This window comes from Cinclus cinclus, chromosome 5 (assembly GCF_963662255.1).
Source record: "Cinclus cinclus chromosome 5, bCinCin1.1, whole genome shotgun sequence".
NCBI lineage: Eukaryota > Metazoa > Chordata > Aves > Passeriformes > Cinclidae > Cinclus > Cinclus cinclus.
In genome coordinates, this window is record NC_085050.1 from 26,957,148 (window position 1) to 27,029,236 (window position 72,089).

Consider the following 72,089-nt stretch of genomic DNA (forward strand, 5'->3'; position numbering starts at 1 on the left):
CGTTGACTTCAGTTTCAGGTCATCTTTATAAGTTTCTGTATTGGGCCCCAGATTTATGCTGGGAAGATTTCTTGTTATTCTTTGCTTCCTTTTCTTAAACACTGCTAATTCATGAAGCACTTCTGCAGTACCACAAATCTGGGCAACCCATGTTGTACACCAGTAATTGGATCAGGCATGTTGAAAAAAACTTTCTTGTGACAGGCAAGAAGGAATGACAACTTTTTAATGGAAAAGAATCTGTATTTTAAAATGCAAACACATACATATAGAGATTTCCTTTTCAACCACACATAATACAGATAAATACAATTTAAACAGGTGTTTAGTTTGAGAAGTCTCTCAAGTGATTTCCTGGAGTAGTTTATATAAAATGGCAGGTAATATACATCTGTTTATTCTCTTACCTGATTCTCCTTTCATATATCAGGGGTGCAGCAATGGTGTTAATTCAGTGGGATTCCTCCTGATTTGGACCATGTAGACAAGAGTGGGATCTCTTTATGCTGAGCTGTTGAACATTTTGTTAAACTGTTCAGGAAAATATTTTGACTGATGAGAGAAAACGCCTATAATACAGCACTCAATATGTTCAGTTGGCGTTGTTGTAATTTAAAATAGTGGGCTGAGCTTTGACAACATGAATGTTTGTCATCTTTTCCCAGGAAGCTAAAAATCTTTCTTCATTTCAGTGGTGCAAAAACTGGGTAATCAAGGAAGTATTGTCATTTCCAGAGGACTCTAGACCATTTTCAGATTTCTGGGGTTAACTCCTTTACAGCTGGCTTTAAAATACATTTATAATGAGCTGTGTGAATGTTTCAAATTATGCATTAGACCAATACTGCTTTTTGCAGTAAAATGACCAACTGTTATTACCATTCCTCTAGAGTTCATAAGAGCTATAGCCTCTTCCTGGAATTTGGAAAACGCTGTTGATTTGCTCCACTTCAAAAGCAACCCTGTATACCACAACTCTTTCAAGCAAAATCGCCACTGCTGCCTTTTTAATATTTAGAAAGTGCAACACTAGCGAGAAACTTGCAATCATAGACCTTCTTCTGCCACAGAAACTTAACCAACAGCCTCAAGAAGGAGTAAGACTTGACGAAAGAAAAGTTACCCTACCATATTGGCATTGGTGTGTTTAGGATGGCAGGGATTTCTGCTTAGAAACCCATAGCAGATGGAGCAATGCCATTCTCCTTTTACACTTGCCTTCTCTCCTGTAAGACCTGAAATGTGACCAAAAAAGTCAGTAAAGGATTTTTCTGGTTTTATTTGTAATTGCTCTACTTGCATTTGATGGGGTTTTTTTTGTCAATATGAAGTTGAATCCCAAATTACTGACTGCAAGATGAGCTACAGCTTTGCTTAAGAACAAAACAGTTATGCCAGTGTAGAAGGCTGCAAGCATTGCATGGGATAAGATGTTTAGGAGTTGGTGCACTGTTTTTAAGGGAGAAGAAGACATAGACACTTTCAGATGACAGATCAAGGCAACATTTCTGGGGTAAACTCCTTAATGGCAGCTGGGTGACAGGAGTTCTGACACAGCTGTTTACACTCCCAGCAGCTCCACACCACTTGCGTCTGCCCATGGAACACCTCCCATAAAGCCATTCCTTTTATAAATTTTTTTTTAATAGTCAACAGAGATGGACCAGGCTACCTTAATTGTCTTAACGAGGTGATTTTGGCTGACCTGAGCCATTTTAGGAGAAATACTTCAGCAATCCTATGAGCAGGTGTGTGGATAGGGCAGAAATTGGTGGAGTTTCCATGTGGGGATGGGTGCAGAGGAGAAGAGGAGCTGGGAAGCTCCAAAAGCCAAGCTGCTATGACCTTAACAAACTATGTTGTTCAGCAGGTCTTATTAGCTTGGGCATGGTGCCATGCAGCTGAGGGGACAATGTGCAGCCAGCAGTGGCTCTGGGGTCTCTGTAGAGTGTCCTGCTGTGTAGTGTAGACATCTACTTTGTGTTTCCTTCAGACCATTCATGCTACAGCTGTTTTTAAGAGGCTAAAAAGGCCTCAGACTTGACAAGATGTGTGGAGTTGAAGCCCAAAATGAAATTATTAGTTAGTCTAACGTGGGCTCACATATATCTCAGGTTATTAAATTTCACCTACTTCTCTTTTGGAGTCTGGAACTGATCCAAAGCCTACTGCAGCCTCTGGAATTACTCCAGAAATTTCAATGGTTTGTGATTCAGGCTTTGAGTCGAGTCTCAACTTTATACATTTTTAATTATTGAAAGGACTCTAATCCCCTTCTGCCTCCATGCGTGCTGATACAGAGACCTCATTTTCCACTGGTTAATGCTGGAATTTGTCACTTTTTGTAGGAAACATGCAGCATTTTTATTCAACACAGTCAAACAGTCTATTTTTCTGGTAGATTTTGTGGGTATGATAATGGAGTTGTGGCACAGACTTAGGATGTGGCTGACACAAATTATTTCTAAAACTCAATGAGTTGTGAGCATAGAAGCAGAAGTGCTGTACTTCAGCTTCAAATTACAGATTTCTGTTCCCTGAGTTGCAGGTGCTGTTCCCATAGGTGGAGGGTGAATCACACCCACACAGATGTACCAGCATCCCTGCTCAGGTAAGTATTCTCAATGCTTTGAGAAAAGAAAAAAACAACCTGGCTGGTTGCCAGGGTAATGAAAAGTGGGCATTTGCCTCACACCATTCACAAAAATAGCAAGTGGAATGAAGAAAATTTATTTCATGGCAAAATATTTTTGCTTCTGGAAGCAGAAGAGAAGAAGGGGAGATAGAGAAATGACAAGGAAACTCACAAAGCAAGGGTGGCATTTACCATGCTAGCCTGAGCAAGCAGAACAAAATATTTCTCTCCACCTTGGGAAAAAATCTTAGTTTTCTGTCTGTCAGCAGCAAAGAGGAAACAATCATATGCAAATGAGAAGAGATTGGCACAGCACCAGCCCATATATAAAATTATTTCAAGAAACTTAGATGTTGAGTACTTGAAAGGGAGAGAGAAATCCCTGAGACCACACTGATAGCATCTGTGTTCAGAGTTACTTAAGAAATACTCACAAACTTAATTCCCTTTATCATTTCAAAAAGAAGATAAAATTGAGTGTTGTAAGAAGTGTGCAAGGGGTAATTGTTTTACAGATACAAATAACACGAAGTCCAGACCATTCTGCAAACATGACTTCCAGCTTTGCCTGATTTAATAGCCTTCCTTTACTTGTGGTGGTGTAACAGCTTGTCCTAACTTGTGGTGGTGATTCAGGACATGGCCAAGGGATTTAGTGAAATGCTGTCACTTCCACACCACTTTTGAAGGGCTGTGTGCTGAGAAAGAGCCTTCAGAAGCTGATGCACGAATGATGTGCTGAGCGGCTCTCAGAGGACAGTGACAGGTATCAGTGAAGTTAGCAGGTTGCAGCTTTGGTTGCATTCCTGGTCTTTTTCTTCCCTGATGTCTCAGCATTTTAATTCAATATTGAGGACTAATCCTAGCTAGCAGCTAATTACTGCAAGCTGCAGAAAGGTGTAATATTTCTGATGACCTGCCCAGTCATCGAGGCAATCCTGAGCAAATACTGAACTTCTAACAAACCAATTAATGAACCATCAGTGCAATTAATGGTTTCCTTTTATTTGGGATCTTTAAAAATCCTGATAAAGAGATATATACCTGCCGTGTTTCGTGAAGTGTCGTAATTCAGCACTAACTCTCAGCATAAGCAAATCTCTGTCTCTTCTTAAAGCTCTGGAAAATCAGACTGCAGTAACTGCAGCCACCAGCAAGGGATGAATTGGTGTATATTTACATATATATATACATATATATATACATACGCATATATATGTACATATTGGTGCAGAGATTATTGGTGAGGGAGATGTCTCTTCCCCATAAGAGGACCCTTTGCTTCATAGTTTAGTTCTCCAAGCTGGGAATGGGATACAACAGTTTTGATGCCCACTTACATTTGCTGTCCCTCCCTTCTGGCAAAACAAATGCTCTTCAGGATTATATGGAGTCTGAGATGAGTGCTAGGACAGATTTTTACCTCTCAGTCTGCTGCAGTACTCCTGGTGACCAGCCCACATTTTAGAGGACAAAATGGAAGCACTTTATTTATCCTCCTAAACACATACATCATCAATATTTACTTCATTACTGATATTTTATTTGTTAATGCCTTTTAGCACATTTTTCTTTTGCCTTTTTTTTAAAGGATTTTCTCCCTTCCAGGGTTTATTCTCTTGGTAAATTTTCAAGACATTTATACTTCTTCAGTTTTTAGTTTGACAGACTGAGGTAGCCAAGCTCTCCAGGTTTCCTCCCACTTTCAAGGTAGCTCTTCTCCTTTACCTAGGATTTCCTTTTCATGGGTATTCTTGAATACAGCTGAAAAGGTCAACCCAATGCCTTGTAGAATATTTGTTCTTCCATCTCTCTGATGTTAATTTCTCTCCTGATATATCCTGTTATCTGTTTGCTTTTTAAATTTATTTATTTATTTTATTTTGACCATTATGTCTGTAGGAGATCAAAATTATCCCATCAGTCTGCAAGTCTTTCTTATATCCACAGCAAAAACTGTTGATATCCCATTGGTAGATGATCTTGCAGTTTCTCATGCCAGATTTCATCTTACTTCTCTCACTTCAGTCCTTAACTTCTTTTTTGCCCACTGTCCTGGCCCTTTTGCCTGCCAGTGATTCTTCCCAGCTTGATGCCAATAGACCATATTGGCAGACTCTTCCTTGCTGTACTGCTATAGAAAGGTGTTTGAAGAGCAGCCATGGGCTTTGGCCTCCTGGAAGAGCCACCATGGATACTGTATGTTGTTACTGGCTGCTCAATCCAGCCTTGAGCTTCATCACAGCCTTTACATACATACAACAACTGGAACTGGAAACTTAATGCACTGTAAATTCTGTTTCTGATGTTTTCATCTACAAGATGACCTAATGGTTCTTAAAGGAAGTGACCAACTTCAGTGCAGACATCTTTCCATATTTTTGATTATAAGTATAAATGAAAGGAATTCACCTAGCTTCTTGGCAACTGTGTCTGTTATAAGTTTTGCCTTTTATCCTTAGTGACCCAGAAAATCCCATATTCTTTCTTTAAGAGCTTCCTTCTGATAGAGGTCACTGTTTGTTTTAGACATTTTTGTGCTTCTCTTTATGAAATGCATGATGAACCTTCCTATTAATTTTCTGCCTAATATTTGCTCTGCCTAGTATTTCTGCTTTATCTGATTTCACATTTTGACTTTGAGTCTTTCCAACTCTGCCAAATTCTGTATTGTTGTGTGGTACTCATCTCTCCTGAGCCTCAAATGATTTTTCTCTCCAAGAAACGCCTTGATGCTGGATGTGTAGGGACTGAGAATCTGCTGGGGTAAAAACTGCAACTGGAAAAAAAATAGATATTGGAAATTATTAAACATAAGATACTAAATGTCTCCTTCTGCATTTGCCTCTATTTCTGTGTTACTATTGACCATGGGCCTGTGGTCTGGCTCAGTACAGCTGTTCTTATAGTCTTGTCCACAAATCCTGGACTGTTCTGATTTCCTTTAACAATGTGAGAAGCTTTATGTTTAACTGAAACGTCCCCTCGTGAACCCCAGCCTGTTTGGTGGGTGCAGAATCAGCATCACTCCCTGCACAGAGCCCTTGAATCATCATCACTCCCTGCACAGAGCCCTTGTTGCTCACAGTGCAGCAGCACCTACTGCTCCACAGCACCTCCATCGCACCTGGAACCAGGCCAGAGCAGCTTCAGTGCTCAGCTCTGCACTCCAGCTCTGCATTCTGCCACTGGGACCAGACACAGGAGCTAAGGACCATGACTGTCCCACTTGGCTGGCCAGCCATGTGACTGCAGACTCTGGGACAGGCTTATCTATAGTTATAGATATCCATTTATAGATATTAATGGGTATAAAAAGCATCTTTTAGGGCAGTATCCTAATCTTGATTGATTGCATTCTTCAAAAAAAAAACTCCCAAACAAGCCACTGCTGGAAACAAACCCAGGTGTGAAGGCAAAATGTAGATAAATTAGGAAAGTTGATGGATGAAAGTATGCTTGCATATATAAGTACATAGAAGGCTACAATAATAAATTGCTTCTGTATATGGTTTACTCATATGCTTCCCTATGTTTTATTTTTTTCAGTTCTTTACTCTAGACAGTAGCAGCTGTTTTTAGCAGTTTCTGTATTAGTTATAATATCAAATAATAGATTACTGTAATCTTTCTCAGGAAGAGGTGATTTATGAAGTTATCTACATTGATCCAGAAATGGTGCAATATCCTTCTCTTCTGAAAATTACAGATCTGTGCTTAGAGATGAAAGCACAGGAGAAGAATTGCACGGCTTTGCTAGTTTGTGGGAATATGTCAGGTCATGTAAATAAAACAGCATTCTTGAAATCAAGAAGTAAGGTAACACTACCAACTTGAAATTATGCCCATGTCTGCATATTAGGTAACTATCAAAGTGGCAAGTAATATACAATGTGCTCAGCAAACTTGGCATACCTTTTTATCTTATGAGGGAGCTATTAAATTTTTCTTTGTATAAAAGGTTCCTTGTGAAAACGTAAAACTCAAATATTAGGAAAATAAACTAGTATGAACAAATAACGTGACAAAAATATTTCAAAGGAATTTCAAAAGAGATGCTTGAGATAGCATTTCAAAACTGTGCTGGTGGGACTTGATTTTTTCAAAGAGTTTCTCCAATAAGAATCATAACAACCCAAAGTTTGTAATGAAGCAAATTTAATGTCATGATATAACTTTTTGATCTAAGTCACCACACCCTTCAGAAAAAAGGAGTGACCTTTGCACCTCAAAATCCTTTTAATATGAGTATAGGAAATTAAAAATATTTCTGAAGTGCTATTTATTATCCAAAGCAGTTGTCAAATAATGTAAAAATTAGCCTAAATTTTATATGCAGTCATATTCTCCTAATATTTTCTCATATTAATATTATCTGTATAACTGAAAGTGCTGCATATCTCATTTTCCTGAGGCAGCATACCACTTATCAATATTTTCATAAAACTATCTATTTTTTCAAAATTTCCTTTTTTTGTGTACCATAGGAACACTTAGGATTGCAATCATCACCCTTCCTGTTCAAGCCATAGCGAGCCACATCATCTTCAACCAGATGATACTAGAGGCAGACGAGGCTGGAAAGGAACTGTGAGCATTTTTTTGATCCTGTTCCTGTTTTTCACCACTCTCTGTTCTCAAAATTGTTTAGAGAAACCTTGCATCCCCAGGTTGACCAAATCCATCAGAATCTCCTTCCCTCTCAGGTATCTATCTGCTGACTCAGCCCAGAGCTGCAGCAAGCATCTGCTCTGCCACAGGCACAGCTGAAAGCCTTGGTGCTGGCTTTGCCAAAAAGGAGCAAGCACCGACCTGTCTTTCTCTTGACCCAATTTTTCTCTGTCCCTGATGCAGTAAGTGGGAATGTGCTGCAGTCTGAAGACAGACAGATGGAGGAAGAGTCTCAGGATGTAACTGTTGCAATAGCTTGAAAGTGAGCCAGCACAACTTCATCATTGCACAAAGGAGTAAACAAGCTCAACTGGAGTATGGAGTTGAGATAACCCCAATGCTCAGTGTCAGCTCTCAAGCTGGGGAGAGTCACCATGCAGCAGAGATGTTTCCCATTCTAGTCTCTCTCTCTCTGACTTTTTCTATATTCTCTGAGGAAAAAGAAAAGGAAAAATTAAACTCAAAGAAATGTGGAAGATGGGAACCTGGTAGTGTTTTAAATGGGATTTTTTTTTTCCCCCTAGGCTACAATTTGGATCTTAATTTTGTCTAAAAGGAAGAAGAGAAAAAAGAAAAAAAACTTCCACAAGAGTCTGTTAAAAATTTCAGCAAAAAGCAGTGATTTGTTTTGGCTTATTAAAGCTTTTTAATTTATGCTAACAGCTGCCAGAAACACATTTGGAGCAGTGATTTTGCACTGTTTGCCAGAGAGGGATTTGGGATGGAAGATATCCTACTTGATGATAGGACATCTATCCTGTCCTGACAAGCTACATTCAGTGTCCTGAATTTCTTCCATAATGATGCTAAAAAAGAACCCTTGACATGAAGATATGAACATATTGGTATAGCTTGTTGAAGTTTTTTAACCACCTTATAGTGAGTTTCAGGAACCCTGATCTTAACTCAGGCTTCAGGTAGTATGGCCAAGCAGAAAGGCTTTTTATATACAATTTGGAGACGTATGGGTTTTTGGCCAAATTCTGATGGAGTCCCTGATTAATTCTTATGTAGTTATTGCAACAATTATTATTTTTATGTTTGGGAAAGAGCAATGCTTGCAAAAAGATTCTGTTGTATCTAACTAATTATATTTCAAGATGAAAAGCTACTATACTACCTCTGAGTAATGTTGCTCACCACTTAAATCCCTCGGCAACTTCAGAAACTATTTAGTAAAATATTTAGTATGCCACAGCACATTTTTTATTATTTTTTTTAAAATTACCTTACACGAGAGTAGGCACTACTAGATGAGAGGAGAGTGAAGCAGGAGGGTGGTGGTTTACCAGTCCATAGCAAGCATAGTCATCCCAACAAAATTAAGACTTTTATTGACCCAGTTGTCCGCAGGATCAGGACCTCTAAATTTTAATAGCTGTCTGGTGCCTACAGAAACCTCTGTATCTGCATCCTTCCTCTACATGATAGCAGCAAATGCAGTGACCCCACCAGATGCAGTGCACAACCTCTTTGAAGAGTGTCAGATGTTGCTAGCACAATGCACTTCGAACTCAGAGAGCATCAGCCCAGCTGATTTGTAGGGAGTGAAGGACTGGCTTGGTAATATCTTCCAGTTCAGAATCCAGAGCCAGAGAATTTCTGCGCATTTTTGGCAGTATGTGAACAAAGCAAGCGGGATGCCTGCTGCCTGTGAGCAGAAAGTAGAATGATGAAAGACACTGTGAAAAGGAAGGAAAGAAGGAAAAACTGAAAGCAGCCTTTACAAGGCTGTGGAAGGATTTAATAAAGCTCTGAATCTACTTCATGGAATCTACTCCCTTCAGGGTCATGAGCTGTAGTGTTGGTCTGGCTTCGGGTAGGAAAGGATCTCCTGGCCCCATGTCCATGCACTGCCACCAAGGGGCCTCAGGGCAGTTCTGTCCCACCAGCTCTGTACACACTGGAATCCTGTTGTGTTTCTTCCAGAGGCGCCTCTAAATCTCCAGGGGCAGGAGTCAGTTTTGGATGGCATGCGAGAGTGCTTGAAATGCCTATGCAGAGCCTGCTCCTCTGTTGTGAGAGGCTGAAGAATTTAAGTGAACGGTCAACTTCTTGAGATTTAGGAAACAGTCTGGTATTTAGGCTAGAGTAAAAACAAATGTTGCCTGCAAGAGCAGATGAGGATGCTGTGTCTCACTTCCTGGAATTTAGAGCTGGCAAAGGCAGAATCCTTTTAATTCATATCATATCAAGGTCTTCTGCACATTCCTTCTGAATGGGAGATGCTGGAAGTGGAAAGTTGGCTCTGATTTTTATGGTTTCCAAAACAAAGTTCTTTTGGTGATATTCCTAACAGTTTCTTAGAATTCAACCTTCAGTATACTGATTTTTCATAGAGACATCTAATAGATCCCTGTAGGTACAGCTTGTTACATATAATGTTGTCCTTACAGATTTTCTGATTTACCATTTCAGTTTTCTAAAAGTGAAAAACATCATGGATGATCACTATGAGTTCAAAGAAAAAAGACATCCTCTTGGTCCCATTCATTGCTCACTTTGTGGATTTCATCCATTATCCCTCATTTACACTAGTGAAGTTACTGTAATCATTGTGAAATGATTGGTCTTTCTCCCTGTACAATTAGCACTAAACATGAGTAGATCCATTTAATTTACTTGGTTGAACCCAGTCTTCTGGACCATAACTCCAAAGGGTATTTCATGTGTTGGTAAACATGGGCCCAAAGTTTTCCAAGATAATATGAACAGAAATAGTAGGTAATCAGAACTTTCACCTTTGTAGCCTTGTAGCTGCTTTAGTGAATGCTAAGTGCATAATTAGCATGAATGCCAGCATAAGGGCGTGATCCTCTGCCTATGCTTTCTCCACAGGCTCAGCTGCTCTGTCTATGTTGGGTTTTCACTGCTGCAGAAAAACTCGTGCCCCTAATGTGGACCTAATAATCTAATCATCAGCATAACCACTCTCCTTCCAAGTGGAGGATTTGAGGACTGGCACTAATGCATTTCAGTATTCCTGGAGACCTGCTACCACCACCTTAGAGACTAAGAAGTACCCTGCCTGCTCCCTCTGCATGTGGCATTTCTTGCACTGTGGTCCTGTTCTGATTCCAGGTCTCAGCATAATCCCTGACCTCGGGTGACCACAGACTGCATCCAGGTCTTTTCCAACAGAAAGCCTGTCCTCCAGTGTGTTACTCTCCTGTCCCTCTGGCCGTATCTATGGGCTCAGATGTGGTGGGATTGATCCTTGGGCCTCCCCAGCAGATGGTAGAGATACAAGTCCACAGGAGTTAGTCATTGTGTTGCCATACCAACGTGACACATTCAAACTGACATCAGGATGACATCATATTTCTCAGCACTGACCCCTTACCAAAGCCACAGTGCTGCTGTATTTTGGATTCATTGCCTGTTCTAATAATGAAAGGTTGTTTTTTTTTTTTTTTACCCAAGCAGATTAAAAACCATCACCCCTGGCACTTTTTAACCTCTGTAGAGATCTGAAATATTTTCTCCCTGAAAGACACCTCAGCACAGACTACTTTGGGTTTGACTTTTGTGGTGTCTCCTTTCTGTTGTGGTTTCTGGAGATGCTGCAGGAGTTGCAGAGCTGGCAAAACCATGGAGCTGGGTTGAGGGAGCCCATGGTGCCTGTGCTTACAGACTATGCTCATTTTATTTTTGCTTCTGGGTGGGAAGCCAGCAGTTGGTTTCAGTCCCAATTTGAATGTGTCTTTCTCAAAGTCTGGCTCTCTTCTTGTGTAACACTGTGAGGCTGAGATATTCTGGGACACTTTTACTAACCATGGCAGAGATACATTCCTGGAGACTGGAGCAAGGGTGTTTTTCAGTGCAGGGCCACATGTTTGAGTGATTCCAGCTGGGAAATCCACTCTCTCTGGTGGTCTGATGGAGCCGAGGTTTACTGACCTTCATAAAACTGTGCCACCCACTGCAGTATGACTGCCTTCCCCCGTCACACACATTCCTCTTCACACTGCAAACCCCTGTGACCTGGGGCTTCACCCTTGCTTCTCCTGGGTTTGGGCAGGCAGAGCAGTTTAGAAACAATGATGGCAGAGAGAAGGGAGGAAACAAAGCTACCCAAGAATGACAGCAGGCTTTACTCAGGCTCCAGTGGATGCCTAGAGGGATCCAACATGATTTTTTGAAATACGGTTTGTTACACCCTTAATTCCAAATAATCCTCACTGCTGAAATGGGCGGCAAACACCCTCCACTGTGATCCTGCTTCTCTCCTGCTCTTCAAAATAATTGAGAAGTGATACTTACACAAGGTGACTGCCTACCCTAGGTCCTCTTGTCCCTTTATCTTCATTCAGATGTTAATGATGGTTTAAATCAATGTTTGTGATTCACAAGCCTTAAGCAAAGCTAGGCAGAAGGTCTGAAGACAGTAGGGGAGGCAGCTATTTTTAACTCTTCTCCTTTCTTAAGTCAATATTAGGATAAGCAGCAATGAAAAAGGCCAACATACGGAGAAGGAATTTGAAGCCAGGAGATCTGCAGTAGCCGTCACATCAGAACAAGCAGCCTCACAGGGCAAAGGGCAGCAGAGAGACGCTGGCAGGTGCTAAGTGGGCTGAGGGACCATTTGTCTCCCACAGAATAAAAGCACTAGGCTCCTCAGATATTTACAATGGCTTCTGTCTGCTCAAACTAACTACCTATATATTTTAATCTCCCCTAAACAGAGCTGTGTGCCTCCAACATCCCTGTTAGTGGCAGAGACTACGGTTATACTTCTGAGCCCTGTTTTGATCAGCCCCCAGCTGTACTGCTGCTAATGTTTCTGGAGTAAAGCATTTCCTCAACCCTTCATCTTGTCAAGTTGACTAAATCCTACAATGTTTTGGAAAAGGATAATCGGAGCAGGCTTCACAGATTCATTCAGACTACCAGAGAATCTGCTTGCAGCTTGCTTAGCAAGAGATTCCCATCAAAAATAACACCTATTTCCTACAGTAGTATATAATGCATTGGGAAAAATAACTAATAAAAGAAAAATATAAGTTTGGTTACTGAAATGATGGATAGGAATTGCAAGAATTTATTTGGATTTATGTTGCCTTTATAAATGTTTTCTCCCATTGCAAAGAGAGGGAAAGAATATTCCATACTCTCTTGACAATAAGAAGGTCATGCTTGTATTTCCTTTGACTATGGAATAAAAACCAGAGATGAAGGGACCTGTGTCTATGCCTTCTCTGAGGTGTTCATGACAGATGTTCTGAATTGGGCATTTTTTGGTATCCTTATTGTTATTCCTTCAGCACTTAGCGTGTTAATGAGGGACAAAGGGAGCAAAACATGGATGGGAATGGGGGCCAGGTTGGTGACAGATTACCCCACAATTTCCTTTCTCTGGAGGAAATCTCAAATGTATAAAATCAGAATGGGCTCCATCTTCCTGACTCTTGCAGTGCATGTCCTTTCAGAGCTGCAGTCTGGGTTCTCCTCCCATGTTTGCTTCCTGCAACCTCCCAAGGTGCTCATGTAGGACAGAGAAAGAATGGTGGATAAGCTCATTGCAACAGAAGGTTGGGGTGTGATGTGTGTCTTGGTGCTTCCTAATTCTACAAACCTGCTCAGCAGAGAATTTAAAAGATTGCTCTGTGAAAGAGTCACCTTCACCATGGTTCACTGATTCTACAGAAAAAAGGCTGACAAGACTTGGTACTCATGTACTTTTGAAACAACAAAATAGATTTGACTCCTCCTACATACCAACCCTACTTAAAAAGAGCAAAATACACTTTCCAAATACATATTCTATGTATGCCGCATGAAATCAAAGATAAATTACTCTTTCCCCTTCACCCCTTCTTCTCCCATACACCTAAAGAGAAATTGGATTAATCCATGATGAAAATCTGGGGCCAGCCAATAGAATGACAAATGTCCTTGTGATTTCATTGGGGCTGAAAGGCAGACCTAACAAAAATTGATCAGCATTTTCTCACCAATTGCAGTCAAATTATGGTGTCGCATTTTCTATGATGGGCATGGGCCTAACAAACACAGTGATGGTGGACACAGAAACTGTTAAATGACATCTCATTTTCTTATAGAAAACTGTGTAGGAATTTATAGTATTTCAGTGTTCCTCTAAGAACTCCTTGCAGAGTTTGCCTTTCAGGCATATCAAGGAAGTTGACAATTGCTCCTTCCCAATATGTTGAGTTTAGCAGTCAGGTAAAACAGTTTGCACCATGAAAAAAGCCCACCTTAATTAAGATATAAATTCAGAATTATTTCAGTGCTTGTGCTGTGGCTAGAGCAGTGAAATTCATGATTCTACCAGCAAGCAGAATAACATTTTAAGCACAGTTGGTTTTAAAGGGTTAACTTGGTTAGTGGAACCTAAGTGAAAGTTTTAAAATACTGTTGTCATAGAGAACAAATGCCTTCAAAGCATCTATAGCATATGTTATTTGAAAGAGCACTGAAATAAAGTCCTGTTTCTAATTATTTTTCTTTGCAGAACTTATCTAAGTTTATTGCCAAAGAAAAGACTTCCAGAGCCAATTTATAATCTTAATTATACCAGATTCAATCTGGAATATTTCCCCTGAAGTTAGAGTTACACCAGGTTTACACAAAGCAGAATCTGGCCCAGTCTCCACATTAGACTCTTTCTCAAAAGATAATTTAGATTAAAAATCAAAATATCTAACTAAAAAAAAGCCAGCAGTCTAAGGATAAAATGTAACTAAATGCTGCTGTATCCTCTGTTCTTGAGCCACTTCAGAGCTTTCCTGTCAAAGCCTGAACTGTAGCTTCTCATTCATGGCTACAGGAACCTTTACCTGTGTTTTCCTCTCATCTCGCTCTCTTTTATCTCTCCACAACCACCTGCTCAAGTGCATATAACTGAGTTCTCTAAAGGACTGTCAACAACAAACAGGGAAATGATCATGTAACTGAGGCAGAAAGTGCTCTCTGCAGAATTAGATGAGGTACAGACTAAAACAAGGTGATCTCAGAGAAAAAGGCCAAATAGTCTTTTGGAGAAGTAAGACAAGAGGAACAGTTTTCCCTGACATGTGTTTCAGTCTCTCCTGTCTCTGAACTAAAGAAAGAAAAATGAGGATGTGGGCATTCCTTGGAATGGCTTGAGGTGTGATTGGCGCCTGCTTGATTTCTTCCATCACTGATTATGGCCATAGAACCTTCAGTATAGGAGACACACAGTGCTGCAAGAAGAATGACAACATGATTCATGCCTCCTGCTGACATACCTCCAGCATAATCTTGGTAAATATGAGTAAAATAAGTGAGCAAATCCAGTGACTAAGAGGAATGGCTACATTCATTTCCAAGTCTGGAGCTTTTTGCTGACTGTGACAACATGGATATTGATTCTAGCAACTCCTAGTGGTGGCTCCACACAAAACCCAATTCTGCAAGCTCTTAGGAAGCATTAATGGCTTTCCATCTTCTTAATTCTTAGGATGGGGAAGATCCATATTCAGCAATAGTCCGTGCAACAGAAATAGAGGGACAATGTTTCGTTAGGGTGTGTGGGAGGGATGTATTTTGGAGCATGGCGAGGAGAGGGATCCTTTTAGAAACCTAATTACAATTCATAAACCTTGGCTGTAGCTCCAGTATTTCCAGAGCTAATCACTCAAAACCTGTGCGTTAATCATCACTAAGTGTCAGAAGAAAACCTGTTGTGGGATGAAGCAGAAAAATAACATCCTTTGCCTGGAGCATGGGTGGTTCCAGGTATTCAGTAAACAGATATGTTTCTCTCCTGAGCCTGACACTTTATGATGCTCAGCCTATCTTGGCTCTTCTGCGCCCGTGGTAGGAATCCATGTTGGACGTGATCAGCCCAGGTATATGTGGGGACTGACAATGACACAGATGTTGGCACATTCCCACCGTGTCACGGTGACTGTGACCACGACATCCAGGGTGGCCTCCACACCATCCAGCTCCCCCGTGCAGAAATCAGGGCTGAGTTCTCAAGCCCAGTAGCCCGAGGGGAGCAAAGCTGGTACTAATAGTAAAGAGCTGCAGAACGAAAGAAGCTTGGTCTGGCTGTGGTTTTGTCCTGCTGTAATCCATTAATTGCTGCAGCTCGAAAAAACAAAGGCAGAGATAATGGTCTCGGGAGTTATGAACCGAAGTCAAACCTGGGCTGAATCAGCAGAAGATCCTTTGATTTCAGAGGGAAAACTTTTCATTCGTGGCACGGGAGGCATTTAAGTCTCCGCTTTGCTCGCAACATGCCACGTCCCCCGAGCTGCTGAGCCCGGCCCAGGCTGGACCTACAGGGCTGGAGCCATTAGATTCCCGGGACGGCCCCCGTTCGCCATACACTCCAGAGCGGGTCGGTCGCTAATGAAGCTCAGCGGGCAGCAGCAGCCGCGGGGTTCGGTGCCCCCGCCGGGCTCGGCCGGCTGCTCCCGCGGGCTCCGGTGCCCTCTAGTGTCGCGGGCGGCGGTGGCACTGCCCGGGCGCCCCGGCTGGCGGTGAAGGAAGGCAGCCAGCCAGCCCGGAGGCACCCCACCCGGCGGCGCTGCCTCCCCTCCCGTCGGTGCGGGAGCGGGACCGGGAGCGGGACCGGGGATCCCCGCCCGGGGCACAGAGCGGAGCTCGGAGCCAGCCGGCGGCGAGGGGCCAGGCGGGTAACAACCCATTTCCCCCTGGCTTTGCCTAGCCCCTAAGCTGCGTTCAGCCTGCTTCTGGGACCAGAGAGGGCTGTTTACTCTGTCGCAGTCAAAAAAGTCAGGGCGGGAGCAAAAGGAAAAACAAAGTCTGTTTTTCAAAGAATAAGGCTTTCCACGGCTGTTTCGGCATCTTTAAATGGCAAGAGCCAAACGCAACAATAAAAAAAAAAACAGCTCGACGTCGTGGCAGAGCCGGCCTCGGTGAGAAAACGACGGACATGGGGAAGGAAAACGACGGGTGCCGGGAACTACCTCAAACACCCATGCGGGGAAGAAAAATAAAAAAATAAAAATAAAGGCTTGGGAGGGCAGGCTGGGCAAAGTTAATTTCTTTTGTCTGGTTGCCCGTCCTCCCAGTGACACAGGATCCTTGCCATTCTGAGCCAAGCTCTGTTGAGCAAACAAAATGAGGGAATCTGTACTTGTGGAAAGGTGGGAAGAAATAAAAATAGAAAAAAATCACGTAGGACTATAAATGTAGACAAGACCCTCCCGCCGCCAGAACACATTTCCCGGAGGCGCTCGGGCCCTTGGTGGTCCCCTGCTTAGCTCTCCTTCCTAGGCGGGGCAGCCCTCACCGCTGTGTTCTCCCTAGGACATAGACGTGAACACAGACGTGAGGCCGCTCTGCTTTCTCCCTCTCTCAGGGGTTTGAGGGGTCTCTGCTCCACGCTGTAGCTGCTCTTCACGCAGGGGTTCCTGCTCTAAAAGGGAAAAATAGTCACCCTTTAGAGGGTGACTACTGCTCCGGGCATCGGAGAGTACGTGGGTAATGGAATGTGGGTAATGATAATTAAACACAGACTTGCTTCCCATCCAGTCAAAAGGCTGCGGCCCCTCAGCGGGGGCTCCCGCGGAGCCCGGGCCGGGACACCCCCTCTCGCCTGCCCAGTCCCGACGCTGGCCACACAAGCCACCTCTTGGTGGTTCAATAGGCTTATCCAGTTAACCGCTCCCCGGCTCACCCTTGGGAGAGAGCCGCAGGAAAGGATTTATTACTCGAAACAAATTGTGATTTCCCCAGGGAGGGGGATGCTGAGCGGGGGAGGGGGAAAAGGGGCCTCGAAGGCTCCCAGCCCTCCTGGAAGCGTCTGAGAGTGCAGAGAGCCGCCCCGCAATAACCCGAGCCGTCGGTGCTCCCGCTGCCCGGACTCCGACGGCGCCGTGGGCCCGGGGAGGGGGACACACACCCCGCCCACTCCGGGGGGCAGTTTGGGAGCGTAAACAGGCGAGAGCGGCTCTAGCCCGGGCGCCGCACTTTCTTTGAGACGTGCAGCTTCCATCTGTTACCACATAAACACACTCTAACGGGATGCTTAATGCTCCAGCCCTTCAGGGGAGGGGAAGGCGGGAGGAACAGGGGAAAGGAGAAGTAAAAAATCCCCCCACCCCCAGCCTGTCCTCTCGCTAACCCCACGTCCCCCTCGTCTCCCTGGACGGGACCCCCCTGCACCACACGGGGCGGGAGGCAGAGCTCAGCAGCCGTCCCGGAGGGTTTATTTTAACTACCACCTCCTCTGCGTGGGACCAATCCATAGGCACAGCAGGCACTGCGGAGAGGGATCGGCCCAGCGGGCAGAGCCCAGCTCCCGCTTGGCTCCGTGCTCCTCGGGGAGCGGGCGTGGGGACGGCACGGCCGGGCCCTTAGTGTGGGGAAGGGAAAGCTACGTCGGGGAGTGTCACCATTCCCCAGAAGGGTCCCTGGGCGACGGAACACCTCCGTCCCTGTCTCCACAGAGTCGTCGGGCCCCCGCCCGAAGAGCCAGACTGGCTTAGCAGGCAGCCTTGCCAGTCCCTCAGTTTGCAATTTTTATTTTTCGCTGGCTCTTGTGAGATCCCACGTGGAAGCCGTTAACGACCTCTCGATAATGATCATGACAAAGGCATTATTCAAATGAGGCAGGTAATTGCAACCAGAAGGCGCCTCCTCCCTTTTCCTTTTCCTCCTTTCTTTTCGAAAGAGTAACTCTCGCATTACATCCCATACTGGTGGTATTTCGCCAGGAATCACCCCGCACATTAAACCAGATACGTTCACGCTGGTACATCGTGGCCCGAGCCCTGCAGGATCGCCCGGGCGCATAGGTAATTGACGCTCTTCTTCGATGGACTTAAATTTGCGAGAGCCCACAGCTCTGAACCAAGTCATAATAAAGTATTTCCCTCTACAAATTAAGGGGTTCAGGATGCTGAGTGCTCTCGCCCTCTCAGATGGAGAGTTCCACGGTGCGGTGTGGTTTTTTTCCTCCTGTGTTTGTTTGTTTGGTTTGACTTTTTTTTTTTTTTTTTTTTTTTTTTTTTTTCTCCCTCCGTGCTTTTTTGACTCACTGGGAGCCTGTTGTTTATTCACAAGCATTACGGTATCCTGTTAGCATTCCGACCAGGGGCTGCTCATAGATCTGACTCCGATGATTTCCTGGAGGAACATGTGGAAGCAATAGCGGGGTTGTGCACTCACCCGAGCCGAGTATGCACTAGCGGAGGGCGTGCAAGGAGCCTGGAGCGACGCCGAGAGTCCTGAGTGCCCGGACAGGGGTACCTCAGCCTGAGCGCACATCCTCGGGAGCTGGTTCTCGTTTCTGCCTCTGTTCTCTTCGAGGCATCTTCGTTTCAGAGGCGTAACTCTCCCTCGCTTAGGAAAGAGAAAAATCACTGGGTCATGGCTCTTGACTTCGAGAACAAACTTCTGTTTAATACTAAATGGGAGAAAGAGGTGCGGGTGGTGGTGGTGCTGGACTGGGGAGGGAAGGAAACGGGAGAAACCCCGGCACGCAGCTCTGGGGCCGGTGCCCTCCGCAGAAGGCAGGCGGCGGGCAGGGACCCGCTCCGCTCCGTTCCTGGGGCTGCACTGCCCCCTCTCCCGCGGCCGCCGCATCGCCGCGCCCCGCCGGCCCCGCTCGCCTCGCTCCGCACGAAGCCTGCAGCAAAAGGGCGGCGAGGGCAGCTCCCCGGCAGCTCCCTCGGCCACTCCTTATCGCCAGTGATAGCGACGGCCAACAAAGCAGAGATACCCAGCGCTGGTTTCCCGGCGGGGATCAAAGCTCCGTCTGGAGAGTGTTCAAACAGGACGGGCTCGGACGTGCGCCGCCCGAGCCTCCGCTGACACCTCCGGCCCTTGCCGTGTCCCTGGTTTGGTTATTACTGGGGTCTGTTTGCGCTGAGCAAAGCGAAGGCAGAGACGAAGAGAAGAGTGTTCTCGGTCCCGTCGGAGCTGCCGGCTTTGGGGCGGGGGGTGACTCCTGGCGAAGGTTACCTTTCGTTGTGTCTTTCATTCATAAATGTTTTGTGATTCGTCTCTCCCCCTGCCTCTCCGTGCCTTCTGGTCCTGGCTGGCTCACGGCCGTCCGTCCAGCTTTCTAGCCCAAACCCGAGCGCAGCGGCGTACAAAGAACGCGAGGAAGCCGCGAATTCGTTTCCAAATCAAACTCCCCATCCATAAACTCACACTGTAAGCGTGGACATCGAGCCCGGAGCCCGACCCACCGTCCTAGAGGGTCTGAGGAGGGAAGGCTCATTCATGAAATTTGGGAGTTTTCATGAAAGTTTTTTGGGTCTATTTTTTTTCCCCTTTTTTCTTCTTTCTTTCTTTTTTTTTTTTTTTTCGTTTTCTCCCCCTGCAGTGCAAAACTCCCCGCTTCCCCCTTTCCTCCCCCTCTCCCCTGCCATATGGCCAACCTCCCCCTCCCCTGCAAGGCTGCTGAAATCTGGAGGCAGAGACTGGCCCCCCTGCCTGCGTAAGAGCCTCCCGCCGGCGCGCCCGCCTCCGGCCGCGGGGCTGGGGGCGCCGGGCGAGCCAGCACGCTCTTATTCTGAAGGGGCCTGAGGGGGGCTTCATTTCCTGACAGCTATTTACTTAAAGCAAATGATTAGTTTTGGAAGGATGGTCTATAACATTGAATCAATTACGGGACGCGGTTTGTGAGACCATTACAGTCGGATCGGGAGGGAGGGCGAGCGGGAGGGAAGGAGCGCGGCTGAGCAGGGAAAGTCACAAAAGACGTGGACATATTTTGGATGTTTTACAATCTGCAGGATTGGGACTGCGGATTGTAAAGGAGAAGGTAAGAGGTGCGGCGCATTTTCCCCACCTTTTTCTTTTTTTTACACCTCTTCTCCCGCGGCTTTTTCCTCGTTTATTTTATTAGTTTTTCTTTATTTATTTGTTGGGAGTTTTCTTCTGTTTTATTTTTTTTTCTTTTCTTTTTTTTTTTTTTTCCTTCTTCCCCGATGCCCTGAGCCGAGCGGGGGGCTTCTTTCCGAGGGGCGCAGACTGCGGGTGCTGGCGACCCCTCGGAGGGGAGTGGGGGTGCAGCGCTGTGCTGCGCCGGCCGTCGGGGTGCGGCGGCGAGCAGCGCGGGCAGCGCTAATGACAAACACATTGGGACGGCGGGGCCACCGCGCCGCATTCCTGCCGCGGGGGCGGGAGCGACCCGCCGGGGCTCCGCGGGCAGCGGCGGTGCCCGCCCCAGGGGGGAAAGCGGGGACGCGCACCGACCAAGTAAGCGGCTCCCTCTCTTCTCGCATCCCTCGCTTCCCTCATCCCGCTGCTCTCCCGTCCCTTCCCCCACCCTTTGTTTTTCACCACCTTCCCTCCTTTAGATCCCCTTTCTCACCTCGCTACCCCTGACCCGGTAGCCTAAAATGCCCCGAGATCCCGAGCGGAGGCACGCGCACAACCCCCGAAAGGCGATCCGATCTCCATCCCTGCGCGCCCCGTCTTGTTTTAAAAGTGTCTCGGTGAAAGGGAAGATGCTAATTTAGACAGGGCTGGTACCTGGAGCCCTTCCAGCCTGCAGCCCCTCTCTCAGCGGGAATGCCAGCCCTGCCGTATGCCCTGCCGGACTGCTGGACCCCACTGCTTCCTAGCCCGGGAACGGCGAAGTCTTCGCGGCCGCCTTCTGGATTTTGTCAAGCGTGGAGTTGCAAACTGGCCAGCCTCTGCCGGGCTGGAGTCCCCTGGAAAAGTCCTAGGAGCAAGTAGGAAATGGCTTTTTGGCTGTCCGCGGCATTGCTCAACATTTTTGGACGCGGATCCCGTAGCTCAGGAACCGTTCCAGAGAACAGGACTTGGACAGCTTTTTCAGGAGCCAGCAGCGACAGATCTAGCAAGGCAGCAGCAGTCCCAGGGCACAGCCGCCAGCCCCCGGGGCTCGTCCGCACCCCGTCGGGGAGGCGGCTGCGGACCAGAAGAGGGAGCGATGCTCTGGCCCCCACCAGTGCTAGAGGCAGGTTTCCAGCGCCCCTCGACGGTATTTTCGGCGCGTCTTTTGCCAAAGCTGGAGCTCCCTAGCGCTCCTTCGGGGCCTAAGTCTGCGCGCCCCGAGAGGGCAGCGCATCGCCTCGATCCTTATGGGAACCTACGAACACGTTCCCAGAGTTGCGGGCGCATCGCTCCTTCTTGATCCCATAGCTCCCAGGCGGGGCGCAACCTCTGTCCGCCGCCGGGACTCCCGTCCCTCTCCAGACCCCGCGCCCTGGGGCTTCGCTCTTCGCCTGACGGAGAGGGCTGGAGAAGAAGCGTCGGGCGGTAGCATCAGCTCCGTAGGCAAACGCTTCTCCACTCTGCTCCTCTCCGTCTCCCCTACCCCGGTTTTTCTTTTTTCCGTCTACCTCGCATTAAGAATCAAAAAAAAAAAAAAAAAAAAAAAAAAAAAAAAAAAAAAAAAAGTGGTCTCTCCAGCTTGGCAAAGGCTTTCCTATTGTTTCCCAGACAAACAGCGAAGTGGCTGGGAGCTGCCATCTCTGCTAGGTTTGCTCGCTGTCCCGGGCAGCCTTTGATCTGCAGCGGCTGCAGCCGTCGGGCTGCGCCGAGGGTGGTCGAGGGGGACCCGCGGCAGCGCCGGTGTGCCGCTCCCCGGGGGCTGCCGCCCGGGATCTCCACGGACCGGCTGGTCTGCCAAGCGCCTGCAACCCCCTGATGGGGGCTGGAGAGTGTGAACGGAGCTTCCCACCACCACCCACACCCCACTGGCTGCAGGCGGGTCCCGTCTCCCCGACGGGACGCACCCGAGGAAGCGGGATTGCTTATTATGCTCTCGGCATCTCCCAGGGCCGATGCAGAGCCCAGCTGGAGTCCCAGCTCGGCTGACTAAGCTTTCTGTCCTTAGATGGGACAAGACACAGGATCAAAGCAAGGAGACAGGCATCAAAGATTCCTCTGTCATCGTCTCATCAAAATCTGAGCTGTGGAGATCCGACTTTTAACTCTGTGTACAGAAACGCTAGGGAAGGATCTCCCAGCAAGAGACTTCGGGTTTAGCTTCTAGTTAACAATGAGTATTTTAGAACCGCCCTCAGCTAAACAGCGGTTTAGCCTACCTCAAAGCTTGAGGAAAAAAGTTTGTGGAAAAATGAGACCTTACAAAACACTGGGATTTAGGAGTCCACAAGCAAACCAGCTCTCTCAGCCTGCAGGCGCTCTCCTGCTGCTTTTAAGTGAGATTCCTTGTTCTGGTTCTCCTCTCCAGGCGCTGCGGGGCAGGAGATGTGCCAGTCCAGCTGCCATCGGGCACTGGAGCCATCTTTGCTGTTACTAGTTTGTTGATGTATGGGAAATCTTCATGTGGCTCTGAGGGTAATATACAGGTATTAGGTTTCAAGAAAGCAGGAAGTAATAAATATTTTAATAAAATACCTCTCTTCTGTACTATTGGGCTAGGATTGAAGTAAAGCATTTAAAGACAGAAAATCTTGTATAGCCCAGACCTCACAGATTATTTCCAGCTATACTGGTTGGTCTAAAAAGGAGGCTGGAATGTATGGCTTTATATAATCCTTACCTTGCTTGCTTCTTTATTTCATCATGACTACAATGGTACCAACTTTAGCACAGGAACTCTAACATTTTTAATAAAAGATGTTTCTTTTTCTTTTCAAGACTTAAAGACAAAGGAATGGCTTCTGAGAGGTGATTTTTCCTGATGGTGGTGAGAATTGCTGATAATTTAAAAAAAAACAAACAAGAAAGCAAGCGATCCTTTCTCTCCCTTTTGCCTTGCTCTCCTGCTTGACTCATCTCTATCAAGCTTATAAAGCTTTGCATAGGCACCCAAGGGAAAAGTTTGCAATTGCTAGGCTTCCTAGTTCTTGTGGTCAAGAGAGATGGATATTTTTTTCTGCACAATGCTTCCCAGCACTTGAGTTGGGATCTGAGGTGTTCTTTGATTTGATCCTAAGAACTTAAGGAAGATGAATTACTTGGAAGTGCCAGGTGGATTTTTTTCTTTTCTTTTTCCCCCTGTTTTCTGGGACAGTCTGGAAAACCCGCTTTGGGGTCAAGTGGGAAAATTTAGGCTTTGCAATTCCTCCACCACCTTTAGCTCCTAGTCTGAAGGTCTCTGTCCTGAAGGGTTAGGCTGAAGAATTGGGTCTGACTCCTCGTTGAGAGGCAGCCTCACTGTGTGTCCTGCAGAACCCGAAGTACTCAGCAGGAGCCCAGCACTGGGCTATCCTTGATGCATGGTTGTTCCTTGGGCTTTTCTCAATGCATAGTTTTTCTATGCAGGCTAGGCTGGATTCAAACATTTGTAAAGGGACATGGACCACGCCTCATTTTGGGAGAATATTTATGTCAGTCTTTTTCACTGAAGAGCTTTGAGCCTTTCCCCAGCAAACCATCAGACCCACATGTTAGTGCTGCAGGGCAGCGCTGCTCTTGTGGAGAGTTGAGTTTGCAGTATGGGAACTGAGAACCAAGAAACGTTTCAAGAGGTCCTGTCTGAACATTTACATTCAGCTGATGACATACACCACAAGAAAGAAATGTCTTTTCTTGGGCTGGCCTTAGCTCTTCCTGGAAAAATGAGCTTTCCCCTAAGGACAGAGTGCCACTCTGACAAAATCATGACTGAAATTACCCAGCCCTCTCATAACAAGGACAATCATATCATTACGTGCCAAGATTTACAATCCAAATACTGTCCTATCACTTATGTAAATACAGAGAAAATGGGACCAGGGTTGGTGTGTTGTTGGTTGGGTTTTTTTGGGTTTTTTTTTTTTGGTACTTTTTGTTTGCTTGAGGTTTTCTGGGGGTTTTGGTTGGTTTTGTTTATTTTTTGTTTTGTTTTGTTTCAATTAAATGAAATTAAAAATGTAGGAGTTTTGAATTTTAAGTTGATTCAGTTTAGGAGACCCAGTTTAGGCTGCTGAGCTGGAGACTAGCGTTGTCTCTTGCAGGACAGGAACTGTGGCTCGTTAATGTGGATCAACATTGCCATCCTGTGGCTGCGAGTACGAGCTGCAGTGGCTGGGTGCCTGGCAGGAAATCAGCCCAGCAGCCTCCAGTGCTCGGTTTTGAAAAAGACTTTCGGTTGATTCACAGCAGTATGAAAATAACAAATACCCTTGGCTGTTCTCAGTCCCCCTCGGCTCTTTCTCTTTAGGTCACTCATCTAGGAATATCATAATTTTCTAAACGTCTATTTCCATTGAGTTTCTGAACATTGATTTTACCTTGTCTTTTGTGGCACAGCCAATGAAAGCTTTCTTTATAGGAAGCCAGTGTTTGGAAAGTTGACTCTTGATTGATAACAATTCTTCAGAATTAGTTTTCTTTTTTTTTTTTTTTTTTTTTTTTTTGTTGTTGTTGTTGTTTGTTTGTTTGTTTGAACAACTAAAGCGCCCAAGAGAGATACCAGGATTTCAGTCAGAACCTTTCAAAATCTATGTAAATTCCATGACTTTTCAACAAGGGCAAACCCTTGCAAAGAGTTTGGCAAATCCCCCAGGGCATTGCCTAGCTTTTACTATACGCACCCATGTTTCTATTTTAGCTAGCAATATCCCAAGTATGCAAGAAATTAAGCTTTGCTCAAACTCACATTGTATGTGTCATGTTAATACTGGGTTTCTGCTTGCAGAAACCTACTGGCTTCTGCAAGGCTACACCAAGTTATGGACTGAGGGATCAGTGTTAGGAACTGAATCTGATGTATTTATCCAGCACTGAGATTTGGGTAGCTGGGGACAAAGACCACTGGTCTGCCATAAGGAAGTTAAAGGAGCTAAAAAGGTGCATGCAAAGGTGTATGTGATTGTAAATAAAGAAAACCAGGGTAGGTGTACCTGCTTGGTGCTGGGGGAATGAGTAAACTCTCTGGCCCATAAATGTGAAGTGGTGCCTGTGTTAAACCTTGAGTCTGGGTGTGTGAGAATATGCTGGTGATGGCACTAGCATTCTTAATTCAGATGCATGATGTAACTAAATTCAGTTCAAATACGTTTTGAATGCGAGTGATGGTGAGTCCTTAGTACATTATTCTGTCTTTCACAGTGAAGAAGTGTTGCTCTGAGTCTTGATGAGATTAACAGGTCATTGAGGAAAGATCAAAGCTCTGGGTTGTGAAAGAAGAGCCAGATGGAGAAAGCAAATTTAGTTAAGTCCTTGTGTTTTTAAACTGCAGTACTACATTGAGACACTCATTGATTTCAGTGTCAGCCCAACCAAGACAGCAAGTTCAAAGCAGCACTTTGGAAATGCCATCACCTGTATTTACATCATTGGGCTTCAGTCCTCACTTACACAAATAGCTCTGCAATAACCCAAGTCCACTTCGGGAAAGCTTCTGGTGTGCAGGAGATGAGTTAGGTTTGTGTTTTCTCCTTCTGTGATGCATCACTTGCACTGAATAGTCTGGCAAAACAACACAAGAGGGGGAGAGAGTTGCCTTTTCAGTCAGAAAAAAGAGGGAACTTGGCACAGGTGTGGTAACATTGTCTTGTGGATCTTGGGAGATTAGGAGTCAGATCAATAAAGCAGACCATGGTAAATCTTTAAAGAGTTACAGAGGGTTAATTTATTATTAGAAAAAATTCAGAGTCTAAATGTGATAAAAATGAGTAAATAGCTTGAAACGGAGGGAACAATTTGATATCCAAGAGTCTGTCATGGATGGGAGACAGATACATAAATACATAGCAATTATTGCTAATTGAAAAGTCAAGCAAATGCCTTGTCTCTGCTGGAACGCTGTTAGCTGTATTTTGGAAGGTGTTTGTACATGTATTTTGAGGTAGGTAGTCTTCTAATCCTGCTTCTGAGACCTTTCTGTTGGAATATGAAATTCTTTTGCTCTGCAAATGGGTGCTGTCTGCTCCACCCATTGCAGGAGGAAAGCAGGACTAGATCAGAAACACTCCTTGGCGTGTTGTAAGCATTTAGTTCCCATATGGCACTGCCACAGTTGTAGTAACTAGATGCACCTACGTAATTTCATATCTCAGCATCAGGAACTGAATACCAGAGGATGAATACAAACTCTCCAGAACCTTTGAAAAGTAGTCTCTGTCTTGGCACATCATCCTTTATTTTACTCCTTGGTCAGTGTTTCAAATTAGGGGCTTTTCTGTGCAGTGTTTTTTAAATCTATATTGGATTGGGGCCAAAACCTGTTGCTATTAGAGGTCACCAACAAAGCATCTGTTGGCTTCAATGGGAGCAGGGGTTGCAGGATCTTCTCCTTCAGAAATTACCTAGCATGCTGCTTGAGGGTTTTATGTAGAAATGTCATTATATGGCATTACATAGATGCTGATTGATATTGTTGCCTCTATAAGACAGATGCTTTAGGATTGTATGTTTGAAAGAATAGCATGTGATCTATGACTCTCTGCACTGTTGGGGAGAATAGATGTTCTATGAATGGTGCTGCTGGCCTACAGTCTGTCATGGATTTATTTCATTAGAAAATTTCAGCATGTGTTTTAAATAGTGTGTCTCTTGATCAAGGGAATTATTGCTAAATAAGCAATAAGCACAATTGTATTACATTGTATTCTGTAAGCTATATATACGCATATGTACAAAGGCAAAACAAAAATATCACTCAGGGTTGTACTGTTTATAATAAGAGTAGATTTAAAATGTACTTCTTCTCTGCTTGCAGCTGAAAGGTCAGAACTTACTATGTGAAGATATTGCATCTTCATTGATGCTTGTGCCCCTGCCTCTGTGCAGGGGCATTTCTGTGGTCCCAGAGGCTACAGTGGGAGCAGAGCTACTTGCAGGCTGTTGGAAAGGGGATGCACCAGGACTTGGTTCCTAACATCAGGACTTGGCTCCTTACATTGCCAGTGTACAGAAGGTGTCACGGTGTCTAATTTGCCTGTGATCTGCCTGTGGCCACACTCACCTCGTGGCATGAGTCTCACTGGGCTGTGGCTGTGAACTGGGGTCCCTGGGCCATTCCACTTTGTGACACCATGTGGAGTGATGGGAAGCTGCACTTGGGCACTGTAGAAGAGGGGTCCTCCTAAGTCCTATACAGCTGTTAGTCCATTAACTGTGTCTCTCTTGCCTTCTCCTTTCTGTTTCAGTTGTTGGTAGCTATGGGTACTTCCCCATGGATGTTCCTGATCCTGGGATGTTTTCTCACAGGTAATGTTCCTCAGTTCTCTAACCCTCTCCACCCCTAATTTGTCATAAATCTGTATTTAAACTTGCCTTCATTCTGCCCACAAATACAAATGCCACATTTGTGGTTGCCAGGTCGCCAGCTGGCCACAGACCTGGTTTTTCTGCTTTTCCCTCCAGTAGGCTATGACAAGCCCTGCTGAGAGGGCAGCACTTTTGCGGGCCCATGTGGGCCACTTTGGCTCTCCTGTGCTGCTGTAAGCTCCCTCCTGACTTGTCTGAGTGTGCAGGGAAAGTGTTCTGCCCACCTGCAGCTGTCTCAGGGCAGAGCAGGGCTGGCCAGGCTGCCTGTGTGGGCTCCCCCATCCTCCCACGCCGCACCGCACTCACCGCGGCTGCCGGCCCAGCCTCCCAACATCTGCTGGGATAATGCTGGGATGGCACGGCACGGCGGGCTTTGCCACAGGGTGCCAAATATAGAAAGGGCCTGTAGACCGAGGTAACTCTGGGCAGGAGTGGAAAATGATTTCAAAGACAGTCTGGATTCCTGGTGCCGGTTTATTGCAGAGAGTGCCAATTTCACTCTGTGGGTCTAGGTGCTTGTTTATTGTACAGGTCATTTGGTAGATTGAAACCACCATATATTCGTGGTTTGGTAGATTGAAACCACCAAACATATTTCCTTGGTGAGTTCCTCATTTTGTAGGGTTTGGATCCTCTAATTTTCCTTCTGAAAGCTGGACCTGCACCAACCCACCTGCAAACTACCTAGACTTGCAAATCTAAGTCTGTAACTGGAGATTGCACTTGTAAACCAGTCCCATATACAACATCTAGTTCAGTGAATTGCAGTTTTAGTTGGCTACAAGCCTTTGGTACATTTTGGCTACAGGTAGACCTGACGTACAAGCTCCTGCTCTGGCCCTTTGCAGAAATTGAAGTCAGATGTAAAATGCAAGCTTTAGTCTTGGGAAGTGGTTTCCAAATTTCAGCTGTGAGGCTGAAGACTTGAAGGCTGACAGGGCTGCTGGTTTCCTGACCATGGCTATAAGAAGGTGTGAGATACCTTTGACCCAGCAGCCAGGGTGTGGAATTCATTGATCTGCAGTAGAGCTGTATACACCTTTGGGGCTGGAAAGCTGTGGTGTGGATTGGGAGCTATCTCTAACTTCAACTCTGTCTGTCTTTCACCTCTTGATTTGACAAACAGAAATCGGCAAGTAAACACTTAACATTTCAAAGGAAAGCCATTTGCTATTCCGGGGCAAAGCTTTGGCTTTCAACAAGGGCAAATTTTCTGGGACATCAGCAGGTCTGAAATAGTCAGAAAAGAAAGCTGCCCTGGATCCTCTCTGCTTCCTGTCACATCCCTGTGCTGAGGCTCTTTTGTGTATTCACATGCTATTTATTTGCGTCTTTTTGCAGGACCATTCCTAACATTTTGCCAGCTCCCTCTGCCAACTATTGTTCCCAATAGGAATGAAATGGTGGTACAGCTGTATTCCAATTTCACACTCAAATGCTCTGGAGACAGCGAAGTGAGCTGGCAGTACCCAGTGACCGAGGGAAACCACAGGATAGACATTAGACATGAAGAAAACAACAGTGGCCTCTTCGTGACAGTGCTCGAAGTAGGAAATGCCTCGGCAGCCCATACAGGCTTGTATGTTTGCTATTACAACCACACACAAGTGGAGGATGGGGAAGTGGAAGGGAAGGACATCTACATCTATGTGCCTGGTAAGTGGGAGATGCCACAGCTGTATCTGGAGCTTTGGGGGGGACAGGCAAGCCATGGATGCTCAGAAGAGCTGTGTTGCTGGTGGCAATTTACTGTCCAAGGAGGAGAAATAACCCCAGGGCCATTTCCTCATGTGTAAATCAAGACCAGCCCCTGTAAATCTATGGATATGTTCTTTCTTCCTATTTGTTTTCACATTTTGATAGGAGTTTTAGTTCTCAAGAAGAGTGATGAACTCAAAACTTTAGAGCTGATGTCTTCTGACCACCAGGGGCTGAGAGCAGACCTTGGTGGCCAGGTCAGCGCATCTGTGAGAGTATGTCCAGCCTTCAGGTTTGCTTGGCTCCCAGGTGGGGATTAACAGAAATGCCAGTCTTTTCAGGGGCACCTGGGGGGATATTCTGGGATGTGTACTGACCAAACCAGTGCTGTGTATGATGCTAAAGCTGCTGCCAGATGCGGAAGGCAATATCTTGTTCCTAACCTGAATTAGGCTTGAACTGAGAACTGGAAAAAGCTCATGTGTGGACAGGGCCTGGGAAGTGTAAAGCAATGGAGATGTCTTGGGGGTGGCTGTCAGGAGGGGAAAGAAGTGTTCTTGATGGCCAGTCTGACACAAGATTAAACACATGGTGCTGCTGTGCTACCTGTAATTTTCTAGGCAAACACAGCTTTCCCAGATGCTGTGTTGCATTTCTCTTTAGTGGTGGAAAACTGTTGGACTCAGAAAAAATGGCATCCCTTCTTTTTGGAAGTACCTGTTTACAGCTTTGCCCTTCCACCCCCTTGTTCTGACTAGAAATCTGCTTTAAAGGCTTTCCCCAATCTCTATGGGACGAAAATCTTTATTGTCATAGCTGAGATAGGCACCAAAGGCTGAGCCACGACTGACTGCTCTTGTAAAGCCCTGTCTGGATGTTTCCTCAGCGCTGGCTGGGCTTCAGGGGGTGAGGGCCACAACTGCAGGGCCAGAAGAGATCAAGCCACTGGATTTGCAGTAAATATTTTGAACAGGGAGCAGAAGAGAGAAGTAAAGATTGCAAATCATCCTGCAAAACTGCAGCATGTTCTGAAGCAGATGATACCTGCAACGGCAAGGAAGATTCTGGAAGGGCAAAAAACCAGGAAGCAATAACAGGACTTGTTTTTAAGGCTATTTTGCAGTGGCATTAAGGTTTTGCTGTTGACAGCGTGTGACTCGAGGACAGTGATTCTTCCAAGACTTTCTCTTCATTTGCCACAACAAATGTAAAGTGTTTGCATTTGTTCTTGAAGTGAGATGTTTCAGCAGAGGCTGCCAGCTTTGGCACATGCATCTCAATACCCAAGCAGCTCTAACTAAATTACCAGAAGATGTTGTTTACATTAAGCAATCTTACAATTCACCCAGTGGAGGAATATAAAGGCAAGAGATGGAAGATTTCTTCAAGAGGACTTTTTTTGGTTTGGTTTTTGAAAGCCTCTAGACATCAGCCTACCAGATTTGCAGGGCAGAGACACCCTGTAATTTTTTCCACTTGCTAACCATCAAGATGTCATAAATGCAGAAATATATCCTTTCCTCCAAATTATAGAGAATGTCTCTGTTTCCACTATAAACTTTGTCTTTACAATTGTTTTTCCTGCAATGAATTAGGAGGGCAAGGGGTGGCAGCAACTCACTTTAGCCAGGGAGGATTACATTGGGACTTCACACAATATCCTATTTTCACTAACAGCACATAGAAAACCAAACTAGGTGAATATTGTTTCTGCTTTAAATTACAGTGGGAAAATGAATACATGGAGTTGGCAGCATTTTTGGGATGGAGTGCTGTGTTTGGAATATTGCTACAAAGAGCCTGCCAGTACAACAGAAAGTCTATTGTTGGAGGGATTTGGATTGCTATTTATTAAATTTTATTATAAAGCTTTGCACAGAAGCTTCAGGCTAGCAGGGATTATTTGTTTATTCTGAATGGCCAAAAGGAGATGATTTGAGGGCTATGCTTTTTATGCACAATGTTATGCAATTATGTTTTAAACTCAGACTTTGGATTGGCTGGGTAGGAAAGTTGGCATATATTTTGTTGACTTTAAAAGAAATAAAAGTACTAGGTCCTTGTTTGCTTTTTTTCCAAGTTGAATACCATATTTTGAAAACCACATGCTGTGACCATAATTAACTATGTCTCATAAATATAATGTTGGACATGTTAGAAATACATGAAGATAAGTACCTTGAACTATTTTTGATGAAATGTGGCTTTAGTGGTGTTCAACATAAACAATATGAAACTGACTTTTACTTTTTTTTTAAACTTGGAAAGTGTTTGGATTTTTTATTTTATTTTTATTTCCCCCCTGCTTATGTATTGGTTAGGAGACAGACACTAATGAAAAAGAGGAAAAACATGTAACTTAAAATCATGTGAGTTATGATTAATAACACTTAACATTCTGGGGATGAGGATCTTTGTCTTTTTCATTTTGCACCCTGAATTATTGCAAAGGATCCTAAGCCCTTTCCTGTTTTGTGCTTAGGAGAAATGTTTCATTACATGTCACATTAAATAGCTAAAATGAGATACCACATGAAATAAGCAAACCTTACCTACAATATCCAAAACGCTTGGAGAATGAACTGTACAAGTTTCACTTATGACCTATAAGTGGTCATTGAGATGCAATTCTTGTACATGGACTTGCTACAAACAAGACAGTGTAAGATTACCTCTTGTTTTTTACAGACCCAGACATGCCTTTTGTTCCTTCTATACCAGAAGACCAGTTCATCCTAGTAGAAGAAGGTGATCCTGCAGTTATTCCCTGTCGGACAAGTGACCCAGATGCTCAAGTGACTTTAGTTAACAGTTTAGACAAGTCTGTGCATGCTTTATATGACACCAAACAAGGCTTCATAGGGAATTTTCCTGCGGGCTCCTACACATGCAAAACAGTGGTTAAAGGCGTGGAGTTCAAGTCTGATGAGTTCCTCATCTATATTATAAGAGGTATTTATTTCTGTTAATTAAAAAAAAAAAAAAAAGAAAAAGTGATTGTGTTCTTTCGTCACACTGTCAGAGTACCAGCATCATAGGGTTATATCAGACATTTCTCCAATTATGACCTCCTTGCTTCTCTGGCAGTACTGCCTGTTACTTAGTTGCAAGTTTACTCACAATTTTGATGAGAATGACATGTCCCTAATTATCTTCTTTCCAAAATTATTGCAAGAAAAATGTTTTGTAGTCCACATATTTTCATCCTATTTGCTGAAACACAAATTAAAAGGCTGGTGTTTCCCAGTGGCTTTGAACTGTCAAACTCCAGGTAGTCCGAAAAATATATTAATTTAATTATTTTGAAAACATTTTTCCTGGCCATCAAGGAATGCTCAAACACAGTCACTGATTAGCAAAATGGGAAATGGCTTTTGTACCCAATGCCTTTTTATAGAAGGATTTGAGATAGGAACCTGTAATTAAAATTTTATTTGTGGATCATTTCTTTGATGGATTGAACTCAATGTCTATGCAGTTCATGCTTTAAATACAAATTGTTTATATTAGTATAGATAGTACTTTATAGTACTAGATAGTACTTTAGTATAGCAGTATTTTAAATGAATTTTCAAGGTGATTCCCCAGTGGAGGAAGTGAAATGGAAATCTTCCTCTGAAACTGCACCATGTGAAAATTGTAATCTTTTAAAAACTAAATGAGATCTCTCTCTTCTCTTAGCTACTTCACAACTGCCTGTTGAAATTGAAGCTCTTAAAACTGTCTACAAAACAGGCGAGACCATCGTAGTAACTTGTGTGGTCTTTGACAATGAGGTGGTTAATTTACAGTGGAATTATCCTGGCAAAGTGGTAAATATCTCTCTCTCTCTCTCTTTCCACCCCCTCCCCCCCCACCCCCCCAAGTTTGAAGTTACTTATTAGGCAAGCAAGTAGGGCTGTAAAATATTATTCTCTTATCTGAATGAGGTCAGCTGAGGAGAGAAAACCAAATAAGTTATTTTAATTTTAGTTTACCATAAAAGAAAGTCAATCCCAAAAGGTAAATTTGCTGTTAGTAACTAAGCAAAGCATGAGAAGAAGGTGAGGTATGGCTGAGGAAGGAATGCTGTCTCTCAGGTCTTGTGCTGCTGCAAAAAAAAAGAAATGTGAAAGTAGAAAGATCTAGGTTTGTTGGGCATCTGAGTAGAGCTCTGCTGCTGAAGGTTTGAACCTCTAAAACAGCTCTCTTAAATCCTGGCTCATGGGGATAATAAACAACAATGAAGAATCAAATCTATAATCTTAAGTGTTCTTCATTATGCAGATGTAAACTGATAAGATTCTTAGAGTCTCTGAATTTACTAATGAGAAATACCTAATAAGAAAATCTTAAAACTTTTATAGAACCCTGAATTTTTTCAATTTTTTTTTACTGGTTAAGTAACACTGGTTTACTGTTAACACTGGTTTAACATCCTTTTGCAGTGGAAACTTTTATTCAGTGAAACCAGTCCCAGGGAATTTCAGAGTATCCCATGTAAAAAGTCTGGTTGCTGAAGGAATGATATAATTTAAGAGTACCTAGTTGTTACTCCAAATACTCCCTTTTATTTAAGTAAGTTAAGAGCCCAAGAGGAAAAATTATTTGAGCAAATGTTGTTTTGTTTTCCATCTTACCCATCAGTATAATCTCTGATATATCTTACCTTTCAAAACTAGCCCCAGTATATTTTTGTACCAGCCCCTCATGATGACATGATCTGTAATTTTCACCACCTCTTTACTCCTAGGAGTTTTCTTCTTGTCAATAAATTATTCTTGTTTTGAGAGGAAGCGGAACATAGCATCTATTAAGTGGTTACTTTTTGTCTGGTGAAGGGGATAAAAATTCATCTTACTTCATGAACATTGAACAAAGGGGACTCAAGTGTTTTTTACATCTGAGGAAAATGTAGTGCCTAAAGTGTGCTCTGTGAAGTTGCTTACCCAAATTTTCAAAGGTATTTGTTTCTTGTTTACAAAATAAGAGTTCTCAACCTCAGCCCTCTGTGCCTGCCCCCAAAAGGCTGTATTTTTACAGGCACAGTTTTTCTGTTGTGGCTGAAAAAGGCATCCCTAACTGAGTAAAAAAGTCTTCTGCCAGACAGGATTTAGATGTTGGCTCTCAATTCAGGGGTATCAAAGATCCTCACTGATGTGCTTTCAGCTCAGTTGCTTAAGCAAGGTTTTTTTTCCTTCTCCAAACTACAGAAAGAAAAAGGTCTGATAAAACTTGATGATATCAAAGTCCCATCGCAGAAGCTGGTTTACACCTTGACCATTCCTGAGGCATCAGTGAAAGACACAGGGGACTATGAATGTACTGCTCGGCATGCAACCAAGGAGGTTAAGGAAAATAAGAAAGTAGTCATTACAGTTCATGGTATAGTATGATTTTAGTGTCCAAAATTATTAACACATTGGAAAACACCATTCTTGAAAAATGTTGTGTAGTGTTGTTTACGCAAGGCTTTTTTCATTTACAGACAAAGGCTTTGTTCACCTGGAGCCTCAGTTTAGCCCTCTGGAAGCTGTCAACCTGCACGAAGTCAAAAACTTTGTTGTTGATGTGCAGGCTTACCCAGCACCAAAAATGTACTGGTTGAAGGATAATGTGACTCTGATTGAAAATCTTACAGAGATTGTTACTACTTCAGGAAGAGTCCAGGAAACAAGGTAAGAAATCTTCTGACCCTTACTTCGCCATGCTGACTTGAGTTCCTCCCCCAGAAACCTGAGCACTACTCCTCCTCACTCTTTATTCCTCAGTTTGTTACTTTTTCCTCAGTGGCATTTAAAAATAGTCGATTTTTTTTTCTATTCTAAAGGGCAATGCCTAATTTACTTCTTCTTACTATCTTCATAACATCTACCTCTTCAAGGTTCCTGAGCAAGAAACCTCTTTGCTCCCTTTAACATGTCTCCACACCAATAATTCCCTGCTCTTTCCAGTAAAATCAGGGCTTTGTTGATAGTTATTTACTACTTGAGTAATGACTTAGTTAAAGGCACGCTAGAAATGCTAAATGTCACTATGTTATAATCACAACATACCCAGATTACATGTTGCACCAAAACGACTGTTTTATGCCTGCTTTAAAAATGCGAACTAAAACTTGCATTTTTGCAGGTTTCAGAGTATTTTAAAATTGATACGAGCCAAGGAAGAAGACAGTGGATACTATACTTTGGTTGCTGAAAATGAAGATGAGATTAAAAGATACACCTTCTCATTGCTAATACAAGGTAAGCAGCCCCAAAGCCTTGCCCACCAGAAGTCATGGCATGCAGCAAAGACTTGATCCAGTTCCACACTGCATTGCCTGGAGAACGGATGCATGAAAGGCACAACCAGGGTGAGCGGAGGAGTGCGTGCGTGTTAGTCTCTGGAGCTTTTCTAGCCTGATCCTGGCTTTCACTTCTGCACTGGCCTTGAGCCAAAAAGAAACTTTATCCGCCCAGCTAAGCTATTCCAGCTGTCAGTAGGATGATAGCTCATTTAACATGACATGAAGACGTGGCACAACTGCAGCGCTTCGTTCTCACTGCTCTAGCCTAGAATCCACTCTGTGCTACGGGAGACAAACACCTCCTGGTTGAGTCTGCGTCTGTAGCTCTTGCTAAGGTGTTGGTCAAACAACACCTGTCCTGCTTTGAAATTTGAAGCTGTTTTTTTTGTAGGCACTGACAAATATTTTAACAACCTCCTGACTCCTTCCCAGTTCCAGCTCTGATCTCAGCCCTCGTGGATGATCACCATGGCTCTGCAGGTGGGCAGACAGTGAGATGCTTGGCAGAGGGCACCCCACTTCCTGATGTGGAATGGCTGGTTTGCAAGGACATAAAGAAGTAAGAGGAGTGGGTGGTTTCTTACCTGAAATATGACTTGTATCCTCAATTATCTTAACATAATTAATTACTGTACCATGTTTTCCTCATTCAGAGCCAGTAAGTTTCAGAAAATTCTTATTTCTTTTTAGAGGCATGTTGCTTATATTTCAAGAGAGGTTTTCAGTGCCCTTCTTTTTACATCTTATAGGACACAAAACAATGCATCAATTCAGGTTTCTCTCATAAAAGCTTTCTGTTCAGTAAGCCAGCACCAAGGATTTCACAGTCCAGGTTTGAGCAAGGATTTTGAGAAGTAGCTATCCCTCCATTCAGGGAGTATTTTTATTTTGAAGGAAGAAAAGTGCGGGTTTTTCAGAGATGCAATCTAAAAACCTTCTGGCCCTTAAATGTGTTGTTGTCAGAAGAAATTTGCAGGGAAAGGTAATTCCTGTTTTGTTCTCTTTTATTTATCCATGCCTACACCCAATGCCCATTTCCCCCATTATTCTTCTCTGCAGGTGCAGCAATGACACCTCATGGACCCTTTTGACTAACAATATCTCTGATATACACATGGAAGCCCACCTGGATGAGAAAAATATGGTGGAAAGCCAGGTGACCTTCCAGAAGGTAGAGGAAACCCTGGCTGTGCGATGTGTGGCAAGGAACGACCTTGGTGCTGTTACTCGAGAACTGAAGCTTGTGGCTCCCAGTGAGTTTGCTTTGTCCTTCTATGCAATTTCAACAGCCAGTTTGAACCTATTCCAAGTCACTCCAGTTCAGTCCTAATGGATAAAAATATGAATAGTTCCAGACAAAAAATTAAAGTGGATTTTTTTACACCCCAGTATTTCTGAGGATGGTTGTACAGGACTTTATGGTGAACCTGCTTTTTGCTTATGTGGTTCCATAATTCATTTTACCATTTTATTAGTACTGGCTATGGGACATTCTTATAGACAATCTACATTTAGTTGTGAAACAGGATGGCAGAGCAGGTCTGGGCTGGGAAAGACTTTGTAGTCACCAGCCTCAGGAACTTCTCCTGCCACTTCTGCAGGACACAGAAACTGCAGAGGTGGATGTGTGGGAGATGGGTGTCTTACGTGTGTGATGCTTTTCATGGTTCATGAGGAAAAGATGGTCTATCTCTTTACTCCACAGCCTTGAGATCAGAGCTAACAGTGGCTGCTGCTGTCTTAGTGCTGTTAGTGATTGTGATAATTTCACTGATTGTCCTGGTCATCATATGGAAACAGGTATGTAGAAAATTATTTCGGTTTGGGTGCTGAGCCCTGCTGGGTCTTGATCTGCTCTAAAGTCAGGCCCAGGACTAATGCTTGGTTTTTCATTCAATGTGCTCTTCAGAAGCCAAGGTATGAGATTAGATGGAGAGTCATTGAGTCTATCAGCCCTGATGGCCACGAGTACATTTATGTGGACCCAATGCAACTGCCTTACGACTCCAGATGGGAATTTCCTCGAGATGGGTTAGTGCTTGGTAAGTTTTCTGTAAGGGACTAGCCTCATCCTTCTTTGGGGAGAAGGACATTCAGTGATCATTCTGAGGTTTCTGCAGGATTTGCAATGGAAGTTATAGCCACAGAGTCCAGTGTCTTGCTGTGTCTGTCTGCTCTCCTCAGTTTTCCTTCCTGCTCCTCTTCTACAGTGGCATCAGGTCCTTGTGTTAGTGTCTTCTGTGCCTCCATTCCAGTTGTCCTACATGTGCCCTGTGTGCAGTGTCCACCCCTACATGTCTTAGGGTTTCTCTCAGTGTTAAATGCCCTTTTCAACCCTCACTTCTGCTAAGGCATCCACAAGAAGGATGTCAGTACTTTTTTATCTGCAAGACATTCATATACTTACTTGCAGAGGCCAAGAAAATCTGCAACTAGTTATGTAGTTTTATTAAAAATATTTTTAAAATTATTAATCCATGCCATGCACGTATCAGTGCTGAGTAACTGCATTTTTTTTTTTTTGTGGCTACTGTCCTTCTTTCTTCTTCCTTCCCCTTCTGCTTTCTTGCTTTGCTATTCCTCATTGGAATTCGTACATAATTCAGTCATAATTAATTCCTCAAGGCTGGTCCAATCTCTCATTTATATCAATTGAAAATGTAATGACAATAGAAAATTTTAATGTTCTATCCAGATAGTGTTTTAAACATACAAGGCTTCTCTCTCTTGGAGATATCCGTGAACACAACTGTATTGCAAAACACAGGAGAAGAAGACAAAATGTGTCTTTTGTTGGATATATTTCAAGAAACATACTCCCCTGGTATAGTTCTTCACTATCACAGAGAAAGAGTTAATTCTTGAAAGAAGCAAGAGAAAAATTTCCGGTTCAGGAACAATATATTTTAATTAAATTCATGTTGCTAATTGAAGACTAGAGGAGGATGAATGTTTTATGGAATTATTTTATTACTACCCAGACTTTAATTATATGCCTAAATAGGATTTGTCAGATCTGAGTTGTTAAAGACCACCATTGTGACTTTGTCTCCCTCTGACTCATGAGCACCAGCCTGCTTCAAGGCCTCCTTGTTTACAAGTGTATTCAGAACAGTCAGTAACTTTAAAACCCAATGCTCCAAATCCTTTTGGCAATCTGGATTGCACAACTGCTCTACTTGACACACTCACCCACTGACACTTTTGCCATATTAAATGCCTGCTGGTGAGGGGGGCCCCTCTTTTCTTTCTGGGGCTAACAATTCTGGTTTGTGCGGATTTTCTCTTATCTAAGTGGGAGATGACAGCAAAGCAATTACACCTTTAGTTCAGGGAGCCTCTGAAGCAGGTTACAAACCCATTTTGGCTCTGCCAGATGAGTATTTCCCATCCTAGCTGTGTAAGCCAGCTGGCATTTATTTGTTTTTTTCCAGCCAGTAGTGCCTGGAGTGCAGTTCTGTGTTAAATGCCAGCTTTGAACATTGCCTGGATGTATCTTCAATTGACAAATTTGGGTTGCACTGCAAATTTCCCTTTACAATCACTGATCCACAGGGTATGCAGTGCACTGCTGTTTAAAGGCCTTATGAACCAGTGCAAGTCGGGGAGATTCATACCAGAAGGATCAACACAGTAATGCCATGAGCTGTTTGAACACCACTGCCTTCTGCTGGCTCTGCTGAGAACTAGAGAGGTGCCAGCAGGACCTGGACCTTCTCACCTGGCTGACAGAGCTGAAAGCAACGCCTTTTGAGGCATGGGGTCTGAGTGCTGGCGCTCAGGACACCAGGGTGGCTGCACAGAGACAGCAGAATTGCTCTCATCACTTCCCAGCAGGCCACTTATTTGTCCTGGTGACCTTAATAAAATGAAATGCTGGTCTGATGCAGAATCTGAACCATGCCCACTTGAAAAAGTCAAGTTAAGATTCAAGTCACACAACAGTCAGATGTTCTAGGCTCATTTCATGAGTCTAGAAACTGGTGTAGATTATAAAGCTTGACACTTGTTTGACTTTTAATATAGACTAAGAGATTTATGGTTTCATTTGGGGTAGATTGATTACCCCAGACAAATTTTAGCAGAAGAAACATCCAGTTGAGGTGGTTGCATCTGGAACGAATTCACACATTTCACCCTTGTGTCCTCTGAGCAGAAAAGCAGCACCTCTCTGGCAGGCACAGCAGATAGGCTCTGTGGATGGGTGCAGAGGTTGAATTAGTTGCTGTTCCTCCACTAGTTCGAGGGCTCTTGAGCTGCTGCTTTGTCTGCACAGTCCCTCTGTGGTCCCTCTCCTTCAGAGAGCAGATCACAGCACTGCCTTTATACTGAAAAGTAAATTCGCACTATCATTTTGAGCTTCTATGAAGCCCTCATCAAGAATATGAGGGCATTATAGATGGTTCCAGTTCTTAGGTAGTAAGCTCCCACCTGGCTCCAAATTTCAAATGCAAAAGACATGGAGGCTTGGGCTACATCTGCAGAGAGGGTTGAAAAGGGGAAATAGCAGTGATGGCTCCCTGCCATTCCGGAAGTGCTCTCACTGTCTCCACATGCACCCCAGCCCAGTAGAGGTGATGGAGAGGGAGATGTGTGCCTCGTGCTCAGCTGACAATATGGTTTTGGGGAGGAATTGGCTTGTGAAGACAAGAAGATCAAGGAGCATCAGCAAATGCCATCACATGCTGAAGGGCTGCATCCTGCCATATGGCTCCCAGACCTTCAGTCTGAAAAGTTTCAGGGGCCAAATTTCAAACTCAGGTTGTTTGAATTAGTCCGAAATTTAGTGTGAAGCTTTCTCACATCCTGATTGGGAAGGATAACCTTTGGAACACGGGAATCTTGAAAAGAAATCGCATAGCTTCTGTGGGCATGACAAACTATGCTGTCATAATCTTGGAGAAGTTCGCCAGTGTTAACTCAGCTAAGCATTCTTTAACCATTTCTTGTGCTGGTTAATGATGTAGATATTGTTTGGCTGAAAATTTTCTTTCAAAAGCATGTGTACAATAAAAGTGGGGGCAGTAGCTAGAGGATAACAGAAACATATGGCATTGCATGCCAGATAACACCTTCAGAAGTGTAAGAGGTGACAAGTTCAAACTGCAAATGAATGTCAAAGACAAAATGCTTTTTGTCTCTGTATATCCCCATAGTAAAATTCACTACTTATTCTTTCTGTGCTCAAAGTTAAAAAGTAACATAAAATCAAGGTGACAGCTTGTCAGGCATGTGATTATATTCTGGCATCTGGACATCATATACAGGTTTGTTCACTAAGTGTTCCCTTGATGAACTTGCTTTTCAATGCAGAAGCTATCAAATACAGTATTTTGGAGTATGTTTGTGCAGTTCATGTTTCTCTAAAATCTCACTCAATCTGTATAAAATTCTTCTGGAGACTGTATCCAAATTAGAAGATGGGATATATTAATTCCAAATTTTTGTCTAAATTGATTTGTGGGAAGAGTAAAGGGTCTGTAAACATTAGCTGTTTCATTACAGCACTTGGAAATTTGCAATACAATTTATTCCAGCAGATGAAACACACTTGTACATTAAACTTCAGAGAAGTTTCCCCTCATATGTGATCAACATGTATTTCAGCTTCTTGCAGATCTGAAATGGTGCTGTCTACTTCTGAATGTGCTGTTGGTGTGCTTTAGTCCATTTTACTGCTGGATGTATCCAGGTTTATATAATAAGCCAAAACTACAGCTGAGGGACCCAATTCAGATTTGTAAGTCAGGAACACGCCTGAGGCAAGGTGCTGAGGCAAGGAGGTCAGCTTAAGCCTAGGACAATCCATGGTGTGAGAGGATAATATGAAGATGGCAGAGCACAGGAAGGGATGAATTTGAATGAGCTGATCTTCCAGGTGCAGGTGTGCTCTTGATGTTTGCTTGCATCGTTTTAAGAATTGTACTTAATGATAGCATTTCATATCTGCTTTTTCTGCTTTAAAACAGCAATAATAGCAATAATACCAGTGGTCTGGCTAAGGGAATGTGCCCCTTCCACACAAGCATCAACTTGTACAGGAATGGAGGCAGGAAAGGAGCTGAATTGTTGTTGCTTTCTGAAATAAATAACGCTCTCCCCTGTGCTCAGGTCGGATCCTTGGTTCGGGTGCATTTGGAAAAGTAGTTGAAGGGACTGCATATGGATTGAGTCGCTCTCAACCGGTGATGAAAGTAGCTGTGAAAATGCTGAAACGTAAGTTGTCATGGTTCCCTTTCCCAGCTAAGCTAGCTATAAATCAATTCTTCATATCTAAAGTTGGAAATGAATGGTGAAATTCAGGATTTTAAAATTGTATGTTAGATTTCTTTATGGCATTTCAAGCCTGAAGGTAGCCAGGCTTTGGAAAACATCCAACATTTAGGTTTAGCTGAACAGCTACAATAACTCAAGAAATATCGAGAAAGATAAAGCAGCCACTAATGCCTGGGAACAAATGAGGGCTATACAACAAGGAGAAATAGGCAGGTCTTGTTTAAGAGTCTTAAGTTCACTGTAGATTTCCTGAGAATCTGATGCAGTGATTATGTAGGAACCACGAGAGCTTGCTTGTGTTGAATGAGCAGCTTGTAGAGTGCTTCTGTGCCACGTGGACAATCCACTACACTCCTGGAGAGCCACAAACAGACTGGGTCAGCTACTGAGCTGCATCAAGTGAGTCCCTTCTTAATCATTTGTGGCTCCTCTCCAAGTCTTAAGAAAGACACACATCAAGTAAAGGATTCTGTGGCAGCAATGCTCCAATGAGGCGAGCAAGGAGAAATCTTTAGTTGATATGAAAATGGTGACTGCTCCCACTGAGTGGTTAATGTTTTTTTTCTACAGCTACAGCTAGATCCAGTGAAAAACAGGCACTAATGTCTGAATTGAAGATAATGACACATCTTGGCCCCCACCTGAATATTGTGAACTTGCTTGGAGCTTGTACAAAATCAGGTGGGTTTGGCTGACAAAGTAAAGGTTTGCTGTGGGGTCATCATTCAGTGTTTAACAAGCACATTGATGCCTGAAAATTTTTAGCTTTTTATGTAATCTTTATGCATTTGTAGCTTTGCAGACTGTTAAATGCCTAGGTATAACTTCTAGTACTTTTCCAGCTTTCTTGTCCCTGGGGAAAAATGCTTATTGATGTGTTCCTTAAATTTTATCTAGTCTTGCCCATTAGTTTACTAAGGACCTTTTATTTTGTACCATGTAATCATAGACACAACAAAGGTCGGGTTGGAGATCAGTGGAGAACTCCAATGGGACTGAACCCGGGGGGGAGATGACCCAATCAACTGCTCCTCTAATTGGACAATATTGGCTAGAAATTCTAATTGTCCCATTTTATAGAATTGTGCAAATTTAATTTGGAGCTTGCTTTTTTTTTTTATATATATATATTGTGTACCTGAAGGCTTATATATTACCATTCTAACGTTGTTTGGAAAAGTCTGTGTTCTGTTTCCTGGTATCAACACAGGTTTCAAGTACAGGATTTACCAATAAATATAAAAAAATACAGGTTTCAGAAAGCTTGATATTTGATAATAATTGCAGTCATAACTTAGTAGCTAGAAATGTATTAACTCACAACTCTATTTTCTACTACTTTTGGAGTATTTTTTGTATTTGTTTCTGTTTTTCAAAATCTGCACTCATCAATGCACACTTCTGCTTTATTTTAACAGGTCCTATTTATATCATCACTGAATACTGTTTTTATGGTGATTTGGTGAACTATCTGCATAAGAATAGGGATAATTTCCTGAACCGACATCCAGAAAAGCCTAAAAAAGATTTGGATATCTTTGGGATGAACCCTGCTGATGAAAGCACAAGAAGGTGAGAGAAAAACAAAACAAAACAAAACAAATACGTGACCTGCGACTTAATTACTTAAATCATTATTAACCTTTGTTGCATTACTCTCATTAATTGGTTTAAACTCCACCTTATATTTTTTGTTAGACTTTTATTTGTCAGGTTTCATAGGTCTGGGAAAGTTTCAGCAATTTTTATTCAATCTCTCTGACACGTGTCCTAGATAAGTGTTTCGTGCATGAAGACATGCCTGCAGTCTGAGGACCCCTGTGGTTTCTTCACAGATATCCTGATGTCCTAAAGATATTTAATAATAAATCACAGCCCAGTGTTTCCTCTTCTTTAAATAAAAACCTACCAAAACCTAAAAAACAAACAAACAAACAAAAAACCCAACAAAACCCCATCCTTTTGGCTCTACATGCCAAAACTTTTAAAAGTAAAGTGCATCTACCTATCTCCTTGTTACCATGCTTAGGGAATTTCCACTGTCTAAAACTCAGTCCCTTCAACAACCTGGCAGAGCTTGTTCTCCAGGCTCAAGTACTCTCCTTTATCAACTAAATGGCTTAGCCAGTCTCAATAGTGTCCTAATGGTTAATGTTCATCCCAGAACTTTTTCCAGATGATAGTTGAGGATTCAGCAATAATGTAATGCCATAAAATGAGCCAGGATTTAAAAGGTGAAACAGAGATTAATTCATAAAGTCACTCAGACAAATAGATCAACCGACTTGGTAGCTGAGTAAAGCCAGTACTATTCATCTGGGCACGGGTTTGTTCAGCATGGATTTGTCTGGGTGAATAAATTACACCTGTCATTTGGAATACCTTCAGCTAAAAGCCCTAGGTAGTGATACTTGAGTTCAGTGGGATTTTGGGAAATAAAACACAGTTACATACCTGACTGTTGGCAAAAGCCTAAGTTTGAAGTGCTTGTGTCTGACTACAGTAATACAAAGTAACATGTATTAATAAGTGATGATTGTGTTATACATATGATACACGGTAATGATCTTTACATACATATATTTGCTAGCAAGAAGCCAGCTGTTGAATTTCACATCAATACAATAGTACACCTTAAGTGAATGGTTAGGTATGCATATGCTGTGACAGGGAAGTCACTAGCTGATACACTTGTATTTTTTTCTGATTTCAGTTATGTGATACTATCATTTGAAAACACTGGAGAATACATGGACATGAAACAAGCTGATACCACTCAGTATGTGCCAATGCTGGAAAGGAAGGAGGGCTCTAAATACTCTGATATTCAGAGATCTGTGTATGATCGCCCAGCTTCATACAAGAAGAAGTCCATGTCAGGTAATGTAGAACTGTGCCTTATGCATATATCATTAATACAAATTATTCTTGTGTAAACACGTATCTTATTTTTGTCCTCTAAATGCACACAAACTACTGAACAAGCTCTGTTCAGCAAGAGCATGAGCATAAGCCGTAAGCTAAAAGCTTGTGGTTGTGCTCTTCCATTCTGCTCTGGGGGTAGGAGCGCATGTTGCTGGAGCAGAAGGGGTCCTGTTGTGTATTTATTTCTGTGCTGAAGCACTGTGTAGCTGTGCTCTGCAATGGGGCTGTAGGCACTCTTTGGAGGCAGTGATATTATCAGTCTTGTAGTTTGAAGGATTTTGAGCAATAGCAATGACCAATAATAATAGTAGTTTATATTTTACTACTTCCACTTATATTTTGGATTAAGTAACACTTACCAAATACAGAACACTCCCAAATACTTTCCTGGCTTATGTAATGAAGATAATGAATGCATCCTATTCCCTGTCCTTGTTCTCAGAAACCAAATATGCTTTTCTTTAAAAACAGACACCATCACTTCTGCCTCCAGGCCTCAGAAACTGAACCATATCCAGTCCCAGATCTGCATGGCAGACTTATATACTCATGCTCTAGAACAGTCAGAGAAAATGAATCACTGGATTTTGACTGTTGGTTTTTTTTAAATTTTTTTCTGGCATTTTTCATAAAAAAAATAAGAACTGCTGCCATAGACTTAATGACCATTTTTGCTGGTATTGGATTAGTCCCAGTGAATACTTCCTGGGAAACAACAGTGTTCAACAAAAGTAAATGGATAAGAATGTACATGCATGCACAAAACCCTAATGAAAGCATCACCTCTAAACAAATATTTTTGTACCACACATTGAGTAAACAACCTGTGTGACTGAGTAACGCCCATGAACACTCCTTTTTCACTTTACTTTTTCCTACCCTTCCCAGGGGGAAAAATTACAGACAGGAGAAAACCCAAACCTGTTATTTAATACTGGCTGTTTTAAAAAAAAGCAGTATGTGCCAGTGACTGATGCAGACATTAGAAGTGGTAATAGTTAGTATGAAAAAACTGTTTTGGTCATGGTACTCTGCTAAAATTATCAGCTCAGAATCATGGTAGGTAGGGGAAGATGGATGCTACTTTCACACTCCACAGCAAAACCACGTTTTTCTTCTTTTTTCAATAGAATCAGAAGTCAAAAACCTTCTTTCAGATGACAGTTCAGAGGGCCTCAGCCTACTGGATTTGCTAAGCTTCACCTACCAGGTTGCACGGGGAATGGAATTCTTGGCTTCTAAAAATGTAAGTAAATAAAAACGTAAGCAAAATGGAATAGGGTGAAAAAATGTCTTCTGTAGCTATGGCTTTAAATTTAGATTTTGACCATATGAGATAACATGGTATTCTTTTTTGAGATACAGGCAGCTTTTTCACTTACCTGGAGAGAGATCACCAGGGTGGGACAAAACCAAAGCAGCAGTCACTCATCTTCCCCTGCTTCATCCTGTGACATTGCTGGTGTCAGGGTGCCAGAGATGGTGGAGGATCAAAGCAGGGCCTGGGTGAAGGGTCCATGCTGGTCCACAAGCCAGCATGGTCAGAAGCACAGGCACATCATTAGTACATGATGGGTAGAATGGCTAGAAAAGACCTCACTTTTGCCTCCTGCCCCCTAAAATGCATCCGTGTGAGACCTCACTGGTCCTGGAGCCTGGTGCCTCCTTGCCCCTGTTAGCAGGTGCTTATTCAGTAGAAGGTCTTTTTAGGACTGTACCTAGAAAGTCAACCTTTTAGTAAGGGCAGTGGCCCTCATGGAAAAAGCATGTCCTTGAACAACTTTGTTTTTCTCCATACAGTGTGTGCACCGTGACTTGGCCGCTCGTAATGTCCTCCTGGCTCAAGGAAAAATTGTGAAGATCTGTGACTTTGGGCTGGCTAGAGACATCATGCATGATTCCAACTATGTCTCCAAGGGCAGTGTATGTACTTAATCTCTGGAGCTCTGCTTTAAGTGAAATGAAAATTGTCAGTTTTAAATGCTATTTCATGTTCTTGCCATTCAGTGTTGGTTATAGTAATTGACCATTGGGATGAATGTGCCTCAGAACAATTTATCTTCAGATCATTAATTCCTGTAACTTTTCTAACTCCTTTTTAAAGCCAAAAAATACACACTTAGGACTTCACAGTCTGACATTTTTAACTGTCAGGTTTTGTGGCTGGATAAATTATTAAGGAACTGTCAAACAATGACATATCAGACTTAGTTCAGCACTGCCAGATTTTGCATCATACGTTCAATCATTTGCTACCTAGTAATTTGCTAGTGATAGAATTAATACAGTTATGATTTAACTATTTTTTGGGGGAGCAATAAGTAGCATTTCTTATAATCCTGATACCTCTGTATTAAATTGAATTAAAAAAAAACACTACCAAGGCTAACACAACTTTTTCTATAGAGGGATGTTATTCCTGGCTATCAAACAGCAATTGCAATGGTAAGCATGTATTTAATGACTAACCTCTTGTGTTTGTGCTTTCTTTTTATTACAGACATTCCTCCCAGTAAAATGGATGGCACCTGAAAGTATTTTTGACAACCTGTACACCACATTAAGTGATGTCTGGTCTTATGGCATTCTGCTGTGGGAAATATTTTCTCTTGGTATGTACTGTGAATATTTTCCTATTTGTAGTGATTAAGTTTTTTTAATTCCAACTGTTCTACATGAAGTATTTCAAATTCTGCATATAAAAAATATATGTGTGAAATCCACTGTTAGCTGTTCTTCTGTATAGGATTTCAGATTCCAGTGTTAGGTGTGAATTGAAATGTCTGTATGCTCCCAAAGTTCGCTTTAGTTTCTGTATGGATTTTTTTTCTGTTTGTTTGTTTGTTTGGGGTTTTCTTTTTCTTTCTTTGTTTTTGCAATACACTTTTTTTTTGTAAAACTAAAAGAACTGTGTGAAAATCTTTTGTGGAAAAGTATTGGTGTGCCACAACAGGATTGATTTTCTGTCTAATATGAGAAGGAACATGTTTCTCCCTTGCAATGGGGTGCCTGGGGCTGCAGCCCAGCTCAGCAGCTGCTTTGGAACAGTCTCTTCAAACACGTTTCAAAAGAGCCTGTCTTAGTCCCATTACAGAATGAAAATAAATGTCAATCTTCTCAGACACCGATTTCTCATTTCCAGGTCAACTCTGTTCACACAGTTGGTTAATGGCAGCGTAAAGTGGTTATGACAATATATAGCAGTTACAGACAATGTACAGTTCCCAGCTGGGAACAGCCTGGCTCTCTCCTCAGCCTCATTAATTAGCCTCCTGGATGGGTGGATGGCCCGCTTCAGCGAGCGTGCATTGCCCACATTTACTGCCAGCAGAATTACTCATGCCTGTATGGCATCTACTGCTGCCCCACGGCAACCCCCAGCCTAATGTTATTTGCTAGAATAAGTTGTCACATAGCTGCTTCTCAGAAAACAGCAGTTGCACCACTATTTATGGTATTGATTCCTGTAATCTCCGGGCATCATATGATCCTGTAAACAGCCATTCTCCGATATCTCTGGGAGGCGTTGGACAGTGCAGGAACTGAAGCACTGCACTTCACTGCTCTACCTGTAAAAGAGGTTCTGAAGCTCAGTTTTAGTTGAAAATCCTGCTTTTGAAAGGGCAGAGGTTTCTGAGGTAATATTATAACATGACCCTCCATCTGAGAAAATCGTTGCTTTTTGGAAAGCAAAACATATCCTCAGCAGTGTTTGTTAAGAAGGTAAATTTTAACACCTTGCTACCATGCTGACCTCAGCTTGAATTACCCTTTTACACATCAGCAACAACTGAGCATGAGTGCAACGATATCTCTGTGCTGCAGCCCCAAATTATCAGTTAACTGTGTCAGCTTGGGCCAAGTCCAAACTTTTTGACAGTCCATGCACGTGACATGTTAGCTATTGTCTAAAGCCAGCTGCCCAGCTGGGAGGAGTGGGGTATGGAGGGGACTTACACCAAAGGCTCTGGCCTTGCAGTCAGGATGAGGTGTGTTACTCAGGCCCTGTCCCTCCCAGCTGTCCTACAGGTGCCAAAGGCAGTGATGCCAGACAGAGCAAGTATCCAGGCTAAGTTCTCACAGAAAGGCAGTGGCAGGGCAGAGCTGCAACCTCAACTGTGCCAAATGCAGGTTGATAACCTCATCCAGCTATTACCCAATCTCTGTCCCAAATACATGATATAAACACTGTAAAGGTACTTTTTTCTGACTAGTACCTGCTTCAATCTTTCTTAGCAAGCGTTTCACATTAGGGTTTAATGTCATCAAGACAATAGCTCTGATGTGAAACACTGGCTAGGAAAGAATCATTCTGATGTCATGTTAAATTATAGTGTTAACAGTTCATGACATGAACAGGAAGACAGTACTTGGGAACTTTTCGTGTATAGTCAAGTAGAGAGTAGTACTTTTGCTTCTCTTTTATCTGCAGGTGGCACACCATATCCTGGCATGATGGTTGATTCTACTTTCTACAATAAGATCAAGAGTGGATATCGAATGGCCAAACCTGATCATGCTACCAATGAAGTGTATGTTTGCATTTGGCTTTTTCACACCTGCCCAGTCTCCAGAGAATTTTGGCTTTAGTTTCTGTTTGATCAGTTATGTTCCTCTACCAGCTGGTTGAACTGGTTTCCTTCTTGTCTGCAGGTATGAGATTATGGTGAAGTGCTGGAACAGTGAACCAGAGAAAAGACCTTCTTTCTACCATTTGAGTGAAATTGTGGAGAGTTTGTTGCCTGGAGAGTACAAAAAGGTTTGCTCTTTGTAATTTTCTCTGTTTTTTTTTTTTTTTCTGTATACTGCTTCAAAGGGAATTATAAGCATTTGTCCAGCCATATGACCTAGTTCTATATATTTAATGAGATTCTATGGGCTGTGAAATGATTCCATAAAGGGGACTTCTTGGCCTATGTGTATAATCTCCCTCTCTCCTTCTTTGGACCCTGACACCAGCAAGTTTTCCCCTCACACTTCTGACAGCTCTGGACAAGTTGTGCCTGACCCATCATTCAGTGTTTCATTTTTCCCACCTACCTTAACTCCCTTCTCCATACCCTTCTTTCACATCTATTTGTCTTCTTTGTGCTGCCACAAAGCTTTGCTCCTGCATTATCTAAAACTTACATGTCACTTCTCCCTTCAAAGCAATTGAAGATTCTGGACTTCTCTATCCAGTGTTGCTGGCTCATAGGGCAGAGTATTTGCTATGCTAATGAGTCACAGCTGCCCATCTGAAGAAAGGCAGCCTTAATGAATAGTATCTAATGAGGGGGTTGGAATTAATATTTTCAGAGCTACGAGCAGATTCATCTGGACTTCCTGAAAAGTGATCACCCAGCTGTCACACGCATGAGAGGGGACTGTGACAATGCTTACATTGGTGTAACCTACAAGAACGAAGACAAGCTAAAGGACAGGGAGAGTGGATTTGATGAGCAGAGGCTGAGTGCTGACAGTGGATACATCATTCCCCTGCCTGACATTGACCCTGTTTCTGAAGATGAGCTTGGCAAAAGAAACAGACACAGGTAGGTGCAGTTGGCAGATCCCTTAGCCCATAGTCATCATGTGGGGTCATGTTTGGCAATGTCCATTTACACTTTATAGCATCATACTCTGCAAATGGTTTCCTTAGCTCTGTCGAAATTACTTATTGGGGAATCACATATAAATATGGTAGTATGACTGGCCACAGTGTTTTCAATGGGAAAAAATTTATTTTGCCTGTTTTGTGGTTGACAGGGTAAGGTGACTGCTTGACTGCTGGTAGGGTGGTTCAGTGTGTTTTTGGGAGTCCTTTAATAGCTTGGTCAAGTCACAGTGGTTGTCTGGTGGATCTGTGGGCACATTTTGCAACATATCTTGCCTCCTTGGGGCTTCATATGAAACCTTCATATGAAAAGGACTGATTTATTTATATGAGACAAATTCCAAAATTTGGGAGACATTGTTGATAATATCTTCTATGGTATAGTTTTCTATGAAAGCAGGTTGTCCAGAACTTTTTATTTCTCTCTCGTCAATTTGTGTGACCAATGCCACTACAACATCACACCAATTGTGACCCTAATTGTGTGTGGTGCAGGTTTAATTCAGCACTTAATTCATTGTATATAGATTCAGCAACCTAGAAATATCTTTTTTGTTTGTTTGCATATTTTTGTGCTTTATTCAAGTGAGGGAAGAAAGAATTCTGTGAAAGTACTAGCAAAATTAAGACATATTCTTATTCTTGTTATCCTTATCTTACTGTCTATCATTGCTATTTTATTTTCACCTGACCTCCTTAGATTTACCTAAGTGACCTATTGTCACAGTAGTACCATAAGAGTATTTCTCCAGCAAGTCTGGCTGAGAATGCTTGGAGGAACATAAGAACAGCATGCTCCTTTGAATTCACTACTTTTGATATACAAGATATGTCATGTCCTAAGAAATTGGTGGTCATAGTTACCTAAGATTGCACTGTGGGTCAGAAAGCATCTGGGGAGGTAGCATTCAGTTCTGCTAGAGACAGGAGTATTTACCCAGCCACAGGACCTTATCTCTGAGATATTTGTCTCTTCCAGTTCACAGACATCTGAAGAAAGTGCCATTGAGACTGGTTCCAGTAGCTCTACCTTCATCAAGAGAGAGGACGAGACCATTGAGGACATTGACATGATGGATGACATTGGGATCGACTCCTCAGACCTGGTGGAGGACAGCTTCCTGTAACCCCACAGACACCTGCCAGCTCTGCACACAGGGAAGCTTCCCGTGCTGTCTACAGACTTCTGCTCCACAGAGAAAACCACTTTATTGCAATGTCAAGGATGTGAAGAGGAGGCGGATTTGTAGAACGGAACTCCCAGAAATGGGCAGAAGAATCAGCCTGAGTGTAAATGAAAGAGACATGTTGAAGATGGATTTTTTAGTGTTGCTCCTTGCAGTACTTCAGTAGCATCTCAGTGTTGTTTGCCATTCCAACTGGTAGGAGGATGAAGGGAAAAGCCACAAACAGACCAGTTTTGTGTTTCAAGGGCATTCATATGACTTTGATGAATCAATTTTCCACTGCAGCAATACTTCACCATTGTAATTATGTAAATAACTGTCTGCTCAAGGATCTTTTGAGGTGCACATTGAACATATGCCATGGATTTTAGAAGAGGTCATTAATGAATTTTGTGTACTTCCTCCCTCAATCTCAATGTCAGCTGCTGTTGAATTATCATGTGAATTGAAGAACATGCAAAAACCACTTTTGGACCAAAAAGGTCTAAACCTACAAGGGACTGACTGGTACTATAAAACATGTTACTTTCTACCATTAATGCAAGTAAAGGGAAATAATAATGATAATAATAATAATGATGATAATTAAAAGTCAGTCTATAATAGGTGTTAGAAACCTAGTAAGTCTTTATTAACTATAGAAGGTAGCTGTTTTCAAGATAATACTACTACTGTTTTCAGTAACACTAAATGTATATTTTACAATCCATTGTCCTTCAGTAAAAGCATAGTATCAAAACAGTTTTTTAAGTTCAGGGGATAAATTTCCAGCCCAAAAAAACTTTATGAAACAATTGGGATTTTTTTTTTTTTTTTAAAAGGTGCGCAGTAGATTAAATTGTTAAACTATATGGTAATTGTTCTGGTTAGCTAAAACTACTTTAACATAGAGAAAAAGATTTAAGATTTTTTTCTTTCATGATCTGAGTAGCTTTTCTAATCAGATATATTAGAAGCAATTCATTTTCCTCTGATTAAGTGGGGTTCTAAAAATTTAAATTTAAAAACAAAATTATGCCAGATTTCCAAGATGCTGGAGAATGGAAGATTATGATAAATCACCAGCAATACCCAATTATTAATGTTTCATGGGTACTCAAAAGAAATCTTATCCTGAGGTTAGCTGTGAAAAATTGATTTGATATTTGAACTGTTCAAGGAATAAAGACATTTCTCCTAGCCTGAAATGCAAGTTCAAATAAGCAGAAATAAATATGCAGAAAATATTCTTGTCTTAGTTTTCAAGTTAAAACAGGAGCAGAAAACTCTACTATCTTTGCAGACTGTAACTACAGAAGGTAAATGCTTCTGGAGTGTTGTTTGGAAGAAGGTGCATAAAAATGAACCTGCTCTCAGCCTGCAATTGTTGGGTTTTGACACCACTTATATGAACAAAGTATTATGATTACTGCTATCACTGTACAATGTCTAATTGAGATAAGATGCTTTTGAAGACTTACGTGTGAAAGAAAGTACATCACTGCCAATGGCCCCATCCTTTCTGGTACTCAACTTTCAAACTTTGCCTTAATTCAGTGCAATGAGCACCTTGTAGGATATGGCCAGCCTCTGTTATGACATAACCAGTGCAAATGCAGTGCAAACTCATTCCTGTGTTGCAGTATTTTCCTAGGAAGTGTGAAAGAGTGACTGACAAAACATGCTGCCATGTTAAAACTACAGTTTACCTTCAAATGGCCCTACAGAAACTTCGTAAGTTCCCCTTGACTTCACTTGTGGACAATTACAGATCAAATAAAAGCAAATGCAATATTGCCAGTGTTACAGCATGGGATGCTGCACAGACAAATAATTCTGGGTCTGGGTTTCCAGCTGTCACCTGGCTGAGACCATGCACAAGATCACAGCAGATGTGAAAACAGGACCTGAAGCGAGCCCCCACATCTTCAACCCTGATGGAAGCTGACAATCAGAAGGAATGGTGGATGATGGTGCATTCTCTACTTCTTGCATTCAACAGATCAAGAACAGGTGTCTTCCTGGGACCACGCTTTGATCAGACATGTCACTGAGCTCTGTGGGGGGACAACTGTGAAACACAGACTCTTGATAAAGCCAGGACAGATGAGATGGTGTGGAATCTCCCTCCAGTTACGAACTATGAATTGAGGAAACACAAATTGTCTATGGATATCCCAGATATCTGAATGGCCACTTGAGATGATGTGCTTTAATTTGCATGTGTAGTCTTCACAACTACACATTCAAGTTAGGCAAGCAATTTCACCCGCATTTTTGCACATGGCCTAGTGTTCTTCAGGGTTTGAAAAATCAGCCCCAGCATGTTTTATTATATCAGTTACTGGAATCTAAGGACATTTACACACAGATTTGCCTTCCCCTCACCAGCCTCATTCTGTATCTCACAGTGCATCTCAGGCTAGACTCAAATGGTGAACCAGAGCTGGCTCACTTTCTGGTACACAGTAATGTTAATTCTCCATCTTGTCATGAGTATTGTGCAGATCAATTGCATCCATGGCAGGGGTCTAGCCAAACCCAGCTCACTACAGGCTTGGAATCAGATGAGCTGGCCTGGAAACTGGAATGAGAAGGAGAGGAAGAGAGAGGATTTACTAGAGAGAAGTGTGAGAGGATGAATTGTTTAGTTCCACAATATTACCAGTATTAGAGACTTTTTTTTTTTATGGCTTACTTTTTGAGAAGCCACTGGAAGAGATATTCCCAAACCTTTTGCTACAGTAATTGTATAATGACAATCAGTGTTAACCTGCGAAATGCAGCTTTTGATTTGGAATGGCCAACCAATTCCTTATAGTGTGGTCTGCAACTTGTACAAAATGGTCCTATTACATGATGAAGGACGTGAGATATGATGATGTTATACATCAATATGTATATAAGTATTTTTATATAGACTTCTAGAATACTGCCAAAACATTTATGACAGCTATATCACTGCCTTTGTTTATATTTTTTTTACTGTGATATATTCCACAGGCACGTTAACTGTTGCACTTTGAATGTCCAAAAGTTATATTTTAGAATAATAAAAAAGGAAGTGTTTCCAAAATGATGGCTGTTGTGAAATGTTTGAAGAAGGGCAAACTGGCCTGAGTGATAGTAGACACAAAATGTATTTCAAAATTGCCCCTGTTGATATTTTGTCTTTGAAAAAAATCTTGTAAATGAAGATCTCTATATTTCAATAAATGATATATAATTTAAGGATATGTGAGGGGTCTATACTCACTTATTGAAAGATGGTTATAAAGAATCAGTCTTGCTCAGGGATTTTTTCCCTCAAGAGGTCTTTGAGTTCTCTGCAAAGCCATCAGGCAGTAATGACAAGCACGTCTCCAAGCCCTTCCAGTGGGCAGAGTGAGGAAGTGCCGGCAGCAAATGACCAGGACACCAAATGACATCTGTGGGGAGTTATATTATCACCCAAAACACAGCAGGTATGGTGCTCCAGCACTGGGTGGGTGAATGGATGGACACTGGGCTCCCTGTACAAGATGAAACCCTTCACCTAGACACTGTGTGTGTTGGGGGGTTGATGCCTGCTGATCTGCACACACTCAGGAAAGGCTACAAGGTTTTTTGAACTTGTGCTGAACTCGCCTCCTTTGTGAATCAAACCAGATTTTTAGTACGGTTCTGTGCTCCCACAATAATCAATTTTACACAGTTTATGTAACCGAATGTGAATTTGAGAAGATTAGAAAGATTTCAACCTGAAATCAGAGTTAAACTTGACAGCTTCACTTCCTGCACAAAAGCCTGTCTTGGTTTCCCAGTGGGAGCCAGACAAGGCTGGCAGAGGGAAGGCCCTGTAAATGGGTTGGTTAGCAACCTTCTGGCCTTGGGGTGGTCACTGTTCTTGCTGGGAAGTTGCTGGGAGAGGCACTCTCCATCTAACATCTCCCCCTCCTTATTCAATTGGGGTGCAGCATCCTGGGCCCTTGCCTTGTGTAAGAGTTACAGTGGGTTCTCTCCTTTGTGTGTCCTTGCTGAAAGGAGTTTTTATCCTGTAACCCTGTGCAGACACACAACACTTCCTGTCATCACAGGGGGACAGGAAAGAGTCCTGGAAATGCTTGTGCCCTTACATCCTGCTCAGCCGTGCAGCTGCTCTTCTGGAAGCTCAGCAGCTGTGTGAGACATAAGGACTAAGGGACTCGTTATTTCTCCCTGTGGGACAAAGGGTGGGGGTACCGAAATCTCTCTCTATGCAAGAGCCTGGGTACAGAGCATTCTCCCAAGCACAGGGCATGGCTGTGTGTGCCTGTGAGCACATCTGTCCATGCTGGGGAGCATGGATGGTGAGTTCTCACTTTCTTGCTTAAGTAGACCCATTTTGGGCAAAATTCTAGCCCCTTGCTCCACCAGCCTGGAGAGGTCCAACACGAGTTCCACACACCATCTTACTCCCTGTCTCAAGGCCTCGGCAAGTATTTGGCTGGAAATATGCTGAGGGCACACAGTGGCACACAGCAGAGGCAGTCTGCCCAGCAAACAGGAGCTGTGAGAGCAGCACTGTGCCAGGACCAGAGAAGGACAGGCTTCTGGCCAGGTGGATGGGAAGACAATGGGTTTAGGTTATGCAGGTAAAAAGATTTTTGGCTGAGCTTCTGTATTTCTATGAGTGGTGCAAAAAGCAACAGGTTCACGAGCCAGAAAGAAATAATCCAGCCACCTTGACATGTTTCTCATGGCTCTGGAAACCAGAGGCATGGTGCCTTTGCAACTGGCTCGGCAATATGGCTGTGTCCCATCAACCTATCCCCATTGTGAGAGGTTATGTGGTATGGGAGATGTTTGCTGGCATAATCCCCAGGAAAAATGAAAGGGAAATTAAGAAAAGACTTTGTAGGCTCAAAAACAAAGAAGAGAGAAAGTCATCTCATGAATCTGGGGTAGCTCATGAAACCAGCAGCTGTAGCAGAGTCTGTACTCTGCCAGAGTCCCATCACTGCTGCCTACAGCAAGGTAGCTCAGCTCAGAGGGTTTGGGCTCAGCAGTCATGGGCTCTGTCCTGAACCCCTTGGCACAGCAGCTCATATGAGACCAAAACAGAGTGTGTTGCAGAGGAGGCACCAGGTCCTTGTTCTGCCAGCATTGATGTTCAGTGCTTTTCAAAGGGAAAACCTAATTTCTAACCCAAATGCATTCCCATCTGAACAACTGGAGGTGAGGATTAGAACCATCTCTAAAAATTCCAGAATTTCCTTTAATTTGTTAATAATAATGTTACTGAAATAAAGACACAAATTTTTCTTTTCCAAGTTGGCCACAAGATGGAAGCAATAGACAAAAATATGTGAAATTTTCTTTTCCTCATCCTTCCTCTGGTTTCCTCATCCTTTCTCTGGTTTTGCTTGCACAGTAACACAGATGTACTGCCACTGCAGAGGCAAGGCAGCTGGAGCTCTTAAAGCAATAGGAAGAACACGCAGTGTCCATCAGCTCCAGCTGTTTTTTTTGGAAGAACTTTGAACCTATTGTGATAACTGTAGTTTTTTTACAGGATGAGACTGGCAACTGCCTTACCCCTGATAGCGCTGAAAGGTGCTCTGCCTTTTGCCTCAAAAAACTTATTTCTTGTGGAGAGAGAAGGAGGGATTTAAAATAAAATATGATTTAAAATGAGGCAAGAAGTGAGACCTTAGATATCCTAATATCACCTGAGATGACATCTGTTTCTCTGCATTCATTTTTTTATTGCTTTAGTGTTGTGCGGGTGCAATATGGGGACCTGAAAGTACTGCTGAGCTGAGGTTCATGTGCCTTCATGAAACTCTGAAAAATAGTTGGGACCATCCTACTGTATGTACCAAGACCCCCAAAATGTAACCCCCAGAAGGCAGAGGGGTTGGAGGTTAGCTCGAGTTTGCAAGCTATTCCCTGCAGCAATCTGATGTATCAGATTTTGCTGTATCCACCCTGCCAGTAGCTCTGCTGTACTCTGCCAGCAGGAGCATTGCCTGCTTCATCATTTCTCTATAAAAGTGATGCAAGCTTTGTAAGAAGGCGGATGCAATTTATTAGACCTGATAAATCTGAAAGAAAATTAGAAGAAACTCACGTCAGGTACTCAAGCCCTTGAGGTAGGGCTTGGGTTGCGTTTTCCAGCTCTACTAATTGGCCTCATAAAAGCTGTCTTTTGCATATTATTCCTGGGTGGCTGAGACAACAGCCCTTGTATTGCCAGCAGAAGCATGTGCCAGCTGACACCCAAGTCTAAGAAAAGCCTATTTAAAGGCAGCTCTAAGCTTTGAAATTGCAGCCACCTTGTCTAAGGTAAGTCAAACACGTGTGGATTTCCAGAGATAGCTATGTCAAAAAGTGGTTCCTGCCAGCAAGCACATACAGGTGTAACTGCATTTGTACCAAGTGCATTTGTGATCTCGTTGCTGTTGAGTGCTTTTAAAGGTAGAGTTCTATTTTTTTCACAATCTATTTGACATGCAAGATGATGGGTGCTTTGGTAGGTAAAAAAGCTGATATACTGATATGGGAACAGTGTCAATGCTCTAAAGCTAATCTTGAGTTATACAAAAAATAGGGTCTACCCTAGTCATTCAACCTGGCATGCTGTATGATACAAACCAGAGGGTTTTCCCAAATTAATTCCAATTTGAACCGGAGCCTGCCATCTAGGAAAAAAAAAAACAGGCTTTTCTCATCTCTGTGAATCCTTGTGTAAATATCAGGTTTTGCAGCTGCTTACATATGAGACAAGTGTTATTAGTTCAACACTCTGGGCATGCACCAAACCAAGACTTATATTTTCACACTGTTTACTCAGAGGAGCTCAGAAACCCCATCATTTCTAGTCTGATGGGCTGGATGAACAGGGAAGTGGGATTTCATCAGCATATTTTAATTGTTTTTAGTGTGGTTCCTGGTGTCCACCTGTGGCAGTCCTGGTTATGTGTGTGCAACACTCTGATGCTCTACATATGAAGTGGGACCTCCTTTGGCTAGAAGTTAGTGGAGGTGGACCAGTCTGGAGGAGAAAAGATGCCTGTAGGAAAAAAAAAAAGGCACAACACTTCTATTCAGGGAAAACAAGCAGGTGAATTTAGTTAAATGTGTTTTCCCACTCTGTCACAAGACCTTCCCATGCTTCTTTGAGCTGTGTCTCCCTGTTAGTAGGCTCAGAGAGATTGCTCTGTGAAGAGCAGGAGGAGCACCACTGCCAATCCCTCCTGGGCTGGGTCAGAGCTGCTTGCACTTGGGTTTTATGTATGAAAAAGCAGGAATGTACAGAGGAGCCTCCATAGCATTTCCAACTACAGTGTGATGTAGCAACACGGATGCTTTGACACTGCCTTTGGCTGCAAGTACCAGGGACTGACCATGCTTCTCTTACAGCTGTGGGCTGGTCAGGAGATGCTCTCTCTTGACTGAAAGGCTTTTGGCACAAGTAGTGAGACAATGCTGAGGCATGGCACGGTCTGTTTTTTCTGCTGTCTTGCTAAGACTGCACCATTTGATCAAAGGTGCATTTGATTTGGCTCTTTTCTCCTGTGCCTACCCTTTTCAGCTTCCCCCCAGAGGTGGGCTGGGAGCTCTGCTGCATCTCTGCCCCACCTCAAACTTGGACAACACCAGATTCTGCTGAGGGCTAGAATCAAAGGCGTCCAGTGCCACTGGACCAAGCTCCTCCTGAGAGCTGGCATAACTAATGCATTTCTATGGCTCCTCCCTGGATCCTCGGCTGTTCCCCTGGCAGTGAGAAACCCTGAGAATTAAATACCGTGAAAAAGCGTTGTTGAAAATGTTCAAGAGAAACTGCATTTCAAGAGAAAATTCATTCGAAAATGTCAGCATACTGTAAAAGAAGACGAAAAAAATGGTGCGAATATATGTTGCTTTACTGTCAAAAACTGAGCAGCCCAAACCTGTCCTGAGCTGCCAAAAATTAAAAACTTTATTTTTTAACTTGAATATTTTGGTGTTCAGATTTTTTTCCTGAAAATTCAAATTTTTCTATGGACTAAAACACAAACTATTGGGGTTTTTGACCTGGTGAAACCCACTTTGCCTCCTCTCTCCTGAGGTTCCAAATAAATGCTGGGAGACGATAGGGACACGAGAACTCTGTCTGCTGGGTTGCTGCTCAGACTGTGGATAAGGGACACCCAGGCATGAAAGATGCATTTTCTTCCTCTTCTCTGCCCTGTGGCAGCCAGTGAGAGCCTCCTTTTCTGAGAGGGTCCCTGACACGAGGGCTCAAACGTGTGAGCAGGACGCAGTGGTGCTTGTATGTGGGCACAGGTCTACTTGCTGGCTGCTCCCTGCCCACGGGCACCTCACCTTTATGGCTCAGGAGTAATGTGAAAGAGGGCTCTGAGCCCCACCACAGCCTTACAACTTCACACTGGTCAGAGATGTTGCCAGTGCTTCCTGGATTTTGCCAGCCATGTGGACAGGGCTCATAAAAGACATTGCCAACCTGCCACATGTCAATCCTGAAATCATCGCAGCCAGGGGAGCTCTGCTGTGCCAGCACTTAATTTTGTCACAATACTGCTCAGGTTATCTTCTTCTCCCTCAGCAGGGAGTGAGCAGGAGGCTCGTGAGAGTACTGAGTCAGTAGAAAAGAAGAATTTTCTTACATGTCTGCTGAGCAGCGGTGATGGCAAACCTGCCTCCCTGTCTTCTCTCTCCAATACTATAAATCTGGTTCCAGCAGCCTGTCTATCGTGCTCTCCGCAAGCTCCTGATGAGGTCCCTCAGCTACACACATACTGCTGTCCCTACTGCTGAGACCTGTCTGACTCATAGTGTGGGGGGAACAGTAGCTCTGTTCCAGGAGATCTCTCCAATAACAGGATCTGCTGCTGGTGAGGAAGGTAGAAGGACCCATGTACAGTTGTAGGTGGGAGGAGAGGGAGTCATACCATGTAAGCACTGGACAGGATAAACATCATTATATGGCAGGGATTAAACCCTGTCACCTTGCCCAGGACAAAGCACCTCTGTTCTCACTCCCACAGGAGCATTGGGCAAGACTCTGGTCAAGACCAGTAAGTCAAAAGTGTGACACTCCTGGATCACCAGGAGGCACAGTTAAGGATTTAGCCTTGAGGTTATCACCAGGACACCTTCACAAAAACCTTAAAAGAAGCTACTAGATTGAAGGAGGCTCCTTTATGACTCAGAGGATGTTGTGATTCTGGCTTGAAGTTTCTTATTTCTAGATCCTCACCGAGTTTTGTGCATTGACATTTCTCTTCTGTGGAGTAGTCTGGGAGTTATTTTGGCCCTGTCTAGAGAACAGAGGGATGGGTAACCTAAAACAAAGGGAGTAGACAACTCATTTTACTCCAGTGAAACAGCTGCCAGAAGTTAATGGCAGCGATAGTTCCATTACTATCCCTACTGCTGTTGACAGCTGGGCTAGATTTGAACAGCTGACAACTGATCACAGAATCACAGAATCACAAGGTTGGAAGAGACCTTCAAGATCATCGAGTGCAACCCAGCCCAACACCTCAACTAAACCATAGCACCAAGTGCCATACCCACTCTTCCAGGGATGGTGACTCCACCACCTCCCCAGGCAGACCATTCCAGTATTTGATCACTCTTTGTGTAAAAAACTGTTTCCTGATATCCAACCTATATTTCCCTTGGTGCAGCTTAAGACTGTGTCCTCTCATACTGTCAGTTGCTGCCAGGAGAAAGAGACCAACTCCACCTGACTACAGCCACCTTTCAGGGAGTTGTAGAGAGTGACAAGGTCACCCCTGAGTCTCCTTTTCTCTAGGCTAAATTCTCCCAGCTCCCTCAGTGGTTCCTCACAGGACTTCTGTCCCAAACCCCTCACCAGCCTTGTTGCCTCCTCTGGATGCACTCAAGCATCTCAACGTCCTTCCCAAATTGAGGGGCCAGAACTGGACACAGCACTCAAGGAGTGCCCTCACCAGTGCTGAGCACAGGGGAATAATGACCTCCTTGCTCCTGCTGGCCACACCATTCCTGATACAGCCCAGGATGCCATTGGCCTTCTTGGCCACCAGGACACACTGCTGGCTCATGTTCAATTGGCTGTGGACCAGCACCCCCAGGTCCCTTTCTGCCTGGGCACAGTCCAGACAGACTGTCCCCAGCCTTTGGGGACAATACCCCCCAGCAAAACATTGCAGAGGGTCATTGTGGCCAAAATGCAGGACTTGGCACTTGGATTTATTAAACTTCATCCCACTGGACTCTGACCATCCATCCAGCTGTTCCAGATCTCTCTGCAGAACCCTCCTACCTTCCAACAGATTGGCACATGCTCCCAGCTTAGTGTCATCTGCAAATTTACTCATGAAAAACTCAATATCCTCATCTATGTCATCAGCAAAAATATGGAACAGAACTGGCCCCAGCACAGACCCTTGAAGGGCACCACTGATGACTCCTGTCAACTCCCCAGATCACCCATTCTTCATTTTACCTAGAGTTTTACATCAAGTAGCCATGCAGTCAGATTATTATTTTTATATAATTATATTGTTGAACCTGATGTGATGTAAAGAGACTGTATTGTATATATATATATAACTGTACCTTCTCTCTTTTTGAATAAACAAGCACTCCAAATATTTGGAATGTTTGCAAGTTCCTAATTTTTAATTAATCTGGAAAAGAGAAGATAGTAAAAAGAAATTTAAATATATAAACCATTTAAAAATAGCAATAAGTAAAATAAATAATCAATTATTTTCTATCTCACATGACCCATGGCCTCAGCTACGATCAAATCTTTTTAGTACAGCAAGAACATCTTGAAGACATACCGTTTTTGCTGATCATCTGAATTCTTCTGGCTTTAGTAGCTCTGCGATTGGAAGCACTAAAAGTCTAAACACAAATACTAATACTTCAGAACAAAAGTGAATATTCATTTATTACAGAAATTGTACATCTTTCAAACTTTTCATTACATTGTCATGAGTACATCAAAAACAGTTTGTTGAAATGCAGTTTTAGCTTATCAAACTTTGCATGTAATCTTATTTGTTGGTAATTCTGTATAATAAATTCTGCTAAATACATGAATGTACAGCTGTATATCTACTCAAAAGGGCCACAGTTTCTCAGCAGAGAACATTTTGCATGAAAATGCAGTTATTGTTTTGGACAGAGTAATGAAAACAAAGGATATTAGGTAATGAAAGGGTCCTGGGAGAGCTGGAGGAGCAGGGGCTACCTGGGCAGTGGCTGGGCTTGCCCATGTCTTGTCCCAGTATAATTCGCCCACTTTAGGTTTCAGCAAGTTCAGCTCTTTTAGCAAAGAAATTGGCAGAAATATTCCTTAGCATGCAACAAACAGAAAGTGGCAACTGATAAATACTTGTCTTTCCTGCTTCCCTCCCTCCCTCCCTCCTAATTCTGAAAACATATAATTATGGAAGTCACAAACTAACAACTCTACTGTCCTTTCCTGTCCTTCCTCTCCCTTAAGGCCACATCACCCCCATGACATATCCATGGTCAGTACTTCAGAAAATCAGTTTGACTCCTTCTTCCCTCCCTGCAGGTGCTGTGAGTCATTTGCCAGGGCATTGCTCTGGAGGAGAAATTTTAACAAATTAAACAAATGCTTTGCTCAGTGCTCACTGAGGTACTTTGCTACATGCTCACTGCAGTACTTTGAATCACATATTGGCCTTGGGTTTAAAACCCACAGATTAGGAAGGGCTATACATGTGAGTAACTGTGCAGAAACTCAGTGGAATTGTATCTTTAAAAATATGTACTTTGATGCAAGACATGACATGGAGAAGAGACATACAAAGCAGAGAAACCGTATTATCAAAATGATAAATGGACAATACACAACAGCGTCCCAATACCCTCTCCAGTTCCTCAATTCATGACTCTTCAATAATTTGCAAATGAAGGCACATTTTCATTTCTGCTTCCAAAATATTATGAAAGGGTTATTAAAAAAGTCCTGGTATGCTGTTTTATCCCTATTAATTTTCTAGTACAAGTCTGGAAATACTCCTACTGGCATAGAAAGATTTTGACTCAAAGTCTGTCTTGATTACATAGTGGCCAATCTGCTCCTTGCTAGCTGACCTTATTAACCCTGTTGATGCCTAGGAGGCAAAATGATTACAGTGCTCAAAAGAAAATCTGAAGCACTGCTGTACCAAATAACAGGAGCCATAAGCTGATCCTCCAAGGCAAGATTTAAAGCCAAGACAAAACGTGCTGGGTTCTTTCAGTTCCACTCAATGGACTTTCAAGTTTGTGCTTGTTTCACATGATGTTTATCTTTAACGATGAGTTAGCAATGCACAAATGAAAGTGAGCAATCTGTGATTCCAGTAGCTGGGATTTCAGCATCCATCACAAAGACATGGCAAAGGAATCTGATGCAGCCCATCACCAGTCCCACTCTCCTGTCAGAAGTCCACAGGAACTCACAGATTACAGGGCTTCTCCAGAAATTCACTCTAGGAAAACCACCAGCATTCATCTGATTAAGTAGAGTTCTATACTTGGTTACAGGCTTTGACGGGGAAAAAAATAATTTCTCTTGTCTATTTCAATTTGCAAGTAACTTCAAAAAAAAAAAAAAAAAAAAAAAGAATCCCAGAATCTGTTGCTAAATAGTTCTAGAATTTGCCTGTTGAGCTTTAATAACTAGCAGCAATCTGAATAAAACTGAAATAAAGTTCAGGAGCTATACAGAATACGATATTCAGGCACTGTCTTCAGTCTCAAATATTCACACCCATAAAGCAGAACTGCAAGAAAGCCATGATTTATATTGATTTATCTCTTCCATTTCCAAAAAGTCACGTTTATACTCTGTCCTATGTGCAGCCATTACCATGCAATAACATAAACAGGTATATTCCCTTATCAAATTGAGTTGTTCATCTGTTTTTCATCTTCTGCAGGTTCAGATGGCTCTGTGTGCACAGTCACAGGTGTACATGCAGGGTCTGGTTTGGATTTGACACTTCCTCTTTCATCTCATCCATTCCAAGCAAGGCAGTGATGAGCGTTTTGTATCTCTGAAGTCCATTTCCTTTAGCTGCTCCTTGTCATTTCCTAGCAGGATTTGTCTGTGTATGTGAAGGCACAGCTGGAGAGGGGTGATGTTTGTCTTTTTTTTTCCTACATCTGCTCTCTGTGTGCGTGTTGAAGCTGTTGAGGAGGCTTGTGGTCACAATGAGGAGCGATAGAGGACTGTGACCTTGGAGTCTTCTCAGGACACGAATCAGCTCCCTGGTTTTAATTTGGTACTTCCTGGGGTTTTCAATGTATGATTATTTTCACTTTTTGCTTCTTAGAAAATAAATTAATGAGAAATGGAGAACTGGGAAGAAAAGCTGAGTGTTTTGGGCTAATGAGAAGAGGCGTGAAAAGAGCAGAAACAAGTCCACAGCTAGGGAAGGTGCTAGAGATTAAATGAACCAAAGTTAAACCTGGCTCAAAGTTTGCAGCAAAGGAGCAGCTGTAGATGAGGAAAGGCCAATATCAGAGGCAAAGGTGGTGTTTATTCAGAGGCTGTGAAGCCAAGGGCAGGTACTAATAGACTTCCTTCAATCTGTATCACACCATAGCTGTCATTCAACAGCAACAACTTTAAAAGGCACTGAAAGCTGAATTTAAAATGTCTTTTTCTAGACTGATTTCACAAAAACTCACATCCCAGCTATGACTGGCAGTCAATTTACCAACAGAATGAAGGCTAGGCCCTCTAAGAAGAGCACATCTTACCATATAAATGTCTACCTTTATTTGTTAAAAGCATGCTGTCAAAATGATACCTGTGTATTTCCGAAAATGAGCTAAATGTAGCTTGAGGATTACACCTGTCTTTGCCAATTTCTATCATTAAACAATTTCCTGTCTCCAGTTTTGTGCTTTATTTCCTGCTGATGTCTAAAGGATGCACACTGACAGCTGAAGAAAGCGACTGTTGTGAAACACTGGCACTGCCTGTGGGGCCGTGATCCGCAGCAAGACTGACTGGTGAGCCTGGGTGAGATGTTTTCTTTTGTTTTGATCAATCGTTTAGCGTGAGAAAAATGTGGCTTTGGCAGATCTGGCACTATTCACTAATTGGGCTGAATGTACAGATTGACTAAAGCACATGCTTGTGGTTTGGGTGATCCAAGTTCAACTCTGCCATCTGCTCCAAGCCTCGTCTTCCTGCAGCCCTTGCTGAGCAGGCTCTGGGCTGAGCAGAGCTGGCAGATGCAGAGTCTCTCTCAATGAAGCTGTTACACTTTGCACACAAAGATTAAATATTTATTAGTGCTGATGGTCCTCTGTGTCCCAGCTCCCACCTGGGTGCCCCAGTCACTGCACTGTAATGCTCTCTCCGGAGCAATTCCTGTTCAATGTAATGTGCAAAGTGAGACCACACCAAGAGGGGAGGCAGCTAAAGCCTTTCAGTGCTGTGTAACAATTTGCAAGGATAAGACAGTCTCCTGGGGAAGGGATGCAGCTATGAATCTCCTTGTACAGAGGAAAGCAGGGCAGAATTAGGTTTTCCTTCACTCTGAATATGTGCCAAACCTGAAGCTCTCTGGAGTTCCCCTTTCGGTGTGGAAACTTCTTGTGTCTGAGCTGTGCAAAGGATCATGAAAAGTGCCTGAGCCTGCAGGGGACATTTTAAACCTTTTGTACTAGCATCCTCGCTGAATTTGGGGAAATTCAGTTAATCAGAAGAGCTGGAAACAAGTGGAGAGATGCTGGGGTAATGGGCTGCAACACTCTGTGGAAAAATTTACTAAGACTAACTGCATTCTCCTTTGGCTTTTAGCAGTTCAGGTGAGATGCATTCAAGTATTTGTAAGGGCTAAAAATTGCCCAAATCAACAGCACAACTGCAGAACTGATTCTTTCCTTCCAAATTTCACAGGCCATAGTAGGTAAATACAGCTCAGACACAAATATAAAGACAAAGAGTGTTCTTTTAGATGAAGAGTGTTCTTTCAAATCTTTTCTTCTCTCTTCTGAGAGTGCCAAGTAGCGCCAGTTTGGAAGTAAAATGTGGACATCTGTCTTCTAGGATCTGTACTGAAAACACCACCTTTTTTCATATGGCTTATCAAACAAGTCATTCATTAGTAACTAGTTTCAATTTTAATGACTTTGGGTCTGATTATTGGTTGTAACTTGAACTTCATGCCACTGTCAGTGGGGTTTGCATGAACATACATCTGGGTGCAGAATTGAATCTATCCCTCTTTCTGGTTAGAGTAATTATTTCCATGTGACTTTTCATAGGTCTTCATTGATCTCCAGAGCACTTCTAATGTCTGAGAAAGAAAAAGTTGCAGAACAAATACATCATAAAATTACTCTAAAAGTAACAGTCAATCTCCTGTTTGAGATGTTAATTTATAGAAGGAAATGCTTTGGAATAGACCCTGAATCTTGTAATTAAGTGATTGGCTTTTTTCTTGAGGGGTTTAAGCAATCTTCTTAGCTGAGGAAGTATGTGTTCTACACCCAGATCTTTTAGCAGTAGTTGAAAGGTATTTCACATCAGTCCACATGTAAGAAAAAGTATTTCATCATTCTGAAGTGAGGTATAAACAACCTCAGGAAGTTTGGAATATGTTATTAAAACTGTTCTCTAGTATCCTCGTTACAGGGTGTTTTGGCATCTCATCCTTTAATGTAAACTTATTGTGTAAGTCACTTGTTGGCTTGCCTCTGGTTTGTCCCATAATCTCTCATTAGAAAATCACATTGTTTTTAAGTGGGGTAAGAAAAAAGAGACTGCTGTGTGCTGCTATTCATTTAATGATTCATCTGTCTTGCTTTCCTCCTCTTCTAAACCTTCTCTGTACCTGAATTTCAATCTACCTGTGTTCTTCTGACTTTCTCTTTCCCATGTCTGTACTCAAAGATGTCCAGCTTGGCTTTGGTCACTGAGCATGGTGTCAGGATGTGCTGGCCCTCAGGCCCTGCTGCTGCCAGGGGAGAGGCCATGGCACCCAGTGTACACAAAAGCCAGCATTAAAATGTAAAGGACACTGAGGAGGAGTCCCTTTGCTCCCCTGTTTTTGGGCTTGAGCTGAGCCTCTCCAGAAGACGGCCTCTCTAAGGCCCGTACACCATCCCATGGCAGGAACCCTGCCACAATCGGGCTTTGCAGAGAGAAGGGATACGGTCCTCAAACCCCTGCAGAAACCAAGAGGTGTTTAAACATCATTAAAAAGGGACATGGAGCACCCAGACATTTGTGTTTCCAGTCAGTGCCTTTGCTTCTTACCTCACATTTGATGTATTAAACTTAAGGATGCTACAGACAAATCCCATACCTGGAGGATTTTGAAGATCAACAAAAATATCCCTCTTTGAAAAAGCTTTGAGACCCAGTAGCTGTGGATGCAAGAAGTGCCATTCTTAGTGCTAAGGAGGTATAACTATATGTGGTCACAGGAAAATATGAAACATGAATATGAAATATTTACAGCACTGAACAAGGAAAAGCATCAGGTAGTTAATTTTCTTTGACAGCATCTCTTGAAATGAGTAGGTCAGTGTGTTCCTAGGATGACATCTGATACCTCAGAGTCTTCAAAAGTCTTCAGGGCTATAATCATCTGTCTCTTTAAAAGATCCTTGACCCCATCCTTTTATCAGTCATGCTCCTCATGCTCAGTAGAACAAAGTTCATAAATCACCCTGCAAATGCAAATCAAGTAACAGAACTAAGAACAGCTGAGCAATGGGGACTGCTGTGCACCACCACCACCAAAGAAAAGTCATCTTGAGCTTGTGGTGAGGTTATCTGAAATGTCCAGAAGCCCCAGAATCAGTATGAACTCAGCCTCCCTCAGGGCCTCCTGCACTGCCTATTGGACCATCAGGAATCGCTGGCACTGGGGCCACAGGTGTTGTGGCTCACAGGGCACTGGGGGTGGCTGCAGGAGGAAGAGGTTGAAGACAGGGGTGAAGCAAAACTTCAGAAATATTCCCAGAGTTTCTAAGACATTACCACAATTTGACATGCTCATGGAGGAATAACTGGAAGAAATACTTTGGTGGCAATGAGTCCAAAAAGAAACCCACATTGCCAGTGTTTGCAGATACTTTTTTTCTGAAATTGCTTTGGTGGTGGAACCAACCCTGAATATTTCTTTGCTTTTCTTTATACAGAGGTATGTTTAAGACACTGTTTTGAAAAGGTTACTAAGTGGCTGCAAGGTGATCTACTGGGGACTTTATTAACAGAGCAGTGGGCTTAGGGGTGAGCAGCAGGTCCAGAGAAATGCAGACCTTGTGGTGGCAGGGGTGGTGCAGCTGGGGAGGACAGTGGGTGGCTGCAATGGCCAGGAGGAAGGGCAGCAGCCTGCATCAGTGCAGGAAGTGGAGAAAACCTATGAGAATGAGCTTGCAGCCACTTAATAACCTCCTCCTGGCAAGCTGAAATCCATCAGTAAAAGCTGTTATGGTTGTTATACACTATAGTTATGATACATAACAATAGCTACACACTATTGTCCCTCAGGAATTAATAATGTGTTAATGACACCTTATCTATTAATAAGTACTGTAATTTAGGTAACACAGAATTCCTCTGTTCTTTCTTTGGCTCTACATTTTACTCCCTCTGAAAAAGGCAGGTCTGTATCTACTTATTTTCTTATCTGAATTGCTTTTGCTGTTTTTGCTACCACAGCTATAAATTTCCTAGGAAACCACCCTGCAAAGCCACGGTAGGAATTCAAAATTTCTTCAAGGTCACTCGTATCAGAGGTGTTGTTCAAAGCTTTTAAAATAGCTATCCTGGTGCTGAGTCAAACATATTTTTCTTGACTTGGTTTGTATTAAAGGCCTGAGCTACAAACCTTACTCAGGGAAAACTTTATTTTAACCAGGGCTTTGACTTCTGTTGTGCCCTGGCTTTGCTTGCTTTATTAGAAATCAACTTGCACGATACCCTGACCTACACATATAGTTTGACACTAACATTCTTTGACCAAGGCATCCTTGCTTGTTTTGTGCAGGCAGATATGGTTATCACAACAGATAAGGACATAACAGTGAGGGAGGGTTTGGACAAACCACTGGGACACAGCCATTTCCTGAACCTCAGGCACACTTGGTTAAGGTCATTGTGAAGACCAGTCCATTCTTCTGGGACAGCAGTCAGATCTCTGCAAAAAATCCCCTCTCAACTCCAGCACCACTGTCCAGCTACCTTGCTTGATGCTAATAAATCTTCCAAGGCCCCATTTTTTTCTCACTAGAGCAGAAGTAGACTTACTATCTTGAAATGTTATTCCAGGGAGCGGGAGAATGAGGTGAGGCAGCAGTAACTGAATAGAAAATGAAGGTGGCCTGTTCATGCAGCACAGATGTTCCCAGGAGGTCCACTAAGCTCCTGGAACTGCTCTGGATGTGGGGCTGGGCTCTGTGACTGCATGGAAAGAGCAGAGTATCTGGCTTGACTCTCAGATTGGTGTTTACAAGGCAGGCAGAGGAAAAATGGATGTTTTACTTGAAATGTTATGGAAATTGTTCAGAAATAATGCCTGCAGAAGTCAGTTCTCAGAGTCTATTTCTGTTCATGGAAGGCGTGCACCAGAATCAAAAATTCTGCAAATCCATTTCCTTTTGTTTTATCACTGCTAAGTTCATGAACTAAAAGAGGAGTCTGAGCAATTTGACTCAGTTTCTAAGGGGAATTATTAGGTTTAACTTTTAAAAAATATATATACTCAAACCTATTGTTTTTTTTTAAGATAAGCAGTGATTTTTCCCTCTACATAACAATAGTTAAATCTGATACTCAGTTACTTGGCTAAGAGACTGATAGGATTAAAACCTAAAAATACAAAAGATAGAAACCAGATTGTGTTATCTAAAATGTACATCCTCTTCTGTCGTGCTGGTAACTTAAGTTCACACAGTGTAAACAGAGAACTAACAAGCTCTGGTATTGTCATTTGGGCTAGGGATTTTTTTTTAACATAAACTAGCTACAGGCAGCTCACAGAGCTCTCTGAGAAAGCAGGTACATAGGTTTCATGTCTTCAGTCCACAAGTGTTAGATTGATATAGTACAGTACTCCTGTTCATATAAATATTTGAAGTTTAGAAAACCTTCTGGTTTTAATTCTCCTAGAAAAACCCAACAGTTTAAGCTAATTTCCCATGGCAGAATGGTACTTTCACACACACACACACACACACACACACACACACACACACACATATCCGTGTGCAGCTCTGTTTCTTGTGTGTAGATCTCCACCAAGAACAATGGGTTTCATGTAACAACCTGGCCCTCATTGTTTCTTACAAACCAACAGGTACCAGGGGCCTGATCCAAACCTAGCTGATTTTTCGTATTATTCATTGACTTTGGAGGACACTGGATTAAACAGAGTTGTAGTGCTACTTGCTTTCTGGATTTCACATGTTTCTAGGGATTCCAGATGTTCTCCTCACCCCTTGTGCAAACTGCAGTCCCAGCACAGTAGTTGCAGAGGTCCTCACAATAAAAGGCTTGGAGACCTCACAGAATCTGCTAGTCTGGATGTTCAATTGATATGCAAGCCTTTTAGCTGCATTCACAGCTTTCTGAAAATATAATGTTACGTTTTTATCTTGCTGTTATGAGAAAAAATGTTACCAGCTAAATAGATCCCTCATAAATGAGTATCTGAGAGAAGGGAAATGAGAACACTGCAAATTCTCGTCATCCTGGGGCATGGGCAAAAGCAGTGAAAAAGGAAACCCAGAAGAGAATGGTCAACAAAGAAGAAATTGCAACCGACATTAAAAAAGATTTCTGAGATGCTTTTCTTGACAAGTTCAGAACTGGAAACCACGTGTAAGAAGCCTCAAACAAGGAAAATAACTAAATGTCAGAAAAAGCAAGAGGCTGATTCCATAACCAATGAAGGCAAAAGGCAGAGCAAAATCAAAGGCACAAGACAAAATCAGACTCTTGTGCTCTGGGATTTGCCTGTTCTCAAGTTTCTATTTTTTTTTTCCTTCTAGCTTCTCAGTTTCTCTACTAGGACTTCTCTGCCTACAGTCTAACACTGAAAATACCATTCTCCTGGTTACCAGGGTGGATCAGGGCACTGACAAGCTCAGTTATCACAGATGGAGAGATGTCTGACACACTCCAGTTCCAGCCTTGGAAGGACTTTCAATTCAACACTAATAAACCCCAGCACCAGCAGAAGTCAGAAGCAATCTTTCAGATGCTTCTCATGTGTAGCTGCATGTCTGCAGCAGCTGGTGACAAGTGTGACTCACTGAGCACAACGCTGCTCCCAGCACAGCCAGGAAAGGCTCGGAGATGTCTCCATCACCTGATGCACATCCTCCAGATTCTGCTAGGTGTGTTGGGAGCCACAGTTTGGCTCCCAGTGAGGAGGGAGCTTCAAGGCCTTGCCACTTCACTAGCCTAGTTCCTCCACGTGTTGGTGTGGCTTTGTCCACAGTTTTTTTTCCAGGGAATTAGAGATTGCATTGCAATGGCAGTATTTTTAATTTTAGGCAGGATGGTTAACTTTTTTTGCACTATCTACTTATCTGGGAAGTAGGACCCTCCAAGCACAGACAAAATATTGAGAGCCATCTGCACTGGTTTCATCGTCATGGGGGCCTTTGTCCTTCATATTACATAGAATCATGGAATAGTTTGGTTTGGAAGGGACCTTAAATCATCTAGTCCAACTCCCCGCTATGGACAGGAATGCTTTCCACAAGACCAGGTTGCTCAAAGCTCCA

General features: G+C 43.0%; 1 protein-coding gene across 1 annotated transcript; it reads left to right on the forward strand.

Moving 5' to 3' along the window:
* Positions 1–27,306: 27,306 nt before the first annotated feature.
* Positions 27,307–51,308, forward strand: PDGFRA (platelet derived growth factor receptor alpha). Its single transcript, XM_062492777.1, has 22 exons — positions 27,307–27,355; positions 28,757–29,071; positions 31,802–32,065; positions 32,795–32,925; positions 34,306–34,477; positions 34,581–34,770; positions 35,225–35,340; positions 35,817–35,943; positions 36,444–36,637; positions 37,090–37,184; positions 37,294–37,426; positions 41,496–41,600; positions 42,231–42,341; positions 43,079–43,232; positions 44,374–44,540; positions 45,716–45,831; positions 46,386–46,508; positions 47,086–47,197; positions 49,018–49,117; positions 49,239–49,344; positions 49,884–50,119; positions 51,161–51,308. Exons 1-22 carry the CDS (start codon positions 27,307–27,309, stop codon positions 51,306–51,308), a joined length of 3,264 nt encoding a protein of 1,087 aa, XP_062348761.1.
* Positions 51,309–72,089: the final 20,781 nt, after the last annotated feature.

Bases quoted from the DNA above. Each gene is read 5' to 3' on its own strand.
- PDGFRA (XM_062492777.1), top strand. From the start codon at position 27,307: ATGGGTACTTCCCCATGGATGTTCCTGATCCTGGGATGTTTTCTCACA. The intron at 32,926-34,305 runs GTAAATATCTCT...TCCAAACTACAG, and splicing joins GGAATTATCCTGGCAAAGTG to AAAGAAAAAGGTCTGATAAA. The intron at 34,478-34,580 runs GTATAGTATGAT...TTTCATTTACAG, and splicing joins AGTAGTCATTACAGTTCATG to ACAAAGGCTTTGTTCACCTG.